At 37.6% G+C, this 60,948-nt stretch overlaps 1 protein-coding gene across 1 annotated transcript; it reads right to left on the minus strand.

The window, feature by feature from the left end:
• Positions 1-17,997: 17,997 nt before the first annotated feature.
• On the minus strand, positions 17,998-55,654 carry LOC131143784 (style cell-cycle inhibitor 1-A). The gene is made up of 4 exons (XM_058092123.1): positions 55,300-55,654; positions 55,072-55,206; positions 53,431-53,498; positions 17,998-18,490 (listed from the first exon to the last, which is right to left on the minus strand). Exons 1-4 carry the CDS (start codon positions 55,379-55,381, stop codon positions 18,260-18,262), a joined length of 516 nt encoding a protein of 171 aa, XP_057948106.1. The 5' UTR covers positions 55,382-55,654; the 3' UTR covers positions 17,998-18,259.
• Positions 55,655-60,948: the final 5,294 nt, after the last annotated feature.

Consider the following 60,948-nt stretch of genomic DNA (forward strand, 5'->3'; position numbering starts at 1 on the left):
TTATTTACAACGTGTGGCCATATGAGTTCAGTCATAACATGCTTTACTTTTCAAAACAACATTTCATATGAAAAAATACATAGATATTTACATTCTCATAATCATATAGATATACAACACAAGCTTTTATAAGCTTTTAAACCACTTCTCAAATTCAATGATTTCCAACACATAATTATCCACGAAGTTCCTAAGAATAGGAAAGATTACCCGCCCATACAGGTAGCTTTCCTCTGCCCTAACACGTTATGCAGTCAGGTATGACCACATCTGATACCTATCAGGGCACTCACCTTACTCAGTAAGCCCTCAGGCAAAGAGTTTCACTTCGCTTCAATTATTTATTTTATAAAACACACACTCTTTCATTTATCATAATAATTTCTCATTCTAACTCATTACATATTTATGTATACATAATTTCACATTTTTGTACTTTACATAATACAATAGATCACATAATTAAAATTCTCAACACATTCACGATTTCCATACTAAGCATACCTCCCCAACGGCATCAGTAGGAACCTCACAACACAATTTCCATACTGAGCATACCTCTCCAACGGCATCAGTAGGAACTCCACCACACAATTTCCATACTAAGCATACCTCCCTAATGGCATCAGTAGGAACTTCAAACACACACACAATTTTCATACCGAGCATACCTCCCCAACGTAATCAGTAGGAACTTCACACACACATAATCTCCATACTGAGCATGCCTCCCCAACGGCATCAGTAGGAAAAGAATACCACGCACTCGCAATTATTGTGCGGTATTGGCATATCATCAATCATATTTCTAGTAAATCACAATTCAGTTCAATCTAAATATTCTCATCATTTTTTGTGCGCATTTCATCATGTCATAATATTATATATATCATATTTCATGTATTTCCACATTTTCCAAAATACTCATATCAGTAATTTGTACAAGCTCATTTTTCATGCAAATAATCTCTACTCACGTATAAATATCACATTTCATTATTTTCCACTAATCACATCAATCATTCTTGTTTCAATATTTTCTTAGAAAATACACATCGTTATATTTCACATTGCAAAACATCACAATTTAATATTACTCAAATGCTACACAATTTATCTAATATTTATATCATAATAACTTTCAGGAAAAATATAATATACTCATTTTCACATATTAAGTTAAATAGTAATTCTAAAAATACTGCTATAATTTATTCCCCTTACCTGAGTTACTGAAAATCTCGTTATGACCCAAAATCCTGTGCCCTTGGCGTCCGAAATTCAAATCCTGCAATTTGCATTTTCTCCAAATTAATTAACCTATTTTCCCAAAATTATACCCACCTACCTTCCCTGGGCTTCATGTACCTCAAATTAACATTTAAACTAATATTTAAAACCCCCACTTAATTATTTGAATTATGCCTGCGGGTCCTAAAATTACACCCGCGACGCTCACCCGGGTCCTAAATTCTGAAAATCCTATTTCAACTTCAGATGCTCAAAATTTTAGCATTTCTAAATTAATCCTAATTAATTAAAAATATGCCCCTTAATAACTCCCGTACCCCAAATTTGGGGTTTTGCCCATGACGACCCCACGAGAATTCCATTGTGCTAGACTTTTAGAGAATCATCCCTAGATTCTCATGGTGGTGTTTGTTCGTCAATCGGGCTTATAATTTGCAAGAAATGAGGTAAAAAGGGAGATTTGTCTTACCCTAGGAGATACGTCTACGCCGCTCCTACCACCGATCCGCTCCGGTAGAAATGACAGTAGCGAAGAATGGAGTCCAGCGATATCTTCCGATTTCCAATCGGGTGAAAATTCGCCACATAACTGAGGGGAGAGGGAGAGAGAATGAAGAGAGAGAGAGAGAGAGAGAGAGAGAGAGAGAGAGAGAGAGAGAGAGAGCACAATTGGGGGGGGGGCTACTGGATCTGCGCCAATTTAGAAGGAGCATCCTAAAGCTTCAAGCTTTAGGATTCTTACTTTTATATATATATATTAATATAATAATAATAATATTTAATTAATATTAATAATAATAATATATTTTTATTAATAAAAGTAAAAATAAATTTTAATTATTATATTTTTTTTCTTTTCTTTTTTCTAATTCAATTCATTAATTAATTATTATTTTTATTTTTTTTTTGGGAATCACTCCACTAATCTTGTATAGCTATTTTTGGGATTATTACAACCATAGTAAACTATTAACGAGTTGTGTGTCTAGGTTGCAGGTTTGGATTTTGAGTTAGGAACAGGGGGGAATAGTTAATAGTGAATCAGAAGTTTTAGATGATTGAAATAAATTAGATCTGTACAGGAGATAGGATTCTTAAATAGTGGACTTTGCTTTTTCAGAATTGACCCAGAGAGCAGTGGTACGAATGTTGGAGGTGATAGACTAGGACTCTCTAGTATGGGTGAAGATACAAATGCAGTGTTGCGCAGTGTCACCCAATAGGTGATGGTTGAGATAACTAGGAGCTCGAGGGAGCGTGGCTGCACGATCGAACAGTTTACGCGGATGAAGCCCCCGTCTTTTGCTAGAGGAGCTAACCCAGTTGTAGCTGAAAATTAGGTTCAAGACATGGAAGAGATATTGGCGGTGCTTTCATGTTCAAATGAATAGAAGGTGTCATTTGCGACATTTAAACTAATAGGAGAGGCAAAACGCTGGTGGAGATCAACACAATTAATTGAAGAAAAGAGGCCTGATCCCATTCCAGTGACGTGGAGTCGATTCAAGGAGTTGTTCTTCAACCAATATTTCCTTGCTATCTTTCGGAGTGCAAAGGTAGCAGAATTCTTGCATTTAGCTCAGTGGCAGATGATAGTATCACAATATGCAGCACGGTTTATTGAGTTGTCTCGATTTTCCCCACACTTAGCACTAGATGAGGAGAAGAAAGCAAAGAATTTTGAGGAAGGTCTGAGATAGAATTTGTTTGAGCAAGTCATCCATTTTTGGGCTCAGACGTTTGCGGAGGTGGTGGATAGAGCTACAATTATCGAGAGTGGCATGTAGAGGGGTGTTGCAGTTCAGATTCAGAGGAAGAGGCCCACGTCTCAAGATTTTCAAGTGGGTTCTAGCCGGGGGCCATGCAAGGGAGATCGATATGGAGGTAGTCAGGGACGGATGATTGGGCGCAGTGGTCCTCAGGGTGGACAAACTATTCCTATTTGTCCTAGATGTGGCCAAAGGCATCCAGGTGAATGTAAAATGGGAGAGGATGTCTGCTATCGTTGTAAGAGACAGAGGCACTGGTCTTGGTCATGTCAAGGATTGCCAACCCACGCACCAGCTCCCAAACCATTTCATGGTGGTTATCAGGCGCCCTGTGGAGGCCAGCAAAGGAATACTGCACCGATGAGGGTCTATGCGTTGACGCTGGGTGACACCGAGGCAGCTGGAGACGTAGTTACAGGTACTTTTACCATTTTTTCCATATAAAGCTGTTGTTTTATTTGACACAGGTGCCACCCATTCTTTTATTTTGTCAGAGTATGCTAAATTGACTAGGTATAAGGCACGGTTGTTAGATGTTGAGTTGGTTGAAGCTACGCTGACTGGATCAGTGGTGAGGTGTAGGAGGGTACTTAGGGATTTTTCAGTGGCCATTTAGGGAAAAGTACTACCAGCTAATCTTGTGATATTAGATATGTAACGACCTACTACTTATAACATCATTTTTATATATATAAAATATATACATAGAACACAAATGTCAATTGTCTGAAACACTTCTGATAATACCCCAAGCTCAAGGGAGCACTGAGGAAACTATATACATCATACATATCTAGCAGCGGTATACAAAACTAAGAACTACTACATGCAATACCAAATAACTACCCTGTTTTGAAATATATTTACAATACAAAAATACCCAGTGATGTCACTATAATCTGAAAACTATCCCAAAACATTGGTATCTCAAAATACCTACCCTTTTTTGTGTGGGTAGTACAAGCTAATCTCTATCTGCGAGCCTAATCTACTCGCCTAGCTAAATCTCCTAAAAAATAGTAAATCACTGGGATGAGACAACGCTAAGTAAGAGGAAATATGCTATTACTAATGTGTGGCGGCTGAGTTACACATTTGAAATACTAAAATAATACTCATACTGTAATATGAGTAAGCTGATAAACTGTACAGAATATATGGAATATAATTTAAAACATAATTGTGTATCTATGTTTGTTATCTGAAGGTACAGCTAATATAATAGTATAAACTGCTGTTGTGTGATATATCTGTACATAGGAACTTCTACTATACCCTAGGATCTGTTTATCATGATATATCCCCTCATGATAGGGTTGTACGGCGTATAGCTGGACTTACTCTGGTTGGCCTGCTAGACAAGTCAATCTCTATCATCCGCCAATCTGTATCAATCTAGCCCACTGCAATCACTTCGGGCCATCTCTAACCTCTATCATTGTCTAACCGTCTACCTTAACCCAACATGTTGGGGAGATTGCAATCTCTCCTCACACGGTTAAATAGAATTCACATACTATCTAAGTCATGTGATTGCATGTGTCTAAAATAGCAACGGTACCGTGTTCTGCTATATTTATCTGTCTGTAATTTTCACAAGGATATGATATCATGTAATACTGTATACATATATAAATATATAAACATTTTGCGGCTTTTAACATGATTTCAAAACAACCATAACACTATAAATCTGAGCGGTAATATCTAAAATATCTATTCGAATTATCTATAAAATCTATTTAAAATATATGAAATATTTGTCTATAATAACTATGATATCTATCTGGTAATATTTGTAATATCTATCTGAAATATATGTATATCTATCTGTAATATCTATCTGAGTGTTATGGTTTAGAAATCATGTTATTCTGAGAAATACTGTAAGTCTCATTCATTGCTATAATCTGTATAACTGAATATCGATAATACTGTAAAATCTACATACTATACTATAATAAACTCATGCCACACATTTGGGTAATCAAAATCTCATGCTCAATTTCTATAATTCTGTTGTAAAAATAATATCCATGCTATTCTGGAAAAATAATCTGATCTGCATGCTTATAAATACTCATTCATATTTTTTTTTTTTATGCATATAAAAATTCTCTAGCATACCATATTTCCCTTACCTAAATTCTGGAAAACCCCTACTGTACTCTGGCCATATACCCGCATTGTTCCCTGCTCAACATCTGCCCTCCAATTCCTCTCGCACAGCCCTCCTTCTTGGCCGAACCCAGCTCCCTGCGCACAGCTTCCTCTCTTGCCAGCATTTGATTTCAGCACAACGCGCACTGGTCCGCACGTCCAGCACTGCTCGCGCCTAGCTGCTACCCCGGCCGAGAACCAGCTTCACTCTCTCGGGTATTTCAGGCACGTGCCCCTCTGATTAAATAAAGGGCACACAACACTCCTATCGGGTCCAGCTGATTTGCATGCATATTATTCCTCTTCATGGTTTTGCATTTGGGCTTCATTGTGATAATTTCTTTCCAGGCTTTGAAACATGATCAATCCTAGAACACCATAAGCAACATGAGTTCATTTGAGTTTAATTAGACGTAAAAAATATCCTCTCACATTCCAACAAATAGAGTGAATAAACTCATACAAAAGGGGAAATTTCCAACTATAATTCCAGTAAATTTGAAAAAATCACATGCCAAGAAATAAACTTGTCGAGTTTAAGAACGTTGGAGAAAGATTAATCAGAAATTTGTATCAACTAAGAGATTTATATACTATTTAGTTAATCAACCAAGGGAATTAACTGTAACAAAGTTGGCTTTTCTTCAAGTGCGTGGGAATAAGGTTAGAATTACAAGATTGACTACCAAGAGGCATTAATAGTTTCAATCACAACAACTAATATGAGATAACCACATGATCTTACTCTAATTCAAAACTATTATAGTGGCGGCTTTCATGCTATTATTCTTTAGAAGGTACTTACTTTCTTATTTAAAAAGGACCCCGACAATTGGTAGTCTTTTCCAATACATAAACGTAAACCATGTGTAAAAATTTTCTTATTTCGCTTCTTTTTATCTCTATTTTTGTTTTTGTTTTTCAAATTTGATCCCTGGCTTGCCCCTTTTCTCATTTTAATTCACTTCATATTTCTTCCTAAGCCATTAGGATATGGTCCATTAGAGTCCTAAATAACCGAAGTGTAAATCAACCATTAATGACCCAATGTAGTCTTTCTAAGCATTTTAGACATCATTGTGTGTTTTAGCAAAAAATTTAGCATCTTTGTAGAGACCCGGAGAATTATAACAATTAAATAATAAAGGAAAAAAGAGAAAAAAAGGATTTTTTTCAAGGGGGCTCTACGGGGACTCGTCGACGAGTGGCCTCTTGGGAACGTCAACGAGGACACATGTCTCGCCGACGAAGAGAAATGCTGAGGGGTTATATCAGAGCCTAAAGTTTGTTGACGAAGGTTACGAGTTCGTCGACGAGGTGACGTGTCTCGTCGATGAGGCCACCCTCTATAAATATCCTAAAATCGGAACTCAACGAGAAATTCACATGCAACCTCACTTTCTCTCTCTAAAATTCGCCCCTCTGACTTCTCTCTAGGTTTCTGGCTTCGATTCTCGCTGGTTTGATGATCGGAAGCCGCCACGTTACTCCTGGAAAGATTTTCTACAATACTGTCAGATCAGAATTTTGATTTGGAGTGTTTGGGTACCATCCCAAAATTTGTGTAAGTTGGTTATTTTAAGTTTTATAAGTTATTGGGTATTTCTGGACTAAGGGGAATGTGTTGGAAGGTGTTATACTGGTATATGTTGAATTGTTGGGAAATGTGTATTTCAGGGTGTTGAGTTGGGAACACACACAGGAGTAGGTTTATTTAGATTTGTGGGCTTCTTAGTAAGCCAGGTAAGGGGATAAATTAAGTTGGCATTTTTCGTGAAATTATTTATGAATATACTGCATTTATTTTTAGAAATTATATATGTATAGTACAGGGTTTGAAAATACTGTTGTTGAACAGGAAAATAGATTTAACACATCTTATCAGAAAATATGGTTTTAGATCACATTTCAAGTTAGAATATTACTCATATTTGTGTTTCATGGGTATAGATTTCCATGAAAATTATGTTATACCAGAATATTACGATTTTTCAGAATAAGCATGTTATAATAGTTTTCTAAAAAACCATGAAAGCAGTTCAGAAACTATGATTTAAAAATATTATGTTAAATAGTGTAGAAAATTTATGTTCAGCAAGTTATGATATGGCTGGCGTAGATGCCGTGATTTATATGCTATGACATAACCGGTGTAGATGTCGTGATTTATATGTTATGATATGACCGGCGTAGATGTCGTGATTTATGATTGGCGTAGATGTCGTAATTATGTATGATATGTTGGAATTCATGAAAATATGATCATGTTAGATGTTACTCAGAAATACGAAACAGTTATGTATCAGAAATATGATTTGTACTATATGTTATCAGAACCAGGGTGGCATAGTTTAGTATTTCAAAGCACGGTACCGTAGCTATACGTATAATTTCAAGTTTATGTTAGTGCTACCACACATCTCAGATAGAGTGTGGGAGATGGCAGTCGATGTGGCTTTAATGTATTGCAGATGTTCCCCTCGTAGTCTGGAACAAGTGGGACAAGGCCATCATACTTAGACTTATGTTGACTTAGCATGGTTAGCCAGCCATTGCTAGGTCCTGCCTTCGAGTCACACAACCCTATCATGTGGTGGGGGGTAAGACATGACACCAGCTAACTATCCATCTTAGGTATTATTCTAGTATTGTATAGTTATAGAAGATGTTTTCATGATTACAGAATTTAGTACGTCATTTATTATGACATGATTAATTATGTTTTACTCAAAATTTATACAGCCAGTTTTATCAGATATATACGTATTATGTACAGTTCATGTTTAAGCACAAGAATACTCATGTTGTCACACACTGATATTAGTTTTTCTCCCTTACTGAGAGGTGTCTCACCCCAACATTACAAACATTTCAGGAAATCCAGACAAGTAGTTACAATTTGGTATCAGAGCCTAGGTTCCTAGTTTCTGTAGACTTTAGAGTGCAGCGGAAACAATATTAGAATATAAGAAAAAGGATTCAAGGTTTTGTTCTATAGTTTGGAGGCAGGACTTTTGTGGTGGTTTCTGTGTCTTTCCTGGGGTGGCGATTTCAGGGAAAGTCATAGTAAACTATTATCGGGTTGTGTTTCTATAGTGTAAGACTGAATCTTGAATTAAGTTAAGGATGTTAAGATAGTGTTTAGATACGTAAATGTTAAGGATAGGGTCCCTAAGCTATGTTTATTGTCATTTTTATGATGGACCCTGTGGGTGGTAGTGCTCATGCAAGTGGTAGCAAGGGTGCAGGGCCCTCAGGTGCAGGCGGGGTTGATTCAAATGCAATATTATGCAATGTAGCTCAGCAAGTCATGGCTGAGTTTGCATGAATCTCCAAGGAACAGGGAGGTCCGTCTATAGGTCATGGGTGTACGATAAAGAAATTCACCAAGATGAATCCTCCATCATTTTCAAGAGGAGCTGATCCTGTAGTCACCGAAAACTAGATGCAGGAAATTGAGAAAGTATTCGCGGTGCTGCAGTGCACGAAGGAGCATAGGGTCTTATTTGCCACTTATAAGTTGACATGAGAGGCAAAGAGATGGTGGACTATTGTAAAACTATTGGAAGAACAGAGGTCAGTACCTATAGCTATGACTTGGTGTTGGTTTAGGGAATTTTTTTTTCGACAGATACTTCCCGGCCACCACCAGAGAGGCCAAACTAGAGGAATTCCTGAATTTGAAGCAGGGATAGCAAACAATCTAGCAGTATGCGGTGAGGTTCATAAAGTTGTCCCGCTTCGCCCCGTATATCATTCCTGATGAGGCAAAGAAGGTGAGATAGTTTGAAAGAGGTTTAAGGCGTGAAATATATAAACAGGTAGTGGTGCTGAAAGTGCAAGACTTTGCTGAGTTGGTAGACAGAGCAGCAGTGGTAGAGGCCAGTGAGCGTATGGGTGCAAAGGAGTATAGAGAAGAGGTAATTATGGCAGAGGACAAAGACAGGAGACAAGGGGCCGTAAGGCTTAGGGTATGCAGATCTACCCAATCTGCCAGACGTGTGGAAAGAAACATTTAGGAGAGTGTCAAGTGGGGAGAGGTTTATGCTATTGTTGTGGTGGACCAGGACGTTTAACACAAGATTGCCCTACACTACCTGGTACCGCTCCTACTCCCAGACCTTACCAGGGAGGTTAACAAGGGCCTCGTGGAGGCTAGTAGAGGAATGTACCCCCGGCAAGGGTTTACGCAATGACGCTAGGAGATGCTGAGACCGTGGGCAACGTCGTGATAGGTACCCTTACTGTTTTATCATATCAAGCTATTGTTTTATTTGATTCGGGTGCCACCCACTCTTTTGTGTCTATGGGATATGTTAAACTATCTGGTGTTGAGACACAGATGTTAGATGTTGAATTGTCAATAGCTACACTGACAATGTTAGTGGTGACATGTCGTAGGGTGCTTAAAGGCTATCCAATAGATATTCAGGGGAGAGTATTATCAGTTGATCTAATTGTGCTAGATATGCATGGATTCGATGTAATACTGGGTGTGGACTGGCTAGCAGTTAACTATGCTAGTATCGATTGTCATATGAAAGAGGTGAGATTCAAACCACTGGGAAAGCTGGAATTCAGATTTGTGGGGTCGGGGGTGCATTCCCCGCCTCAGTTAGTGTTAGCCATATAGGTGAGAAGACTACTCCTAGACGAATGTCAGGGGTTTATAGCCAATGTAAAGGAGGTAACAGAAAATGAATTGAAGCTTGTCAATACACCAGTGGTAAAGGAGTTTCCAGACGTTTTTCCAGAAGAACTACCCGGGTTGCCTCCTAACCGCGAGGTAGATTTTGTTATCGATTTACTTCCAAGGATGACACTGATCTTTAAAGATCCTTATTGAATGGCTCCAGCAGAATCAGGAGAAATAAAGGATCAATTGCAGGATTTATTGAATAAAGGGTTTATCAAACCTATTGTATCGTCATGGGGAGCTCCAGTTTTATTTGTGAAAAAGAAAGACAGGACTATGAGGATGTACATAGATTATAGGGAAATAAATAAAGTAACAGTTAAAAACTGTTATCCTCTACCCCATATAGATGATTTATTTGATCAGCTTCAGGGTACACGAGTTTATTCAAAGATTGATCTACGTTCTGGGTACCATCAGGTAAAAGTCAGGGCAGAGGAGATATTTAAGACAGCATTCCATACTCGATATGGCCATTATGAATTTTTGGTTATGCCATTCGGTCTGACGAATGATCCTGCTGTATTTATGAATTTGATGAATAGAGTCTTTCATCGGTATTTAAACTAGTTCGTTGTGGTTTTCATTAATGATATATTGGTCTACTCGAGGAGTTTTGAGGAACATGAGACACACTTAAGGCTGGTACTTCAAATGCTTAGGGAAAAGAAATTATATGCCAAGTTTAGCAAATGTGAATTTTGGTTAGAGAAAGTTACGTTTTTGGGGCATGTTATATCAAGAGATGGAATCTTAGTTGATCCTAGCAAGATAGAGGCAATAGTGAATTGGGCCAGACCGAGAAATGTTCAAGAAATCAGGAGTTTCTTGGGATTGACGGGTTATTACCATCGATATATAGAGGGATTCTTAGGATTGTCAGGGCCTTTGACGTGACTAACCAGGAAGAATGTCAGGTTTGAATAGGACGACGATTATGAGCAGAGCTTCCAAGAATTGAAGCAGAGACTCATCACTGCACCCATATTGACCATTCCATCATGAGGTGATGGATATGTGATCTACAGTGATGCGTTTTTGAAAGGGCTTGGATGTGTGTTGATGCAGCAGGGTAAAGTTGTAGCATATGCTTCCAAACAATTGAAAGAATATGAAAAGAATTATCCTACCCATGATCTAGAATTGGTTGCAGTGGTTCATGCATTGAAAATTTGGAGGCATTATCTGTACGGAGAGAGATTTGAAATATTTTCAGGCCATAAAAGTCTAAAGTACTTCTTCACGCAGAAAGAGTTGAATATGAGACAGAGAAGATGGTTAGAACGTATTAAGGATTATGACTACACCAGCAATTACCACCCAGGAAAGGCAAATATGGTGGCTGATGCTCTGAATCAGAAATCAAGGGGAGCAGCACAGTTAGCAGCAGTAATTCAGCACCTGATCTAGATAAACTTGGAGAGACTTGGTGTGGGGCTAGTAAAGAGTGATCCTCAGGCATTTATTGCCCACTTGGTGGTACAACCTACTCTATAGGAAAGGATTTAAGCTGCTCAAAGGGATGACGCAGAATTAGCAAAATTGATAGCTAAAGTGTAAGATGGACAGGGAGAGGAATTTAGTATTTCAAATGACGAAACTCTGAGGTTATGTACCAAGCTGTGCATGCCTACATATGTAGATATCAAAAGGACGATACTAGAGGAGGCTCACAAGTCCCTTTATACAATTCATCCTGACAGTACTAAAATGTATCGGGATCTTTGGGAATCATTCTGGTGAAGCGTTATGAAGAGGGAGATAGCTGAATTTGTGCAGCATTGTTTGACATGCCAGCAGGTGAAGGCTAAGCACCAGAGACCAACGGGACAGTTGCAGCCACTTCACATCCTTAAGTGGAAGTGGGAGCATATTTCTATGGATTTTGTTACAGGTTTACCACCGGCGTTGCATGGGTAGAATGCGATTTGGGTGATTGTAGATAGACTAACGAAGACTACTCATTTTATTCCTATTAAAGTCAATTACTCCATGGATAGGTTAGCAGAATTATATATTTAAGAGATAGTACGATCACATGGTGTGCCAATGTCTATAGTATTGGACCGAGACCCATGTTTGACACCACGGTTTTGGAGGAGCTTGCAAGAAGCTTTGGGGTCTCAGTTATCATTCAACATGACGTTCCGTCCTTAGACTGATGGGCAGATGGAGAGGACGATCCAGATCCTTGAGAATATACAATGAGTGTGTGTGTGTGTGCTTGATTTCGAGGGTAATTGGACGCAGTATATGTCACTGGTTGAGTTTACGTATAATAAAAGCTATCAAGCTAGCATTGGCATGGCATGTTACGAGGCGTTATATAGTAGGAGTTGCAGTTCTCCATTATAATGGGATGAGATGGGTGAGAGACGAGTTTTGGAGCCAGAGTTAGTGCAGCAGGCATACGAAAAAGTCCGACTTATGAGAGACAGAATTAGTGTAGCTCAGAGTCGATAGAAAAGTTACGCTAATACTCGCCATCGGGAATTGGAGTTTGATATAGGAGATCATGTGTTTCTAAAAATAACATTGCTGAAAGGAACTATGAGATTTAGGAGGAAGGGTAAGTTGATACCCAAGTTTATTGGTCCATTTGAAATACTTGAGATAGTGGGGTTAGTTGCCTATCGACTAGCTATACTGCCAGCTTTATCCAGAATACATGACGTATTTCATGTTTTCATATTAAGGAAATACGTCCCAGATCCCTCCCATGTATCAGTTGTGTAAGGATAGAACTCAGTGATACTTAGGCATATAAGAAAACATTAGTGCAGATTTTGGATAGGAAAGAATAGGAATTGCGTAGTAAGAAAATTCCTTTAGTAAAAGTCTTGTGTAGGAATCACACAATGGAAGAAGCTTCATGGGAGCTTGAGAAGCAAATACGACATAAATACTCGCACCTTTTCAGTAGGGACCAATAGTAATCAGAAAAGATTAAATAAGTAAGTAACGTTTCTTTTGCAGATTAATTAATACATGTATTAGTTTCTATTTTGGTTGGTTATGGAGAATTTTTGTTCAGTTCTTATAATCTCCTAGAACCATATATGTAACCACGGTGTTCTTCCACCATAAATAAGGGTAAGTAATAAAATAAGTAGCTCATTCTTCTTCAAAAGATGGTGTATAGTATGGATAGCAAATTTCAAGGTCAAAACTTTTATAAGGAGGAGAGAATGTAGAGACCTGAAGAATTATAGCAATTAAATAATAAAGAAAAAATGAGAAAAAAAATTTTCCAAGGGGGCTCAGCGGGGACTCATCGACGAGCACAGAATATTCGTCAACGAGTGGCCTCTTAGGAACGTCGACAAGGATATGTGTCTCATCGACAAAGAGAAACCAAGAGGGGTTATATCAAAGCTTGAAGTTCGTAGATAGAGGTTACAAGTTCATCAACGAACTCCCTTATTGGACTTGTCGATGAGGTGACGTGTCTTGTCGACGAGGCCGCACTTTATAAATATCCTAAAATCAGAATTCAGCGAGAAATTCACATGCAACCTCACTTTCTCTCTCTTAAATTCGCCCCTCTAACTTCTCTCTAGGTTTCTGGCTTCGGTTCTCGCCGGTTTGACAATCGGAACCTACCACATTACTCCTGGGAAGATTCTCTACAATACTGCCGAATTAGAATTTTGATTTGGAGTATTTGGGTGTCATCCCAAAATTTGGGTAAGTTGGTTATTTTAAGTTTTATAAGTTATTAGGTATTTCTAGACTAAGGGGAATGTGTTGGAAGGTGTTATACTGTATATGTTGAATTGTTGGGAAATGTGTATTTCAAGGTGTTGAGTTGAGAACACACACAAAAGTAGGTTTATTTAGATTTGTGGGCTTCTCAATAAACTAGGTAAGAAGATCAACTAAATCAGCATTTTTTGTGAAATTATTTATGAATATACAGAATTTATTTTCAAAAATTATATATGTATAGTACAGGATTTGAAAATACTGCTATTGAACAGGAAAATAGATTTAATACATTTTATCAAAAAATATAGTTTCAAATCAGATTTCATGTTAGAATATTATTCATATTTGTGTGGCATGGGTATAGATTTCCATGAAAATTATGTTATACCAGAAGATTATGATTTTCCAGAATAAGTATGTTATAATAGTTTTCAGAAAAACCATAAAAGAAGTTCAAAAACTATGATTTAAAAATATTATGTTAAACAGTGCAGAAAGTTTATGTTCAGCAAGTTATGATATGGCCGGCGTAGATGCCATGATTTATATGCTATGACATGATCGGTGTAGATGTCGTGATTTATATGTTATGATATGGCCGACATAGATGTCATGATTTATGATTAGCGTAGATGTCGTAATTATGTATGATATGTTAGAATTCATGAAAAAATGATCATGTCGGATATTACTCAGAAATACGAAACAGTTATGTATTAGAAATATGAGTTGTACTATATGCTATCAGAATTAGGATGTCTTAGTTTAGTATTTCAGAGCACAGTATCATAGTTTTACATATAAGTTCAAGTTTATGTTAGTGCTACCACACATCTCAGATAGAGTGTAGGAGATGGCGGTCGATGTGGCTTTAGTGTAGTGTAGATGTTCCCCTGGTAGTTCGGAACAGGTGGGACAAGCCCATCGTACTTACAAACTTATGTTGACTTAGCGTGGTCGGCCAGCCATTGCTAGGTCCCGCCTTCAGGCCACACAACCCTATCATGTGTGGGGTAAGACATGACACCAGCTAACTATCCCTCCTAGGTATTATTTCAGTATTGTACAATTATAGAAGATGTTTTCATGATTACAAAATTTAGTACGTTATTTATTATGATATGATGAATCATATTTTACTTAGAATTTATGTAGCTAGTTTTATCAGATATATACGTATTATGTATAGTTCATGTTTAAGCACGAGAATACTCATGTTGCCACACATTGAAATTAGTTTATCTCCCTTACTAAGAGGTGTCTCACCCTAGCATTACAAACGTTTCAGGAAATGCATATAGAAGGGCGGATAGAGCTTTGCGGTAGTAGAGGTTGACCGAACTACCTTGTCAGAAGGGTAAGTTGTTGAGTTAGGGTCAAAATGGTTTTGGGGTTATGACCCTAGGGTACTTTTTGGTTCTTTATAGATGATTGTACATATATGTCAGGTTCAGTAGAATTCTGGTATTGTGTCTGGTGTTGTATGACATGTATGTAATTATGTTTTCCACTACTTAAGTATCAAAGATGTATGACAGGTATATCCTCGATACCCATGGGTCCGATTTGATCACCAGTATATCAATTTAGCAGAATATCAGAGTTATTATGTATGTGATTATGAAAATATACATATATATATATATATATAGCAAAATAGGAAGGTCGTTACAATCTTTCCCTTGGTTTAACAACTAAATAAAATGAATAAGTTTCCTTTTTGACCTAAACTCTGATTTGCACTACATTCTACATGTTCTATGGCCTCAACAAATCATTTTCCAGCATGTAAAATTCAGTAATAAGGAATTTAGTTTGCTTTAAACTCATTACCAAAACTCCCCCAAGGTGAACCAACATATGTCTAAGGCATGAAACAAGAAATAAACTTCTTTTCCACCCCAACTAAATTGTAGCATTGTCCTCAATGATGCAAGAGAAATGAAAGAATTTACTCAAGAGAGCAGTTAAAGGGGCAAAACAGCTATAAGACGAACCAAGTAGTAAAAGAAAAAGGAAAAGAAGTACTTGAACAGCTTTGAAAAGAGTGTAGCCCAAGGAAATAAAAAGAATAAAAATTGGAGAACAAAAGAAAACAATTAGAGAAATAAAAATGAAAATGGAAAGGTCAAGAAGCCATTTTATTTGAAATTAAGCAAATGTAGAGTAGATTCCTCAGGTGCGAAGTTATAAATAAAAGCCTTAAGCCTTTGACCATTAATTTTAAAAATGTTACCATTGCGAGGTTTAGAATCTTTATAGCACCATGGTGAAAAACATTTTGTACCACAAAAGGCCCACTCCACCGAGACCTTAACTTATCAGGGAACAGTGTAATCGAAAGTTGTACAATAACACTTGTTGATCAGACTCAAAAGTCTTATGTTGGATGTGTTTATCATGGAAGTTCTTCATTCTTTCATTGGATAACTTAGAGTTTCTGTAAGCATCCATCCTCAACTCATCCAATTCAGACAACTACAATTTTCTCACAAAACCAACTTCATCAGTGTTAAAATTACATTGCTTAATGGCCCAATACGCCCTATGTTCTAGATCTTCAGGAAAATGGCAAGCCTTACCATACACTAGTCAATATGGAGACATGCTCAAAATGGTTTTAAAGGTTGTTCTATAGGCCCACAAGGCATCAGACAATCTAAAAGACCAATCATTCTTGTTTGGGCTAACAGTTTTCTTGAAGATGTTTTAAATTTCTCTATTTTCTAGTTCAGCTTGTCCATTGGTTTGAGGATGATAGTGAGTAGAGATTTTTGTGATGGATACCATACTCCTTCATTAAGGTTGAAAAATGCTTGTTACAAAAGTGGGTGCCATTATCACTGATTATAGCTTTAGGCATGCTAAACCTTGCAAAAAGATTCTTTCAAAAATTTTAAAACAACTTGATGATCATTAGTGTAGGAACCCAACCCCAAAAAAGAAAAGAAAAATATATAAAAAGACGGAAATGGGTTTGGTACAGGCCAAACTGACGACGGTTTCATAGAGCTCAAAAAAATCGCCAACGATTTTAGGCTAGAAGGTTTGGTTTGGGACCAAACCGTCGACGGTTTCAGAAATCTTAGAGAAATTGTCGATGATTTCCTTCGGGCCAGCTTGTCTATATATATATATGTGTGTGTGTGTGTGTGTGTGTAAGCTTATTTTATTTGGAAAAATAAGTCTCTCTCTCTCTCTCTCTCCCTCTCTCTCTCTCTCTCTCTCTCTCCTAGGGTTTAGATATTTCTCTCTCTAAAACTTTCCCGGGTATCCCTTGTTCTCTCCAATCCTCTCTCCTCCCTCTCAGCTAGCCAGTGTCTCTTTCCTCGACGAGTTTAAGGAAAACCTAGGATTCGTTCCAGGGAACGTGGTAGGCATATTTTCAGGAATAAGTAAGGACAATAAGTTATATCAGTTTGTTTTTTAAATTGAACTGATTGAATTGGGAATATGGATACCGAAATACTATTTATAATTTTCTAAGTTATTCAGGCATATAGAAACGATGGATTTTGGTTATTATATATATATATTTGGGGAAAACCAATCATAGAGATAGGTCTTCCATGGTTCTAGCCTTCCATTGGCTGGGGGCATCAACCTTCATATAGTATAAAAGAGTAATACTTGCCCCCAGCACAAGCTCAGGTGGTAAGGACGGAATCTTGAGGACCACTTGACGGTGGAACGAGGGTTCGAACACTGCCAGTCGAGTGCATATCCGCAATTTACCACCTGCACGTGTGGAGGGCACTGTGCATGCAAGCGTGGGATTAGCCTGAGTACCCTGTGACGCCTTCACGGTGTGCCCGATCAACAGGAGTGTCACGTGACTAGAGCCAGGGAAGCAAGACTATATCACCAAAAAATAAAATAAAAATAAAAAAGTAATGCTCTACATGAGCCCATGACCACCATAGATTAATAAAGGAAGCAAAGTGCGCCCACCTATTTTTGCTATTCCCCTCGCATTACGTGACCCATGATGTCACAAGCCCGTGCCTCCTTGGGTTCCAGATTTCAGTTTTTCAATTTCTTACACTGCTGCTTGCCTTGCAAATTTCCGCCGGCAGCAATACACTGAAAATGCCAAAAGGCAGTACCCACCATTTATTTTTTAACATGGAAAATGCCGAGATGAGGTGCTTATATGCCCCGGCTTCACATCTCACTTGCAATTTTGTTGTTTGAAGTGGTTTTTGACAAGAAATATGAAATGGTGGATTGCAGAGATTAATAGGTAGGGAGCTGAGTTTCTGCCGTTTGCATGCTAATTTTCGCATTTGGCAGATTAGCCAAATTCAAGCTGATTAATTTGTCCAAGCGGTGGGGTTTTCATCACGTTTGCTTGCCTGCGATTTGCATTTATAACAGATGCCCAAGGTCAAGGACAGTGAAACAAACAAAGCCTAAACAAAAGATACATTATCATAAATCCAATTCGAAGCACATGAACAAGTTGACGAAATCCATCATCATATTGACATTCTTTCATGCCACCCCTCCAGGAATGCTTCTGTCAAGGACAGTGAAACAAACAAAGCCTAAACAAAAGATACATTATCATAAATTCAATGAAACATAAATCCAATTCTAAGCACATGAACAAGTTGACGAAATCCATCATCATATTGACATTCTTTCATGCCACCCCTCCAGGAAAGCTTCTGTACTACTTTATTTTCCAGTTATGGCCTGTTCGTGGTGCATTTGAAATGCCCTTGTAGTACTTGGAGTTGAGCTTATGGTTATTCCAGTCCTTGACAAAGTCTGCAAACAGTTCCCGTGCAGACTCCGATGGAAGCTCATTGAAGAACATATTTTTCTCATCTTTCAGCCATGTAGCGAACTCATGATTCTTCGAGTAATAGTCAACCTCAGACAGCTCTTGAAACTCAATTTTCTGGGGAAAAAAATTAACCAAATAAATAAATAAATAAGAATCCTCAACTCAAAAAATATTGGAACCACATCTGTGCAAGACACAAATAGGACCAGTGTCTTTATTGGACAATATAAAGTAACATGTATACACATGCAATTAAAATTTGGCAATGGATCCTTTGGATCCCTCAATATGGTCAAAGTCAATCTTCTACGGTAAGCTTGAATTCATAAAAACAAAAATGTTACCAAGACTGCAATGGATATAAACAAAGACCTAGCCTGTACAAAAAATGGCAGGACTATGTTTATGAACATGAGAATGGCATTATGGTCCATACAATTTCTTTTCATTCGAACATGAGCTGCAGCATCATGCACTAGTTTATGTGGTTGCTTATTTCCTTCTCAAACACCTTGCTGCCTCTGTGCAACGCATGTGCACACCCACCTGCCCGTGCTTGTCGCAGAAGTGGCCTAGTTTATGGGGTTGCTTACTACCTTCTCAAACACCTTGCTGCCTTTGTGTAACGCATGTGCACACCCACCTGCACGTGCTTGTGGCAGAAGTGGCAATTTCACTGAGGTTTATTATCCCTCCAAGTCCTCCCGGCAACCCTATTAGCTTTCCATTACACAAGGATAGTTCTCTATCTTCCATCACATCCACAAGAAGAATAAAATAAATTTATATGCAAGAATAGTAGGCCCTCCTCATTCCCTCTGTGCCAATAGAATCTTCCGGGATTGCCTTCTTTCACTTCTATCAGCTGTCTCTTTGGCTAATATAAACTACATATTGTAGTAGAGCATTGTTTCTTGAATGCAAATCCGAACTTGATTAGAAAATGAGAGCTTTAACAGATTAGTTGTTTATCCAGTCCCTATAACGACCAAATTAAGACACAGATAGCTCTTGCATTTTTTTAAATGCAGAATGTCCAACCAGAAAGCAAGAGAAATATTAAAATGTGACCTGACAGCTGGATCGCGCAAAGCCACCTAACTGTGTCTTTTTTGGTTTGCAAAAACCACCTGTCACTTTAAATTGGGAACAGACTGTGTGCCCAATGCTAGCAATCTCCAACTTAAGTAGAGAGAGAAAATGATAAATCCTATATTTTCTGAGGCTTAGTATGTCCACAAGACAGCTCGAGATATATTAGAGAGATAGGAGTAAGCAACCAGCACCCAAGGGGCAATTGCCCCAACTGATTTACTAAATTCAAGGAATATTATACATAGAAATTTGTTAACTTTATTTGCAATGCCCTAAATAACAGATTACAGAAATTTAAGCAACTACTAAGATAGTTCTTATGGTTAATATTTTGACAAAAGAGCATGTATATAGAGCATAAAAAGTAGGGGAATACAAATAATACTGAAAATCCAAAAACCAGCCCAGAACTTTTTGGTTCAGTTTTAGGTTACATTTTCTGTTCTGAGTTTTTAAATTTTTTAAAAAAACAGTTTTTGGTTTCAGTTCTGATGCTGCATGTAAACCAAAATGAAAAGGCAATACTCCCTCAGCCCACAACACCACACTCTTACATTCACAACACACAATTAGGCCTAGCTTCCTTGCAAGCTGGGCCTCATGTTTGAGTCCATAAGATTTCAAATGCCAACTACACCTAACATTTGAGCTAGTAAGATTTTAAATGTCAATTGGGATTTCAAATTTTTCTCAACTTTTTAGACATCATTTCCTCCCTACTTGCCACATTGAAAAGAGTCAAAAAATTTATTAAGTTCAACCAGTTAAAAAAAACCAAATTAAACATTAAAATCATTTATTTTTCTAATAGTCGATAAGTTCAGTTCGGCGTTCAGCTTTGCTCAAACCCAGACCAAACTGAACCAGTTGTAGCCCTAATAAAATGTGAAAGCCAAGGTGACAATAACAAGGATGCAATGGAGGAAAAAATAAGAAAAATTGGGGAGACTTGAAATCAGCTGACGAAATACAGAAGATATTATCATTTATTTATTAAATTTATTTCACATAATCCATCTACAAAAAGTAGAACACCCTTAAAATTAAAAGGAAAGTCTATAAGATGGCTATAAGGCCAGTCATACTTTATGGATCAGAATATTAGGAGACTAAGAAACAACATGTACAAGAAGTAAAAGTTGTCGAAATACAAACATTAAGGTAGATGAGTGGAATAACATTAAAGGATAAATTAAGGAACAAACATACGTACAATAAACTAGGTATAATGCCAGTTGAAGACAAGGGAGGGGCAGCTTAGATGATTTGGGTTTTTGAAACGCAAACCTTGTAGCGCTCCCTATGAGGAGGAGTGAGTTATTTATTGTTTTGGGTATTAAAATGGGTAAGTGTAGACCTACAATAACATGAAATAAGGTAGTAAGGAAAGGTTTTAAATAGCTCTCAAGCTAGAGGAGAAAAATGCTCTCGATCAAGTGAATAGGCAAAAAAGGATTCTACCCGACCCCACCAAGTCGGACTTAAGGCTTCTTGTTGTTTATTGTAAAATCAATCTGCAGCCCAAGAAAAAAATAAGGAATAGAGATTCATAGAGAGAGGATGAGCAAAAAGTAGGAAAAACTATACATTATTTGAAAGCAGTGTTTTAAAAGGCTCGATTGAGGCTCGCCTTAAGGCTCAGCTCAAGGCACAACATGCCTAAAACACCTTGAGGCTCAATCTAAAATACCAAATTCCAAAAATGCTAAAGCATTATATGCTGAGGCTAACACATTTTTACAAAAGGCACACTTTTTGCACCTTTTTAGTTGAGGCTCACGCATTTTGGGTGTGTGATTCTCAAGTAAAAAATTGGTTAAAAAATTTTAACTACATGTTTGTATAAAAGGAATCTCTTAATATGAGTTGATTTCTAGAACTCTTGAACCTCAATCTTTCCAAAATTTTAACTACATGTTTATTTAACACTTTAAATTAGCTAACTAGGGTTGGCCTTTCTTCATCTTACACAAACCACCATCCACTCAATTTCTTGCCTCCAGATAAGACAGCCAGAATCCCATCTTATCCATCAGTTGCTGGGCTTCAATATCCTCAGTCACTTCTTCCATTGCACAAACAAGAGTAGGCGGAAGAGCAGTACTTTTAGAACTACATGTCTGAAAATCTTTATCCATCTCATCCTCCTCAAAAATAGGAATATCTACTAGACCTTCTAAAGGAGATATTGGCACATGGGAAATGTAACCCACCAAATCAGAGTCTGAATCAAAACCATATCACTCATGAAATTCTTCCAACAATAAGGATCAACCACCATCAGCCTCACTACCAAATTCACTCTTCTCATTATATTCATCATACCATTTCTTATTTGTCAATGACAAACTGCCCTAACCACCCTTCTCCCCTGATAGCTCTCATTTATAAGGAGCTCTACAAAATATTAAGACTGCCATTATCATAAGCAGACAACAAAAACCATTTCTATCATTCAATAGGATTTTAGACAAATTATATATGTATACTTGCGCCAATTAATAGAGTTTTGAACCACCTATATTCCCAACTAATGAAAAATCCTGAGTCAGCCACAAGTTAAATCATTGCATAGTGTTGGACTAAGCGAACCACCTCTCTCATCATCATAGTTTTAAATAGCAGCAGGAGTAGGAGATGTTACTTAACGGGAAGCAGGTGTAACAACCATGAATTCAAGCACACAAAACTTTATGCATACTGTCATATTTGCATGTTTTAAGCTCCAGACCCTTTTTAAAAGATTTTGTATATTTTAGATCCTTTAGTTCAATGCTTTAATGATGCTTAGTGAGGGTAGTAGATTTTTCATTGGTTCTAAACCACTATTGAAGCAAATTATATTTTTTCCACTTTTCATTTATCATGTGTGTGATGAATGAATTAATTAAAAAAAATACATTACACACATCATTAATTTATTAGGCACATAAGACATACAAATAATACAATATATTACACAATTCTATTGTTTTTTTGTTAAGAGTAATAAAAATAGAATAAATTTAGGCCAACAGACAAAAAGTTATATTGCATAGCCTAAGCTTAAAAATTAATATCTCTTTCTCCTCCTTCCTCTTCCACCTCAACCCATAAAGCCTGAGCTTGCAGGAACATGATGTTCAAGAAAATATTTTTCTCTGTGGGGAACTCCTCGATTGAACTTTCATGGTTTAGCCAAAGAGGAAATGAATTGGTTCAGATCACAGCAAGAGGAAAGAACTTCAGTTGCTCTCTCAAAGAAAAGAGAAAGCAATCTCATGGCTGTACAACACTATAGAGAAGATCAAGCTCAACAGGGACAATAGGAGAAATCTTTCAGTTGGGTAGGCTGCAACAAAAGGCATTCCTGCCAATGCATTCAACGAGAGAAGGGGCTTTTCCTACAAACAGAACAAGCACATGACACACTTCTTTCATAGCAGATGAGAACAATACAGAAGTTAGACGTCAATTTCTGAAGTCATGCTTGGTGGGCATCTATCATAGGAGACGAGAAAGTTTAAAGGATATAAAGAAGTGCAGCAAATCCGTCTGATTAAATCCAGAACATCTCACAGTACAAGACCTATCATTCGGTCACCTTCTTTTCAAATTTGAATTAGAGGAAGCAAACAGGGTTCTCTTCTCAGGGAACAGAGCATTTAGGGATCAATTCCTTTGATTAACTCGATGGAATCAGTATACAGTTCTCCATAAGTCTAGTGAATACTTCAAAGCCCAATGAATCTTAGTTAGTGATGTGCCGTGCCTCTTCATCTGAGAAGTGCTGCAGTATTTTATGCAAGTGCAAATATTTGTGGGGGGGGTACCTTTTGACCAACCAAAACAGACAGATTGGCTGGCAGACACAATTTTCTTAGAGGTGAAATCCTCAGCTAGGTATCCAGATTTCCTGTCCGGACAGGAATATTGCCTTCAAGATTTCCAACAAGAAAGAGGAAGAAGTTCTTGTCCATAAGCCCCTTCATCTGATGCTGACTCATCTGGAATAAAGGCACCATACCCATCGCAGGTCCTGTTAGAAGAGAAGAATGTCCGTAATGCCTTGCTTGCAAGGGGTAGGCCCACCTTGCCAGAGAACAAAGCTTTGGAGTTTCTGCCAGCAGCCATGGTGTCCAAAACAGCGGGCCAAGCAGGTTGAACTTACGCACCACTGAAATGTACAGACACCTGAATACATACATAAAGATGAGACAATGCACATCAGTTGAGATGGCACAAAAAGGGACAGGGAAGGCAACACATCAGTTTCAAGGGCTGTTCTTAACCCGCTAAAAACATATTTTTCTAATTCAAAAAAAATGAGCGTAAACCCCACAGAGACCTTCCCAAGGCAAGTTAAGATGGGTGTGGCAGCCCAAAGTCCAGGACTCAAATGTTTGCAAAACAGTTACCTCTCTGGTGAGTTAACATTAGTATACAAGCTGCTGGCCTTGTTTTTACAAGCCAAATGAAGACTCAATCAGTAAACTTGGGCTTCAGCCCAGAATTCTGTGTTCAATTGGTCTATACCAGAACTCAGCCCATTAACTCCTTGGACAATTCCTATAGGCTAAATACAGAGTCCTCTCCTTGATTACTTGCCTCAGATCATACTACTACCCTCCCACCTGGTGAGCCCTCAGGCAATTGTCACCCCACAGTATCTGTTGATTCCTCCACATACTCTTTGCACAATGAGGAAGAAAGAACTACTAAGTGGGTCTTAGACAGAGTAGGGGATCTGGGTAGTAAAATTAGGTCTATCCTATTCAGGCCATGAAATGGAAGTCATGAACATCTTCAGAAATATTGAGACAGAGATGTCTCAGTTCTTCAGGAAAGAGAGGCAGAACAACAAATGAATTGATGTCTACTGTCTATGATAAAAGCAATCCTTCCAAGGACAGAAGCTTGGGATCACAAAGAAGATTAAAAGCAAAATTCTCCCACGAAGCCTAGAATTTTCTCTTGGAATGTTTGAGGTCTCAACAGAATTGAGTAAAGGGTTCATCTCAAAGCAGCTATTTGCGAATGGAAGCCGAAAATTGTTTTGTCTTCAGGAAACAAAATTGGAGTTGATTGATATGTTTGTTGTGAAATTTCTTCGGAGTGAAATATCTGAATTGGGTAATCTTGGAAGCTGTGGGCACTGCAGGAGGATTCTAGTTCTTCTGAATTCCTCCCAGATTCAGCATTCGAACTTTAAAAGAGGTAATTCTTCAGTCACTATCACTCCCAAATCTCCTGCTAGCAATTGGGATTGGATGCTCGATGGTTAACAGAACTCATAATTCAGTAGAGAAGGAGGTGATGTGGTCAGAAATATGTGTGATGAGGGATCTCTCTTATATCTCCCATGGTGCATTTTCAGGTATTTTGATGAAGTGAGGTATCCATTTGAAAGAACAGGAGCAAGAAGAATTACCAATGACATGTTAAAATTTGCAGAATGTATTCATCAACGTAATCTTACTGATATCCTGAGGAATGGAGCATGTTAAACTTGGACTAATGGTCAAGATAAGTCATCTCTCTCCAAGTTGGACAGATTCTTGGATACTCCCTGATGTAGGACAAGAAGAAAGACCTCGGGAAGATCCTTGTTGGAGAACACTTAAGAAGAATTGGATCGAGAGTTGTTGGGTTTAGCTAGCAGTTTATCATGTGTTTGGTTTAATTAGTAGAGTATTCTGTGTATTTGAAGGCTTATTTATAGTATTTGTGTATTCTAGGGGTATGTTTGTAATGTAATGCAGTTTTAGGGGTTTATGTGTAATTTCATATGAGAAGCTTTCTTATAAATAGTGTGTGAAAGCCATGTTGTAGCTGTTGATGTTAAATTTGAATTGAAGTGAACATGAGCTTTCCCTTTGTATCTCCTCTCCCCTCTCTTCCCCTTCCTCTCCTCTATCTCTTCCATGGCTGCAGATCCTTGATGCTGTCCCTCCATCACTCCCACATGCAAACTTCCCTTTCCCACACTTGCACTCTGAGGCTCTACCACGTATTTTATCTGATCGTTCTCCAATTTTACCGAATTGTGATGGATTAAAGTGGGGGCAAAAGCCCCCCTTCAAGTTTGATAACAGTTTGTTGATGCTCGAGGATTTACCCTCCTCGGTGGACTGTAGATGGAAAAAAACTAAATTTTGTCAGGAATCCCTCCTTTGTTTTAGCCCAAAAATTGAAGGCTCTAATAGGACTCATTGAAGAATGGAGCTTTCATCATTGTAATACATCAGTAGACTCGAAAGACTTCACTGACGGAAAGCATCAAAGAGCTAGACAACCAGGAGGAGTGTAGATCACTTACCGAGGAAGAATGAGGTAAGCAATATGAATACAAAAGAGAGCTGAAATTTTTACTAAATATGGAGGAAGCATCATGGAGACAGAAGTCAAGGGAATTTGGTTAAATATGGTAGACAAGAACACAAGATTCTTCCACAGAATGGCTTCCCCACACAGAAAACATAACATCTCTTCTCTTCAAATTAATGAGTCTCTCCACACTGATCGGAAAAACATAAAAATGGCAGCAACTCAGTTCTACTATGATTTATACACAGAACCACTGGAGTGGAGACCCAGTTTGAATGAATCAGGCTTCAGCAAACTATCCTAATCTCAAAAGGATAATGTAGAAAAGTCTTTTGAAGAATAAAGTTTGGGCAGTAGTTAAGGAGTTAAACTGTGACAAAGCAACAGGTTCAGATGGCTTTATCCTCGCACTATTTCAGCAATACGGAAGCACTTTCAAGGATGACATTGTGGCTACTTTATGATTTTCATAAATCAGGCAGCTTTGAGAGGAGTCTTAATGCCATCTTCATCTTTCTAATCCCAAAAAGGGGGGGGGGGGTGTTGCGCTCAAAACATCTGACTTCAGACCAATTAGCTTGCTTTCTTCCATCCATAAAATTCTTGCAAAGATCCTAGCAGTCAGATTAAAAGGCGTCCTTGGCTCTATAATTTCAAATTTCCAGAACGCCTTTGCTAATGGCCTCCAAATATTAGATGTAGCACTTATAGCTAATGAATGTATTGACTCAATCCAGCAAAGAAAGGACAATGGAATACTTTGCAATCTTGATTTAGAGGAAGACTTGAATCATGTAAAGTGATTTTTTCTTTTGAGAATAATGGAAAACATGGGCTTTAGCAAGCAATGAAGGAAATGGATTATGGCCTGCATCTCTTCAGCTGCATTCTCAGTCTTGATTAACAACAAACCAGCTGGCTTCTTCCCCAATTCAAGAGGTCTTTGTCAAGGGGATCCACTCTCAACCATCCTCTTTACAGTCATCGTGGAGGCCTTCAGCTTGATGCTCTCAAAGGCAGTACAACAAAACTGTACAACATAACCTTCTACAGGGCTTTAATTTCAGTAAGGAAGGTACTCTTACAAATATTTCTCATCTGTTTTTCTACAGAGAACACACTTATTTTCTGCAGGAATTCCACTCAAGAGCTGAGTTGGTTGAGAGGGAACCCTGCTTGTTTCGAGGCATTTTCAGGTCTCCAAGTGAATCTTGCTAAAAGGAACTTTTTTCCATCTCTCACATTGATGGGTCTAATGAATTGGCTGCAATTTGGGCTGCAAAGTAGAAAATCTTCCGTAACCTATTTTGGCCTTCCTCTTGGAGCTAAGCTCACAGCCAAATCTATTTGAGACCAAATCATTGAAAACTTTGATAGAAGATTGACCTTGTGCAAGGCTGGTTATTTATCTGCTGGTAGGAGAATAACGTTGATCACTAGTACACTTGCCAAACTTCCAACCTATTATCTTTCAATCTTCCCAATATCAATCTCCATAGCCAACAAGTTAGAAGGTCTCCAAATACAATTTCTCTGGAAGGGCAGCTCTCGATCCTTTAAATATCCGTTGGCATGTTGGGATCATATTCATTTTCTGAACATAAAATAAGATCAAGGCATTAAATCCTTGGTTTTCATGAACAATGCTCTTCTTGGTAAATGGATTTGGAGGTTTGGTACGAAAAAGAATATTCTGCTTGAGCTGCTTTACTAAAGGAATTGAGTGCCAGCAGGCTAGCTCTCTATTCTCAGTAAGGTCCTTATACAGCATCATATTCAATCAGAACTTCATGTCAAATCTAGAACAGCCAAAGCTTTTTCCTCACAGAGCAATATGGGTGTTCTCTTATCCCTTCCAAGGTTCTAAAAAAAGGACTTATTGAATGAATTGATTGTAAATTATGAAATTTCGCTATTTTTTTTCCTTCTAGGGAAGATATTAATTGTAAGGAAAATAGAATTTCCAACAATTAGGCTTACAATGAAACCTATAAATCGATCACTGATCCGATTTGAGTACCTCTACAAGATAGACCTCAACAGAAAACTAAAGAGTAAAAGCAGCAAGTGATTGAGTTCAGTAGCTCCTCATACAAAAATTATTGACTCTAGAGATATAGTAATATGATGCTCTCTTATCCCTTCCAATGTTAGTTTTCTGCTGTGGTTAGGCTCATTGGGCAAAATCCTCATTATTGACAACCTTCAAAAAACAGGGTGGGTTATCCCAAATCAAAGCTACTTGTGCAAGTACAATGAGGAAGTCAAGAAACAATCAACCATATTTTTTGTTGTTGCCTTAGGCATCTCTTTATAGCTGGGGTAATTCTTGTTTGAAGGGGCCTCAAAAAACGCAGAGAAGGACAATTCCTGCGCCAATTTGCTGGGAAGTCTGGAAAGAAAGAAATAGACTTAATTTTCATGTCAAAGAAATGGGCTCAACCCAAGTTTATTCTCAGACACTTCTCAATCTTTTCAGCTGGAGTGGAGCAAGACTATTAAAGAAGTGGGGTTCAACATTTGGATTGACTTCTGCAGCTTTCTTCTTCTTTAGCTGCCTAGGGCCTTTGAGCTTCTCTTATTTCTCTTCATTTGCAGCTTGTTACTGCCCCTTAGACTTTACCTTCTTTGTTGTATTGATCATTCTTTTGTTCTTTAATAAAGCTTCATTACCTTTCAAAAGAAATTATAATATATAATCAAAAAATTATCATTGAATAAATAAAGTACTAACAACTTGAGCCTAACAAAAGCTAAAAACGAAAAGAAGGTTGAAACTGAAAAATATAGAAAATAAATATCAAATTACTAATATTTTCAAAATAAATATTTTTTTAACAAATTAGTATTCATATCAAAATGTTGATTAATGCACCTCTCATGAATATTGCAAAAAATAAATAAATTTTGTATCATTATCATCCTCGTTATAAACCCCCCCCCCCCTTTTTTTTCTAATAGCTTATCAACAATGCTCTAAAAGTAAAGTGAAAAAATGTGAAGAAAAAGTAAATAAAAAATAAAAATCATTTTTCTGTAACAGTCTTGTAGTGGCTTTGTGACAGTAGCAGTTCATAACAGCACTACAGCTGCTATTACGAAATAATCGCAACCACTATTTAGAACCATGGTCACCATCCCTTCCTCCCCTTCGATTTCATATTTGTAGAGATTAAATGAACAGAAGATACAGTTCTTGCAGTTTTTGGGTCCAGCAAAGGGCTCCATAGTCCATTCTCACTGCGAGGAATTGATAACAGTTACATCTGGATTCTCGCATGAGTGAGAAAGATTCCTTTATTTAGGTGAAGGAGACCTAATTACAGATGCATAATGGAGATTTTGAATTTAAAGGCTGGTTTTATCACATTCAGACCTACTTAAGGGATTAACTGAGATGAACTTAAGTTCCTGCAAGGGAGTAGGCCAGGCAACAAATGAATTGCTAAATATGACATAGTATTGAGTGCCAGCCCAGCATCAAAGGTTAATAAGCCTGATCGTGGGTTGCAGGCAAGGTCTTAAATTTCGATTTTGCTTCAAACTTTGAAGCTCCAGAATTATGGAAATTTCCACAGAAAATTCAATTTCGATGTCAATTTCGATTTCGATTTGAAAAAATAACAGAAATCAGTAGTAAAGTATGGAATTCTTTGTGAAACTTTAGAAATGGTTAACAGACATAATAATGTAAGTTTTAGAACTAATATATTACAAGTTAAATACATTTATGTTGTGTATGAGGTGGAAAAGTTGTAATATAATATGTGTATCAAACATATTTGTAAGATAATGTGCATTAAACATATTCAGTTAATACAAATGAAATTCATAAATCATTTAAATATTATTTATTATACAAATAATGATAATTTAGACATGAATGGTTAAATAAAATGTTGTTGTAAGTTTATTTTTTCATATAATTACTTGTAATAATCTTTTGTTTCAATAAAAATAAATAAAATAAATTCAAGAGAAATTTCACTTCACTCCTAAACCACTCATTTGACTTTTAAGGAAATTTCATTGCATAGTTAAAATTTCAACAAGTTTCGCTAATATATCAAGCTTTCGATAAATTTCAGATGATTCGATGAGATTTCGACTAAATTATGCAATACGGAAATCGATTGCCATTTTGATTTCAAGGATGACAAAAACTTGAAATTTCGACAATTTCGTAGAAATTTAAGACCATGGTTGTGTGGGGACGGGTTGGGCCATGAAAATGGGTCAGTTCCAGTCTTGGGGCTATGGAGCCAGAGTAATGCAAAGGACAGTTTGTTACAAAAGGCGGAAACAAAGGGCCTGAGGAAGATAAGAATGATGTGAAGGGCCCTTTATTGGACCAATGCTAGCAGTAAATACAGTTGAGGATGAATTTGGCTCTCTCTCATCTTCACAGTCAAACCATGATGGTGATATTAATGACAGTTATGATGCTCAAAAAATCAAGTTGACTATAAGCAAAAACATTGCAGTGATAAATTTTTGTGGGACTCGTCATTGTGATAATAATAGGCTCCCGCAAGGTTTGCTCATGGCAACCAAGCATGCCTCAATGAGGAGCATTACCATGATAGAGAGAAGAATGGCCAACTGAGACACAAAGAAGCTTCCTCCCTACTTTTGGTGGTGGTGGCAACAGCAGTTCGTGGTGGTGGTGGTGGTGTTGCTGCTGCTGCTGGTCATGACAGCAGCGGAAAGGTGGTTTTTTCAAGGATGTTTCCTTGAACAACTAGAAACAATTTTGGTTCACATTGTTTCACTATTGATCACCATAGCTACTTTGTAGATATTTTTTCCTTTTAGCCCTTTTCTTTGTAACACCCTTGAGTTGTTGGAGGATAGCCCCCTTTCTCCATGCTGTATTTCACTCCTTGCTTCTTCATAAATAGCCGCGGGTATACGGCTTTTGAGTGATAATTATAACAAAATAATTTTTTTAAAAACAATAATTATATATTTTTAAATATATATATATATATATATATATTATGTTAGGAAAGTTATGAGTGATTAGGGGTATCTTTTGGAATATACATGAGTAGTTATAGGAGCTTTTTAAAAAATTTATAGGTAGTTATAAGGACCATTTGGTAATAATAAAAACCAGACCAAGAAAGGGGAATCCCCTTTCTAATATTGTAAAAAAATTTATTTTAAAAAATTACGAGTAATTAGGGGTATTTTTTCAAATATTGATGGATAATTATGAGAATATTTTTAAAATATACATGGGTAATTATAGGGATTTTTTAAAAAAATTTTATGGGTTGTTATAGGGATAGTTTGGGGATATTAAAATATATATATGGATAGTTATAGAGACTTTCTTGAAATGTTTATGAGCAATTATAGGGACAATATGGGGATGTTAAAAACAAGACCAAGAAAAGGGAATCCCCTTTATAATAACAGAGATAGAGACAAACTTTGCTTATCAAAAAACAAATGGCAGTTTTTATATTTTTGCAGGAAATCTGAATTTTCTCTCAGCACAGATATGGACAGTTATGCTATAGTGTAATTCATCCAAGAAATTGACTCGTTCAAGCTTTCTGCTTGGATCTGATTGATCTGTTGGTGAATAACTTGAGTACTTGAACTGTATACTTCTGAAATCTTCTATGATATCTTTCATTTGTCAAGAAATTCTATTGTGTTTTTGACAATGGACCATTTATTGGATTGTTAGTTGTTAATCTGTATTTCGAAAATTAAGATCTAAGTTCTTAGCAGAGGAGCTGATAGGAAGTTCTTCGTAAAGATTCAAACAGGCAACTGGAATGAATCTTAATGAGTGCGGTGTTTTTCTGTATCAGAAGTTGGTCTGGGAAAAAAAATCAAAGGAATTAAAAAAGAAATCCCTGAAGTTTGAACCTTCTTTGTGGAAAAACTTATTCAATTCTGAAGAAACTTAGCATGGATTGAGATATTTTAAACCAATCCGCATGAACAGGAGAACTTTAATAAATCCTCCTAACAAAATTTTCCAGCTAGGTGAAGAGAAATGGAATAGGGCACTGATCAGGCATTTTCTAGGGAACCTCCACTTACATGTATGTAAAGATCATTATGTTGGCCTAACAAGGCTTAATCTCGCTTTGACATAACAAATCAAGGTTACAAAATGTGTTTTTAAGTTAAGTTTCAGGAATCAAGTGATTTATGAAATCAAGTGATTCTACTTGAAGAAATTGGTTGAAGCTTAGACTTAAAGCTACAAGTCATGAGGAACATGACGCATATTGAAGAAATAATCAAAGCTTGGACAAGTTATTGAAGCTGTGACATGAAGACTTAGGAATTCATTTATTTTATATTTTTAGAGTCTCATGTAAGTACTTCTATTTTCAATATTGCATTTAAAGCTCTTAGGTATCATTCTGGACTTAGAGACCTGATATAGAACATGGAAAATATTTTGTAAGGTCTAAAATATGTTTTCAAAGTTAACAAAAACTAGTTTTGGAATCAAAATTTGAAAAACACTAAGTGGTTTAGTGGTCAGGCAATTGATGGTTATCAATCAGACGACTGATATACTACTGCAAGTGTTAATGAGAGAATAGAATAGGATCAGGCGACTGAACCATCGGGATCAGGCGACTGACCTACTACTGACTGTTCTAATGCGCTATTTTAAATAAGTTCAGGCGACTGACCTCATGGATCAGGCAACTGAAGTCGATGTTTTAAACTTCTAACAGCGAGGATTTTATTTCCAAATTCGAACGTTTGAGTTTCCAAACTTAGGAAGATGGTAAGAAAGTTTCCTACTCTATGTAAAGCTTATTTTTTTTGCAAATTGGGGTAACTAAACTCTCACATACAATTCAAATTTGTGTTATACTCTTTTCATATTTTCTAAAAATATGCTGAGAGCCTTTCTCTGAAATCCCTAGCTTATATTCTAATTTGTTCTTATTAAATCTTCATTCAACAATCAAAATACTTTAGATTTATTGTAAGCTTCAATTTGATATTGATTATCTAAAGTATATTGTGCTTTATTTTGTACAAATTCTTCTCTAATTGAGAGTGATTATCTTGTACAAATTTTATATTGCTGTTGTGCAAACTTTGACGGTTCAGGATTGTTGAATCGTTGCCTAACGAGAGGGTGTTCTCATTAGAGAGGGATCTCCACCTTCGAACGGAGAGATGGTTGCTTCACCTATTCAACAAAGTGGTAAAGGAAATCCTCGCAGCGAGTTGCTTGAGGGAAGGATGTAGGCTGCTGGCAGACCCTTGTAAAAAACCTTGTGTTCTGCTCTTCTTCCCTATCTTTTAAATTCAGCACTCTATAAACTGTGTGTATGTTCTGATTGTGTTGGTAAAGTTGCTGGAAACACTGAGTATTGATTGTGCTCATCTCAAGTTAACAAATTGGTTTCTTTGAAGGGTTGTATGATTTATATTATTGGCTGAAAATTCAGACAAGTTCTGAAATCTAAATCTGATTGTGGTTAACTAAGGTAAAAGCTATTGTAATTGTTTATATTGTTCAAAGTAAGATCATCTCACGTATCTTATTCATATTACTAAATCTTTGAGGATATTTGGTTGTTGCTGAAATTCTGTTTCTGATATTGAACTGACTGAATACTGAATTAACTGAAGTTTAAATTTGATTTGTAATTTCAGCATTTATATATATATATATATCTAGGATTGTCGATTGGTATAGTACAGTGCTGATTAGATTATCGTGATTGATATTAGAGTGTGGTTGTGGTGGGTTAAATTAAAAGGGTTAAAATAAACTAAATTTCCGCTAAGTAATTTTTAAATACTCAATTCGCCCCCTCTTGGGATTACATCTTTAGTTTCAATTGGTATCAGAGCACTAGGTTGTAGTAAATCCTAAGAAGTAACTACACAAAGATCTTTATGACAAAGTTAGGTGTATCCCCTTTTGGTGAAGGTCAATCTTCTTCTAGACCTCCTATTTTCTGTGGTGTTAACTACACCTTCTGGAAACAACACATGAGGATATTTTTGCAAACTATGGATTAGAAAGTCTGGAAAGTAGTTACCCAAGGCGATTATGTGCCTTCCAAGACCTTAGATAACAAAGTAGTTCCCAAGGATGAAATTGAACTAAATGAAACTGACATGAAACAGCTGCAAATTAACTCCAGTGCAATGAATGCATTATATTGTGCACTAGATGCTAATGAGTTTAATGGGATGCAAATCTTCTAAAGAGATTTGGGAGAAGTTAGAAGTCACCTATGAGGGAACTGTAGATGTTAGGGATAGTAGGATTGACATGCTCACGAGCGAGTATAAGGCTTTTAGAATGAACCCTGAGGAGTTCATTACTAGTATCTATACTAGGTTCGCCCATATAATTAATTCTCTTAATGCACTAGGAAAGAACTACACTACATACGAGATGATCAGGAAAATCCTTAGAGGATTTCCTCCCATTTGGAAACCTAGGCCACTACCATAACTGAAGGCAGAAACTTGAAGAATACTTCCCTAGATGGACTCATAGGATCGTTTCTCACGTATGAAATGGCAATAAATGAAAGAACTATTGAAGGCAATAAAAAAAAAGAAATCAATAGCTCTTAAAGCTTTAAAGGATAGCCCGAGTGAGGAAGAGGATAATGAGTTGGACAATGATGATTTAGCCCTATTCACTAGACGACTAGGCAAATTCTTCAAAAAGAATAAAAGATTTGCTAGAACATTCAGGGGGACTAAAACAGACAAAGGTGAATCAAGTAAGAAAGAAACAAAGGTTGAACCCCCGACTTACTATAACTGTAAAAAGGTAGGACATATAAAGCTTGATTGTCCACAGCTTAAGAAAGATACTAAGAAGAAGAAAAAGAAAGCAATAAAAGCAACAACTTGCGATGACTCCAGCTCAAGTAACTCAAAAAGCGATTCAAGTGATCAAGAAATAGCCAATCTGTGCTTCATGGCAAGAGATGACAAGGTAAACTCATATTTAAACTCACCTGTAGAATCTAGTGATGAATCCTGTAATGAATCATGTGAAAGCATGCCTTCGTATAATGAAATTCAAGCTGAATTATTCTCACTACATAAGAGGTTCATAAAAGTTTCCAAGAGAAACATTACACTAAAAGGACAAAATGAAATGTTAATGAACCAACTAGAGTCCTCTAAGTCGGCTGAAAAAGAAAAGGACTTAGTTATTGATGAACTTGAAAATAAAATAAACCAGATGGCTAAAGAACTAGTAAAGCTACAAGCTAACTGTAATGGAATAAAAGATTTAAAAATACTTTGGGTTGAAAGTAAAATTGAGGATCAAACCAAAATTATTTACAATTTTACTGAAGGAAAGGAGAATTTTGATAAACTAGTTGGATCACAAAAAATGTCCTTGGATAAGGAAGGCATGGGATTCAATGGAGTTGAAAACACGAAGAAAAAGAACCTCTACATGGGGTACTTTGTAAAAGCTTCAAAAAATTATGCAAGCACATTTTCAACTAATCCATTCACGTGGCATTTGATGAGGCTAATCCATTTTCTTCTAAACCTACTGACATTGATGAAATAGAAATTAGAAAAAGTTTAGAAGACCTAGCAATTCAAGAAATAAAGGATGAGAGTAATGAAATCAACACACCTTCGAATGATAACTCTCTAGATCAATCTAAATTGCCTAAGGAATGGATGTTCGTAAAGAATCACCCTAAGGACCAAATTATAGGTGAACCGTCACGAGGGGTGTCCAACAGATCGTCATTGAAGAATCTATACAATCATTGTGTGTTCCTATCTCAAGAAGAACCTACAAACATAAATGAAGCAATCAATGGGTCTATAGGAATAAGAAGGATGAGAACGGCATTGTAGTTTGTAACAAGGCTAGACAGGTAGCTCAAGGTTACAATCAAGAAGAAGGTATAGATTATAATGAGACCTTTGCTCCTGTAGCTAGAATGGGAGCAATTAGAATGCTACTAGCCTATGCATCTCACAAGAACTTCAAACTCTACCAAATGAATGTGAAAAGTACATTTTTGAATGGGTACATTAATGAAGAAGTATATGTAGCACAACCCCCTAGTTTTGAGGACTTTCATTTTCCAAATCATGTCTTTAGACTAACAAAAGCACTATACGGATTAAAACAAGCTCCTAGAGCTTGGTACGAAAGATTAAGTGGCCTCTAGTTAGAAAATGACTTCACGAGAGGAAAAATGGATAGTACCTTGTTTATAAAGTCTAAGAACAATGATATGCTCATCATACAAATCTATGTTGATGACATTATCTTTGGTGCTACAAATGAGGAATTATGCAAGGAATTCGCTACATGCATGCAAGAGGAGTTTGAAATGAGCATGATGGGCGAGTTGACGAATTTCCTTGGTCTTCAAATCAAACAAGCTAAAAATGGAACATTTATCAATCAATCAAAGTACATAAAGAACTTGCACAAGAAGTTTGATATAGAAGGTGGCAAGCCATTGGGAACACCAACGAGCACCTTTATTAGTCTAAACAAAGATGAGCAAGGAAAACCGGTAGATGTTAAATACTACCAAGGCATGATAGCTAGCTTGCTTTATTTAACAGCTAGTAGACCTGACATTATGTTCAATGTCTGCATGTGTGCTAGATTTCAAGCGGCACCTAAAGAATTTCACCAAATAGCAGTCAAAAGAATCTTGAGGTATTTGATAGGTACTATAGACTTAGGTTTATGGTATCCTAAAGATACAGCTTTTGAGATGATCAGCTATTCAGATGTGGATTATGCCGGATGTAAAATAGACCAAAAAAGTACAAGTGGTACTTGCCACTTCTTAGGACGTTCTCTGATATATTGGTTTTCCAAAAAACAGAATTTCGTGGCGTTATCCACTGCTGAAGCTGAGTATGTTGCAACAGGTAGTTGTTGTGCACAAACGTTGTATATGAAACAACTTAAGGATTTTAATTTGGAATATTCAGTTGTGCCTATTAAATGTGATAATACCAGCGCCATTAATATTTCCAAAAAACCTATATCTTACTCTAGGACCAAGCACATCAATATTAGACATCATTTTCTTAGAGATCATCTGCAAAAGGATGATATTATTCTTGAATTCATAAATACAGATGAAAAATGGGCAAATATATTCACAAAACCTCTTTCAAAGAACAGGTTCATCTCAATACGACGAGAATTAGGTTTGTTATACTGTAGAGAAGTGAATTGAGAAGGAGAAACTCATTAGAATGAGTGGTTGAGTCAAATGAACAAGTCAAAATTTATGAAGGATAGGCGACTGACACTTCAAGATCAGTCAACTGACTTGCTACTAACCTGTAAGATTTTATCATACATACAGATCACGAAACTGACAGTATCAGGTCAGGCACTTGAACTACAAAGATATAAATACTTTATGTTCGTAAAAACCATAACTTTTTTAGCCCTCGGGCTACTGACCCTTGTTCTCTCCTCACCCAAATTCTCTTCTTTCACTTCCAAGTGCTCTCCCACGAAGACTTCACCGATTAATCTTCATAATACCTCCACATCTTTCTTCCTACTCTCATTTTGGCCGATTCTACCGATCATTTTCTTCAAGAACCATGCCAAAAACCAAGCAAAGGGCTAATCGAAGCTCCACTTCTAGGAAAGATGACACCGATAATATTGAAAGGTGATTGGTCACTCCCCAAGCAAGGAGAATGTACTGCGAGCACATTAGAACCACCGAACCCATACTCGGTAAGGTGTTGGATATTTCTTTTATAAGAGAAGATTTTCCCAATATCTTGCGAATGTTTACTGCTCTAGGTTGGGAAAGATTTATTACGTATCTAGCTAGGGGTGTATATCCTAACTTAGTCAAACTATTTAATGCAAATATGGTCAAGGGTGAAAATTTGTATTCAACAACGATCATGGATAAGGCTTTTGCTTTTACTCCACAAACTCTAGCAATTCGACTTAGAATCCAAGAAGGAGAGTTTGAATGTCCACCACTTGGACAATCTTGGATTATGGCTCAAGACTTTAACCCTGAAGAATTCTTACCAATGATAACGACCGAAGCACCTGTTTATTTTGGTCACCCTCCATTGTACCAGCAGCTTAACCTGAAAGCTAGAATAATACATAGCCTCATTACTTATAATATTCTTCCTAGGGTAGGGTCACGTGATCATCTATCCTATTTGGATTGTTTTGTTATGTGGTGTCTACATAAAGGAAAGCGCCTTGATCTGCCAAGTCTGATTCTGAAATGGATGATTTCTAAAGAAGAATGACGAAGGGTAATTCTTCCGTATGGAGGAATTTAACCTTAATCTTTGAACATCTAGGACTTACTACCCCATCCACATTGTTTATCAAACGCACTCACTATGACTATTTTTCATCCACCACTGTTAAACTTATGGGATATGAAAAGTATCAAGACCACGGGTAGTTTCCTAAGCATGGTAGAGCTCATAGAGAATAGGTCAAACTTCAAGAACAACAACCAGCTCAGGAACCACAGCAAGATGCACCACCAGCACCTAATGCTCCTTCATGGTTTGTAGACTATCGTCAGCATATGGACTCACAGTTGAGTGCATTTCGTGGAGAAATGAATATGAAATATGATGCACTTCAGTCCAACTTCACTTCCTTTGACCAGAGGCTTGAACATATTGAAAGCTATATGGGCGGTTCTTCTAGTTCGCAAGGGAAGGCTCCCATGGAGACGAGCTCAGGAGGTGATGATGATGATGATGACAACGATGATCATGAGAAGGATGGTACTGACACTGATGGTGGTGATGAAGCTTAGTTTTTTTTTTTTTTTTTTTTTTTCACTGAACACAATTGGATTGTAATATTTTTGTTAAAGCTCTTGACATTTCTCTTATCTCTTGCTACTTCTTCTTATTGTTTTATTTTGGATATGCAGTAATACATGCTGACTATGGTTTTTATTGAATACTCTTTGCATGTTGATCGTTGGATATCCTGCTGGACATCTTGTTGGATCTTTCTTGAGAATTGCATGCTGAATTTTGGATCGTGTATCTGTGAATTGAATGCTGATTTTTGGTCCTATGATGATTTGCATATTACTTTTCTAAGTCAATCCTTTTTTGTTGATGTCAAAAGAGGGAGAAGTGTGGCAAAATGATAAAGGGTCATGTTAGAGAAGTGATAAGTGATAGCAAAGCAGTAAAATAGTGCATGAGTGTTGATATGAGTTTTTCATGTTATATTCATGTTATGTTGAATGCATATTTATGGTAAATGCTATACATGTTGATGAGTAGGTTATACTGAATGTGTTATGCATGCTGAATGTATTTATCTTATGAATGTATTGAATATTGCATATTGTCTAAGGAGATATTACATTCAGGGGGAGTCATGTATGTTAGTTTGTTATATGGCTTTGAAATTGTTATTATTCATGAAATGACTTGTTAAGGGCGGGGGAGCCTTATTAAGGTTTTCTCATTCTGCTCCCTATTTGTCATCATCAAAAAATGGGAGATTGTTGGCCTAACAAAGCTTAATCTCGTTTTGATGATAACAAATCAAGGTTACTAAATGTGTTTTTAAGTTAAGTTTCAGGACTCAAGTGATTTATGAAGTCAAGTGATTCTACTTGAAGAAATTGGTTGAAGCTTAGACTTGAAGCTAGAAGTCATGAGAAACGTGAAGCATATTGAAAAAATAATCAAAGCTTGGGCAAGTTATTGAAGCTGTGACATGAAGACTTAGGAATTCATTTATTTTATATTTTTAGAGTCTCATGTAAGTACTTATATTTTCAATATTGCATTTGAAGCTCTTAGGATTCATTATGGGCTTAGAGACCTGATATAGAACATGGAAAATATTTTGTAAGGTCTAAAATACGTTTTCAAAGTTAACAAAAATTAGTTTTGGAATCAAAATTTGAAAAACACTAAGTGGTTTAGTGAGAGAACGGATATGCTACTGCCAGTGTTAATGAGAGAACGGAATAGGATCAGGTGACTGAACCATCGGGATCAAGCGACTGACCTGCTACTGACTGTTTTGATGCACTATTTTGAATAAGTTCAGGCGACTGACCTCATGGATCAGGTGACTGAAGTCGATGTTTTAAAATTCTAACAGCGCGGATTTTATTTCCAAATTCGAACGTTTGAGTTTCCAAACTTGGGAAAACGGTAAGAAAGTTTCCTACTCTATATAAAGCTTATTTTTTTTCAAATTAGGGCAACTAAACTCTCACATACAATTCAAATTTGTGTTATACTCTTTTCATATTTTCTGAAAATCTGCTGAGAGCCTTTCTCTGAAATACCTAGCTTACATTCTAATTTGTTCTTATTAAATCTTCATTCAACAATCAAAATACTTAAGATTTATTGTGAGCTTCAATTTGATATTGATTATCTGAAGTATATTGTGCTTTATTTTGTACAAATTCTCATCTAACTGAGAGTGATTATCTTGTACGAATTTTATATTGCTGTTGTGCAAACTTTGACAGTTCAGGATTGTTAAATCGTTGCCTAACGAGAAGGTGTTCTCATTAGAGAGGGGTCTCCACCTTCGAACGGAGAGATGGTTGCTTCACCTGTTCAATGAAGTGGTAAAGGAAATCCTCACAGCGAGTTGCTTGAGGGAAGGAGGTAGGCTGCTGGCCGAACCTTGTAAAAAACCTTGTGTTTTGCTCTTCTTCCCTATTTTTAAATTCAGCACTCTATAAACTGCGTGTATGTTCTGATTGTGTTGGTAAATTTGCTGAAACACTGAGTATTGATTGTGCTTATCTCAAGTTAACAAATTGGTTTCTTTGAAGGGTTGTATGATTTATATTATTGGCTGAAAATTCAGACAAATTCTGAAATCTAAATCTGATTGTGGTTAACTAAGATAAAAGCTATTGTAATTGTTTATATTGTTCAAAGTGAGATCATCTCACGTATCTTATTCATATTACTGAATCTTTGAGGATATTTGGTTGTTGCTGAAATTCTGTTTCTGATATTGAACTGACTGAACACTGAATTAACTACAGTTTAAATTTGATTTGTAATTTCAGCATTCATATATATATATCTAGGATTGTCAACTGGTATAGTACAGTCGCTGATTAGATTATCGTGATTGATATTAGATTGTGGTTGTGGTGGTTTAAATTAAAAGGGTTAAAATAAACTGAATTTCTGCTAAGTAATTTTTTAAATACCCAATTCACCCCACTCTTGGGATTACATCTTTAGTTTCACATTATTGAGAAATATGGAGCAAAGCAGGTTTGAAGGAAAGAAACAGCAGCTCCAAAGGATACCAGTCTGGGTCAAATTCTTTGGTATTCTGTCTGTTTACTGGATGATGCTGGGACAGAGTCGCAATGCTAGCTTAACAGGAAGGCCCTCATATCTTGATTCTTTTACAAAGAAAATGAAAAATACATCTTGTGCATATATCTGTGCAGAGATGGATGTCAATTCTGATCTTCCTGAGCAGACCGAAGTGCTGTCACCAGAGGGATAGTATACTAATATTGATTTAGAATTTGCCTGGAAACCCTTAAAATAAACCAAATGTTCTAATTTTGGACAAAATGAGAGCACTTGTAACCATAGTAGTCAAATCAAGATTCAAACCATGAATCAAAATTCCAATTTTGGGAATTGAGAATCGAATCAAATCGTAAGATTCGGTTCAAATTTCCAAATCAATTCTAAGTGACATGCATATATGGATATACAAACAACAACCAAATAATAAAAAACATTTAAATTTTGAAAAAAAAAATTCATATTCCACGTGTATGTTATCCCAAAACAAATGAGAAGTAAAATAATTGAGTTAGGAAATATTAATCAAATAATTAACTTTATGCTGTTTAAGGGTAGGAATCAAGAAGATTCTACAGAAATGGTTGAATGTGCAATGATAAATACTGGACTAAGTTGCGGTATCGATAAACATGAACTCTCGCATGGTCTTAAAAGTGGGCTTCTGTTTTGCTTGTGGATAATGGTTCAACAGAAGATAATGGAAGATATGATGAAGTTTAGCCCTCAATGGAAAAATGACTGCAATAATGTAAATATTATCCAAAAGCAAAAGGGTTAAAGGAGGTTGTGGCTCCACCTATTGTAAATTATATGTTCCTTTGGGGAGGGAAAGGTGAAAAGCAAAGTATGCAACCAGATTAGCAACAAAAGCTGAGATGAAAAGGCAGAATACAATTCCTCCCATTTATGAAAAGAAGGAGCATTCCTCAGTAAATAGTAAAAACAGAAAAGAAAACCAGCAAAGTCCCTTTATTTCTTTATGGCAAAAAATGATCTATTAATGAAAAGAATAATTACAGAGAATGAAGATAAGAAATCATCTAGGTAAAACAGAGAACCAGCAAGCCACCTTCCAATCTCTTTGGACATCAGACAGCGATAAACCCTCGAAAATCCCATTAGAATGTGCCCAAAAAGAGGCGTTAAAAATGACTTTCCATCAAAATAAAGGAGGGATCATCTTATCTCTGAAACTTCTGGCATTCCTTTCAATCCACATAACCCACAGCTCTGAAAAAACTGTGCAGACCCAAAAATTCCTCCCTGTTTTATTCTTCCCAAAGCCCCAAAATTCTACCTTTAAAAAACCAAAGATAAATTCTAGAGCCACTCACTCTTCTCCAAAAAAATGAAAATTGATTGTTCCAAGTGTCTCACCGCCTTACAATGAAGAAATGGATGACTAGAACTCTCACTTGAAACACTGCACGCCACACAAATATCTGAACTAAGAGCTTTGTGGGGTCTTCTGATCTGTAACACATCATTCATGTCCCCAATCCAAAGCCTCAGCAAATTTGGCAAGAAAGAATCCAACACACTCAGCAAACAAGTTAAACTCATCAATCTCTCTCTCATTGAGACTCCTAAAAGAATGGAAATCCCCAAGGAAAAGAGAAACACCCCCCCCCCCCAAAAAAAATAAATAAATAAATAGCTGAAATTGGTGCCTCATGGACAGATGAAAAGCAAAGTCCCTTCATTATATCAGTGAAAGCAGATAATTGTAATATAAGGGGGCTGATGAAACCCTAAAATAGAAGGAAGTTGTGAGGCTAATCAAGTAAAAAGTTTTAAATATGCTTGGTCCTTGTGAAACAATCTTGCAAGGGTCACATATGCTTTCAATAAACTGAGGATTTTCCTCAGTCCCATGGCAAAAAATTTGGATTGAATATGATTGCAAACTGATTAATATTTTGGCTACACATCATGATTCTCAGTATATCAGTATTATTCAGGGTTGTCCTTGTAAGTGGATGACCTTTGTTTATGCTTCCAATTCTACTAAGGAAAGAGGCCTTCTCCGGAATTACCTTGTAAATTTCTCAGAGGAAAGAAATGATTGCTCCTTGATAGTTCTAGGTGACTTTAATACAATTGGTTGTCCTTCACAAAGTTCAGATCCTTCCTCTACTACTTGCATCAATGCCATTGAGGATTTCAGAGAGTGCATTTATGCTACTGGCTTGCAAGGGGCTCCATATTCTGGCTCCCTTTTCAGTTGGTCTATAACAAGAAAAGTTGGGTTCCTGGCAAGAAAACTTGATAGGATTATGGCTTCCGCTGCATGCTCAAAAATTTTCCCTGATCTTCTAGCTGATTTTCCCCCTCCAAGAGTCTCCTATCATTGTCCTGTTATTTTGCAGTTTTGTAAAGATAATGACGAGAGAGATCGTAGTTCCCCTTTATGTTCTTGAATAGCTGGATTAATCATCCTGAGTGGATGGAGACTGTTAGAAAGGCCCGGTCTTCCTGAACCCTGCTGCAGTTCCTATGTTCAGAATCTCAGATTATGCCAGAAGTTTTAAATTTTCTGAATGAAACCATTTCAAGGACTTTCACAAGCAGCATTATGTTAACCTGAGATCTAACATTCATCAAGCAAACGAGGAATTAGATGCCTCACAGTCTCTAGTTCTGGAAAATCCTAACATATTTGTTCTGAAGGAGGCAAAATTAAAACAAGATAGATACAACAACTTATCCAAGACGATGAAAGTATTTTAAAACAGCACTAAACTCAGCTGGCTCAAATCCAGGGAGAGGAATAACCAGTTCTTTGTTGATTCTGCTAAGGCTAGAAGATCCAGAATTCAAATTAAATTCTTGATTAAGTCTAATGGCAATACAATTTTAATGGTCAGGAGAGCATAATGCTATCCTTCCTAATCCCATAAGAAAGAGGAGATTAGAAGGGTTAGTTTTTCATTTTCTGATGATAAAACTACTGGGTCAGATGGCTAAAATGCAGGTTCTTTAAGAATCGCTGGAGCATAATTGAGAAAGGCTTTGTGGAGACCATCACTTCATTCTTTACGAATGTTCAGCTTCTTAAAGAAGTAAATGCTACAGTCATGGTTTTAAATAGTGGCAATGACCATTACGAAACACCGTTACATAACGGTTTTTTGGGTCCCTAATATTGTTACACCCAACTAAATCGGAGGAATTTATAGGTTAAAAATATATGCATATGGGCTATCAAACCCCCTCCAAGCAGCACTTGCTCATGGAAGAGGATACTTGGAGTAAGAAATAAAGCTAGGTGTTAGGGTCTTAAGAGTGCTGCGACCCTAACACATGGTTTTGGTGAATGACTATGGACTCGGAGATATGGTTCATGGTTGGTTAACCTGGATGCGACTAGGCAGTTGTCATGGGGATGGTTTCAATATGTCTTCATGACGTTGTGGTTGGTCCCAATAGTTCTAATTGTGGTGTTCTCAAATCTAAGATATGTGATCATTAGATCCCTGGTGGTTACTCGTACGTGACCAAGAATACTTCAGATAATGATTCTTGGGGGTACACCAAGTGTGCGTCCTACCTCCTCCACTATCCCAATGGGTACTAAGTGAGCAACCATGAGCAATGCTCAGGTGCGGGCTCTTGATATCCTTGAGGGCTTTCTTGGGTTTTCATGTGGGATTAGGAGCTCCATGGACGATCCCTTTGGGAATGGGGTTGCACGGGTCTCGCTGGTCTAAGGTCTGTGTGTACGTCCTTCTTAGCCATTGGCGATTGGGTGATATCACCTAAGACCCCGATTGTACTGAGGGGATGAGAGTTACCCTCAGTACTAGCGGAATGTGAGTTATTTTCGTTATTGTTCGAGTCCGGGTTCCTTAATGATGACCTTATCAAGTGCAGTAGTGGCGTGAGACTTGACCACAGGGTTAAATACTTGCGTGTTTCCTTGGACAAGGATGAGTACGGGTATGGCTAGGACTTGGTGTAGTCTTGCTGCTGCACAAGCACGACTCCCCGACACCATAGGAGGAGTTTGGCAAGGGTGATTCCTGTTGGGCCATTGTGAAGTCCACGTCCATGACACCAAGCATCATTAAGTATGAGATTGGGAATGGATATAACACTTGTTCTTTGATAGTTGGCATCCCTTTTGGGCCCTTAATTAGCAAACTTGGACATCATACTCATCAAGATTTCTTCCTTCCACTGGATGCCAAGGTGAGCAGAATCATCAAGGAAGAAAGCTGGTTTTGGGGTAGAAGAACATCAAACTCTGTTTTGGCCATAAAGGAAGCCTTGGTTGCTAAGTGTCACGATCTGACTATTTTCACACCGTTGTGAAAGGGTCGTGCGGCGCTAGCTAAAGCACTCTTGTTTAACTAGTCAGTCTATCATTTACCAAAATTCATCCACAAAACACTTTCATTAGCATTCAATCAAATGGCAGTGGAAACAGTAAGCAATCATGAAAGCAGTAGCACGTATGCAGTAAATATTGAAACTACGTAATTCATTAACAACACCTCCGTTGACAATGTGTGTTTAGTGAGGGAAGCAAGTAGGCTAAACACGTTGACAAAAGCTAGTGAGTTTTACAATGACTGATGAACAGTCACCCTCCCCTAAAGAGCTTTCTAAGTCATTCTCACTCTAGCACTAGGAAACATCAAAGTGACCAAGGAGTCATACTGCCTTATTAGGCATACAAAGACACTACTAGCAGAAAATAACCCTACACTAGTACTTACATGATGGAAACCCATCCCAAGCACACGAGACAAGCGGTCACAGGCAAGCATTATGCCCTGAACAAGCCTAGCTCACAACATTCTCCCCCACTTATGCAGTCAACGTCCTCGTAGACTTTGGCGCTAGGCAAGCTCAACTTTGTCCATGAATGGTTTCATATCTTCCGCAAAAATCCAGCTGATTTCTTTGTCATCAAGGCATTTCCACTTCACCAGGAACTTCTGCCGCTTCTTCCTTAAGGATATGAACTTTCTGTCTGCAAGGATCTCTTCAACTTCACGTTTGTCAGGTTGCACTATCTTCAACTCTGGTCTATTGGACTAACTTCTGCTCAGGTCATTGGTGTCGGCGTTGAACTGTTTGAGGCAGCTGACATGAAACTGCGGTCTTCTCCCCTGATCTGCCCACTTCTTCATCTGCTTAGAAGCTTTTTGCAGATAGGCTTGGGCAAACTTTGTATTCTGTCTCCATTCTCTGGTGAAGATGTACACCCTGGGACTCTTTCATCTGTACGACTCACCCACTATGTGGGGTAACAGCAGCTGCTAGCCTATAACAAGCTCAAAAGGGCTCTTGTTGGTTGTTGAGCTCCTTTGGGCATTGCCACAGAACAGAGCCACATCAAGTAGTTGCACGCCATTCTCCTGGTTGTCGTTGACAAAATGGCGCAAGTACTCTTCTAGTAGCTCTCTGAATCTCTTCATTTGTCCGTCTATCTGTCGATGATAACTCCAAGAGATGTCAAGATGAGACCTGAATATCCTGAAAAATTCTTTCAAGAAGTTGTCAGTGAACATTAAGTCTCGGTCACATACAATAACTTGGGGAACACCCCAATGTTTCACAATAGTCACAAAAAACAATTGTGTCATCTCCTTTGCCACATAGTACTTTGGTGCAGCCATGAAAGTACCATACTTCTTCCGCTCCCCCTTGTCTTATTGGCAAGTGAGACAAGTTCTGGTATAATCAATCACATCATCCCGCGGGTGCGGCCAACAATACCTCCCCAGTAGTCCTGTCATTGGAGTCATTCTCCACGAATACCCCTCAACGAACTTCCTGCAATATCTAGTAAGGCCAAGAAAGGAATGCAACTCCTTCACTGTCGTGGGATCTTCCATTCTTAAATCATCCTTACCTTCTCCATACCCCTCCGGATACGACCTTGTTCAACCACATGAACAAGGAATTTGTTGCTCCACTGAGCGAAAGAGCACTTCTCTTTCTTCACATCCCAGAATGTTTCCCCACAGCCTGTCTAACACCTTCCGTAGATGCTCTTCATGTTTCCTCTGAAACAACACCGATGCTCCCAACGGTGCTTTGGAAGGGCGAACACATCCCGCTTCCAATTCATCAAGATGTTTCCCCAACTCTACTATCTCTGGAAGTGCCATCCGACGTGGCCCTTTAGCAAGTGGTTCCACTCCTAGCAACAACTCGATCTCATGCTCCACAGTCCGTTGTGAAAGCAAATTGTGAGGCAGCTTATCCGGCAACACCTCCTTGTACCCATCCAACACCGCTTGGATGGTTGTAGGCTCCAACTCTTGGCCTACTTCTTTGTCTACCACCACCGTGGCTAGACATGTCTGCTCACCCTGACCCAATCCCTCATTGATTTGTGTGGCAAAAAAGGACTTCCAGTCGTCTTCTTTCGTTGCAACAACTTGCACCATGCACGAGTGATCCCGCCGAAGGCATCAACACTGCCCTCGTCCCCCTTAGGAACTCCATTCCTAGAATGACTGGAAAGTCATCCAATGGCACCGCTGTGAAGTTCGCATGACCTTCCCACTGTCCAAGCTTCACAGTCACTTACTTGGCTACTCCCAGAGTAGGCTGGGCTACAGAATTAAAACTGCTTTCATGCGTTCTGTATCCTTCTCTAAGATAAGTTGAGTCTCCATGCTTCCAATTATGAAACAAAATTATGAGACGCTCCCGTATCCACCATAGCGCGGGTACTCTTCCCAATTTATCCTCAAGTCCAAAAATATTAACCCTTTTGCTCGTGTAACTTTCGGTACTTTTGCCTACTTTTCCAATGCGCTCACCAGCCACACTGAACCTACCCTCGAAGCATCATCCTGTTCCTCCTCGCTTTCCACAATTTGTCCCGAAGTGGAAGCTTGTAAGGCATTGAGTAATCTCTTGTGTTGACACTCACTCACTCTGTGAGGTCCTCCACACAAGTAGCACGAAATTTTACTCTTCCCCTTTCCACTGAGTGTGTTGAACCCTTGAAACGACGAAACTTCCTTTGAGGTTGATGATTTCGAGTTGGCTCCCCCACTCTTGCGTTTGCCTTTCTTGAAAGACTTTCTACTGTTTCCCTCTCCGCCAAACCGTTTGGATAAAGCGGTATCATCAAGAACGTAGTCAATCAAGCATTCTACAGCAACTTGTGCAATATACAAGTCTTGAACTCTTTGCCTATGAAGTTCTGTCCTTGCCCACGGTTTCATCCCCTCAAGAAAATAGAACAACTTGTCCTTCTCTGACATATCCCAAATATCCAACATTAAAGCAGAAAATTGTTTCACATATTCCCTGATTGACCCCATATGCTTGAGATCTCTCAGCTTTCTCCTTGCATTATACTCAACATTCTCAAGAAAGAATTGAGCCTTGAGCTCAAGTCTGCCCAACTATCGATTTCACAGCTTCCATTTTCAATTCCTTTGTACTTAGTACGCCACCACAATTTGGCGTCACCAATCAAGTACATGGTCGCAGTATCCACCTTTGCCTGTTCTGAGGCCATCCTCACAGCGCAAAAGTACTGCTCCACATCAAACAAGAAGTTCTCTAACTCCTTGGCATCTCGGGCACCCCCATATGTCATGGGTTCTGGTACCTTAATCTTGCTAACTCCCGGTGTTGAAGTTCCCCATAGCAAGAACCATCAAATTCAGCTTTACATCTAGATCCACCATCCGAGATTGCAAAGTTTCCACTGTATGGCGAAAGTCCTCTGACATCTCACTTAGCAAACTTGCTTGACGCTTTTGTGATCCCATCACTTCATCAACAAGTTCTCTCATCTGGGCCACTTCCGCAGCCATAGTGTTGGTTGTTGCCTCAACCTATGCTTCCAGCACACTGATCCTCTCAGCATTGTTTGGTGCCATGGTCACTTACCAAAGCTTTCCAAATCCCACGACAAAGGTAACTGAATTCTCATAGCAACTGAGCCTTGGCTCTGATACCAAGCGTCACGGTCCGACTATTTTCACGTCGTTGTGAAAGGGCCATACAATGTTAACTAAAGCACTCTTGTTTAACTAGCCAACCTATCGTTTACCAACATTCATCCATGAAACACTTTCATTAGCATTCAATCAAATGGCAGCAAAAACAGTAAGCAATCATGATAGCAATAGCACATAAGCAGTAAACATTGAAACTACGTAATTCATTAACAACACCTCCGTTGACAATGTGTGTTTAGCGAGGGAGGCAAGTAGGCTAACACGTTGACAAAAGCTAGTAAGTTTTACAATGACTGATGAACACTCACCCTCCCCTAAAGAGCTTTCTAGATCATTCCCACTCTAGCACTAGGAAACATCAAAGTGACCGAGGAGTCATACTGTCTTATTTGGCATACAAAGACACTACTAGCATAAAATAACCCTACACTAGTATTTACATGATGGAAACTCATCCCAAGCACACAAGACAAGCAGTCACAGGCAAGCATAATGCCTTGAACAAGCTTAGCTCGTGACACTAAGCCTAACTCAACAATGCATGATCAAGTTATTGTAGAGGACTCATTGGGTTCTTTAATATTGCTGCTGCGTGGGAAACTATAAGGGAAAGGAGACTGGTTGTACCTTGGTCCACGATTATCTGGTATGTCCCAACACATGGTTTTGTACCATGGCTGGTGGCCTGGAATAGGCTAAAAACTCTAGACCAGATTGCAAAGTGAAAGAAAAATATTTCTAAATTTGTTTTTATTGTCAGACAGAGGAAGAAACAAGGGATCAACTGTTTTGCACACAGGTTTGCAAGACTGATCTACAAGGAAGCTGCTGCAGTTCTGAAAGTTCCCAATCCAAAAATGAAATCAGATGAGGAAATTGAAAGACTGTAACCTGAATTATGATCCTCTTGATGAGGTACTACATCGCTCTTGCTGCCAGTGTATCACATATTATTCTTATTCAGAAACAGAATAGTTTTCGAGAACCTCATTGTTAGAAGAGAAGAAGTTGTTTTCATGATTGTAGGAGGTATAAAATGATGTATTTCTGGTGTTCGGAGATTCTGCTATTTTTTTTATTTTTTATTTTTTTGCTGGTGTACTTTCTAATTGTATTTGTGACCCTTAGTTAATAAATTCTCTTATCTTCCTCTTATCAAAAAATTTAAAAAAAAAAAAGAGGAATGGCATATGATTTTTTTTTACGAAGCAATTAAAAGAAAAACATATGAAGGATACAAGTGATTAACACCAAATTGATGCAGAACCAGATTGGAGGAGAGGTAAGAGTACCACAACCTTGACAGACAGCATATTGCCACCATAAACACAAGCGATTCCTCAGATAACCAATTGCGATTGAAACCACAGCAAAGGCTATTATACGCACACCTAAACCACCAAAATAAGAAGCTAGTTTGAGCAAAACAAGAAATCCAATCAACCTAAATTAAACCCCTAAAATAAACTCTTATCCTACCTAATCCCCATGCAAATTAAAAATAAAATTACAATAATTCCTCCAATAAAATATTAAAATCAAATATTCCTAGTTGCCAATTGTAGTCCCCTCTTAGAGCTAATATATTTCTCTTACCTTCCAAAAAAAAAATCGAATATTCCTCTCAATTCCTAAACTGAGTTTATTAATCAGAACTGTCATCTCCATCACTCCATGTTTTGAACAGGAAAGCTAAACCCTGGTTTAGAGCCTCTAGGGGTCTAATATGGGGAGATCCTCAAACACCCTTCCCTTTTCACTATTGTGGCAGATGCTCTGAGTAGAATGATGGAAGAGGTCATAGGGTTTGGTGGAAGAAATTGAGGTGGGTCACCAAAACTTACCCATGTGGCATTTGCAATTTGCAGATGACATCATTCTCTTTCTTTCAGGATATGGGTAGCTTCTCCAATATGTTAGCCATTTTGCAGGTGCTTGAAAAAGCATCAGGTTTTAAGATTAATTTCTTTAAGAGTGGCATTGTGGGTATTGGACAAGTCCTTTTGCTAGGTTAGCTGATTGTGGCGTTTTGAGTTGGCCCATCGCTGGAGTGGGTAAATGTGATAGATATCAAATTGTTAGCTGGCGACTCTAAGTAGGTTCAAAGGGAGGGAGGTACAAGTCTAGGTAATTTGGCGCCCAAAAACATTTCCTTGGTGGGGAAGCTCTTGGGATGCTTCCTTTTAGAACCTTTCACTTTGACCCAGGTTAATGTGCAGTAACTTTGGACTTCTTCAGAATTGATGGAACGCTACAGTTGGTTACTTTACCTATTTGAGTCCTTTGAAATTTCTCTCTCAAATTTATCACTCCTTTTACCCTCAAGTCCAATACAGTGTTGCTAAAAGAGAGAGGAGGATCATTGGATTGGGGAGGCACCTTCGACTACTACGTATACTCGTCTCTAACGATTATCTTCCTCTCACGATTCCCTTATATCCAATTTCTTCCTCTCAGAAGAGAGTGCACATTTCAGGGATTTTCATTTAGTGAAGAACCTTGGTGAGATAGAGAGAGACAAACAAGCTAGCCCATTTGCTCATGAGGAGAGTGACAAACTGATCTAGGGTTTAGATTCTTCTAGAGATTTTTCTTCTAAACCTTTCTTTTCTCATATGATTTATGTTCCTAATGCTACCCCTTACCTTTCATTTGGAAAGCCAAAGTCCTTCTAAGGTTAAGTTCGCCTTTCGGTTAATAGTGATCGTGGGAGATAATAATACCAACGACTTGCTTCAGAAACACCAATGTAACAAGTTTTTATCGCTCGATGTGTTTGTACTTTGTTTTAAAAGATGAGAGACACATTCGCACTTTTCTTGCGTTGTCATTTCTCTTGGACTCTTTGGAGTAAATTGTTTAATATTTTTGGAAAGAATTTGGTGTGCCATCCCTCCTTGGAGATGTTTTGTGCTTTGATGTTCAAAGGGTTTGAAAAGGGGAAGAAAGAAAAGCCTTGTGGCAGTGTTCAATTTTGGCTATCTTTTGGTGTATTTGGATGGAGAGAAATGCCTGAATATTTAAGACCTTGGATACTCCTTTTAACTCGCTTTGGAATAGAGTGGTGTTTCTTGCATCACTGTGGGTTTCAAAGAAAAGTTTCTTTCAGAATCTACCTCTGGCAGACTAACAGCAAGACTGGGTCACATTGCTCAAGTAGAGCTGATTTGTGACCTTTGTTCTGGTTTTTAAGTTTGTTCTTTCTTATTTTTTGGAAGGATATTGTATTCTCCTTGTTTTCCTTCTTTTTCTTGTCATACTCTTTTCTTTTCTCTCACTGTAATACGCTTAATTGTTTACCAAAAAAATGATTAAAATACACATTCTCTTATTATTCAATTCATCTACTTCAGAGATTTGGAGCTTCTAGTATGATTATGGGATTCATACAAGTCTTGCTCGGCTTCTACATTCACAGCCTCCAACATTTAATGATTTTGGAAAACAGAAGCAAACCAACTTTTGGCACTATAAATATCCTTTCCTCCTTTCCTCCCTCCTTCAACCTTGGAATTCTCCTAGCTCTAGGATTCCCTCCAGCAAACAAAACTCCCTGACCTGCCACCATCTGCATTTGAGCCTCCTAAGAATTGTACAGTTCTACTACAATATCAAGTTCCACATGCACATCTTTCTATATTCAAATGAATTTTAACTTTCAAATTTCTGATGAAAGCTTACATCTCTGTCCAACAAGCCATAAAAAACATTATGAAGTCATGTAAGAGCAGTTAATTAAAAATATTTGATACCTATAATTTAATAACTCATTAAAGGACATAATCAACAGAAATCCTATAGAAAAATTAATTGCATTATAAACCTTCTTATGAAGAATTTAAGATACATACACCACACAAACAATTTAAGGGCTCCTTACGTAATCTCCAATATTATCAAAACACATATTAGTAATTATTTAGTTAAAAGGCATTTTTCATTGTTGCCCCTGCACTAATTTGGTTCTGATAATTCGTGCTCAGAATTTATTTTACTTGCTTTAGAGATAGTACATGGTACTTTTTATTTTTTGATAAACAACTAGAACTTGTCTTTTGTTTATTTCAGTAGTAAAATACCTTACAACTTTGATCAACACACACACAACATTGTATCACCCATGTGGCCCTTTCAGATTCTAAATGATTAAAATATTATTAAGGCAGGAAGTAATTTTTGGTCATTTAGTCAGCAAAACGGCTGCAGATTAGTGCTTCCATCGAAATTAGAAAAGCCAGAGATGAAGACAGAAAAATTATAAAGCACACAAGCAACAATTGTTGCCAAAACATCAGAACTTAGGTACTCAGACGAAGAATATAACAAAAATTCAGAACAATAGAAATATCAAAGCTATAAATGTTCCCTAATTCAATGATGCTAAATAAGAAGACTCACTGAACTATGATCATGTTTGTGGCGGTTCCGTTTGTGCTTCTTATCTGACTTCTTTTCTGAGGCAATTTCTGCAGGTCAGCATGATCATATTTTATTAGGTAGAACCTCATTCCCAATAAAACAAGACCAAAAGGCCAAAACAATCAAAACAACAATGCACAATGTGAACAACAAAAACGGACCACAAACAAGTCATGAACAAACTAGCATAATACTGTCACAGCCCCAAAAAACTCCCCCAAGAAACTAACACACAACCCTAATGGTACCAAACAACCATAAACAAAGTGCCATGAGTGGATGATCAGAAAAAAGATTAGATCTTTGAACAAAAGGCATGGCCAACAACCTGAAATTATGGAGCATGGAAGCATTTTTAAGGCATTCAGGAAGAAATTGGGGCAAAAACAGTGCTCAAAAACTTCTCACACGCCTTCTTTTTGGCCTCTGCTTGGGGTTGGGGGGGGTGGGGGGGAGGGAACTCCTCTAGCAATGAAATTTCACAAAATCATGTTTTGTGGCTAAATATGGCGTTGGTTTTAAAAAATCTAAAGAGGTTTTTGAGATTCTAAGGGGCCATTTGGTATCATTATCAAAAATTACAAAAAATAAAATTAGAAACAAAAAATTAAAACCAAAAATAGAAAGTAAAAACCAAAATCTAGCAACATATTTGGTTAATATTTATAAAATTAAAACAAATTAAAAAATTCTATTTTTCATTTTTAAATCAAATAGTATTATGAAATTTTAATTAAAATAATAAAATTGCAAAATAATACACATTAAAAGTTACTAAAACAAAAATAAAAATTATTAAGATTTTTTTTTGCTTTATTGTTATACTTTCAAATTTTACTTTACTACAAAAAATTTATTGGACATGAAAATTGAAAATTAGTAAAATTATTTTATAATTGGCTTTATTATTATTATGTTTTAAATTTATGTATTTTTTATTTTAATCATTTTGAAATTCAGATTATCATTTTATTTTTATTTTTATTTAAGTGTATAAAAAGAAGGATTTAACGCAGAAGAACTATTTCTACGTATTAAAATTTCTAGCAATAGGTTACCAAAACAACTGAAAATCATAAAATCTAGTTTTCAGTTTTTTCTCAAACAGCTCAAAACTGACCCAAAAAAAAATAGAAAACTGGCAACATTATTTTTATTCACATTCCAAACTATGTCTCTCAAATCTCACATCAACTAATCAGAATGTGGAGGTAACTCCAATATCAAGAAATACAACCAATGGAGTATGGCATATACCTGCGAACTGATGCACAAATCAAATTAAAAGGTATGTTATACAACTATTCTGCACATAATCACATATATGAGAAGTTGCATAGGTGAGGGCAACATTTTACTTTCACCGTAACACCATTCTTGGATCAGATCTTTGCAAGACTAACAATGAATCAAAACTTCTTTCCTCTCATTTCATTCTTCATTCAACAACTCAATCAAGCGATATTATAAAACGGTTCACTTGATTCTTAGAATAGAACAATACCAACTTCAGATTAGATAATAAGGAAATAGCTGAAAATCTTGGAATAATGAAAACAAGTACGAAACTTGAAATGGAAAGACCAAAATAAAATCAAAGCCGCAGACGCAAACGCATACCTTTATCAGAGTGGAGTTTGGAGCGCCTGTGAGATTTCTTATCCTTTCGCTTCTCTTTCCTATCGCTGTTTCTGCTCTTTGACAGCTTTGTCCCTTCATTATCGTCAGTTCTATGCCTTTTGCTGTGCCTCCCATCTATGGAATGGAATTACATGAAACGAGAGCTCGCTTAACAATAAAATCACAACAAAATACTGTAAACAAAAGAAGCGAATTGTTCGCTAATACCTTTGGAATCAGAAGGAGAACTTCTATTCCTCTTCTGGCTCTTCTTCTCATCCCTTTCCCTTGACCTTCTCTCGCTCCCCATGATTTTCTACTCCGAAGCTTGCTTCTTTAAGATTCGATTCGGCAGACACTGTCTGAGAACGGGGAGGCGAGGCTACACCATGGATTGTCGATTCTGGACTCTCGACTCTCAACTTTCTCATGAACGATAAAACCTCTTGAGAAATTGTACAGTTGTCCTCGTTCCGAACCACCTTCAAGCAAACCAGAGGCGTTTTGTGAAAAGTAGCAACATGTTAATGGGCATTGTTGTCTTAAAATTAAATCAATTAATTGATTCGTAAAATTCAGCAATATTAAATTTTTCAAAAATAACACTCCACTTCTCTTATATTTTCAAAACCAACTAATTTAAGATTTTTATAAATATGTGGGAAAATAAATAGGAAAATAAATAAATAAAAACAAGACAGAAATTTACGTGATTAGACTATACCTACTCCACGAGTGGATAGGATCAAAATTTCACAATCACAAGAAGAATTATAATATGATATGGAACCAGTTTTGTATAATATTTCTCTATCTTCTCTTTATCTCTCCTCTTCTTTCTATATATCCAACTTACTTCAAGCATGCAAGTGAGTATTTAAGCATGCAATGTTTATACAAACATAAAAATATATATGTTACAAACATGAGGGGTAGGGTGCCATTTTATAGGCCAATATGGATACCAATGCATTTATTGGGGTGGAAACCAAAGTAGTGGAAGATGGGTTGGTGGAAGATGGGGTGACATCCACATTTTTCATAACCTATTTTTCATAACACTCCCTCTAAAAAGTTACTTATATATTAACTATTTCTGCTAAGATCTTTAAGGTGTCTCATTCCAATGAGATAAATCAATTTCTTAAATGTTGTAGAAGACAAAACTTTTGTGAACAAATTTATAAGACTATCACTTGATTGGATTTGCTGAAAAAAAAAAAAAAAGTAAAAGAGAGAGAACTTTACAAGAGGAAATGCATTTCACTTGGTGTATTTTGCTTCTAACTTGGAGATGTATATATATAACTATACAAGAGAGTGAGGTTATCCTAACATTCCGATTTGGGACTAAAATTATACACTATGTTCAATACTCCCCCCGCCCCCCAAGCTAGAACGAAGATGTTGACAAGTCGAAGCTTGGAGATAGCAGTCTATAATAAACCTATGCCAACAGACTTGGTGAAGACATCAGCAACCTGCCCTTTGGAGGAGATAAAGTGGGGAGAGATAATCCCAGAACGAACTTTTTCCCTAATGAAGTGAATGTCCACCTCAATATGCTTGGTCCTCTCATGTAGAACTGAATCAGAAGAGAGAGATATAGCAGATTTGTTGTCACAAAACAACAAAGAAGAGTCTGTCGTAAGAAAGCCAATCTCAGATAGGAGAGAGTGTAACCATAGGATCTCACAAGTACCTTATGCCATAGTGTAATGCCCCGAACCCAAAAACCCAGTCTAGTGCATTATACCTGATTAACCGCGCCTTGTGGGGCCCGGGTGCCACGTCATTCATTTTCCTATACCTATTATTCCATTAATATTTACGTAGCCGAAAACATAACTACAGTCTTTAATCAATATAATACCAAAGTTTTCTACATCTATCTACATTCCAATCATAATTCATACATCCACCTGTATCCACATATAAACATAACTCCAAAACATAAATTACAACTTCCAATATTCACAACCATTCATTTCTCAGAAGACTTAAAAAATAAACCATAAAACATAAATTTATACATCCTAAAATATCATCAAGTTTATACCCTTTCTTCCTTTCTCTAACCCAAAAAATGCTATAATAAACTCGAGCTCTCTAAGCTCGATCCCGTGGAGGTCTTGTCACACCCCGAACCCTCAGATGGGTCCCTGGTGTGAATATAGTAGCCTTACCTGTCTCTGTATCAATTAAAACATACATGATACAATACAATAAGAGGGTTCGACCCTATAGGGTACACAGATGCCCTATACACATACATATTTACATCTATACTCATTAGTTACGCAGCGAAAAATGCTTCATCTATCTATATAACACACCATACTAGAGTATGTACAAAGTTAGGATACACATACCCATACAATACTAAGGTTTACATTCCCATGAATATCGTACATACTCCGGGTGTCTATAAAAACCATCACGACAACCCGGTTACAAAAACTCGTACCTAATCAGGCACTAACAGTTGCTACGACACCCCCGCTTCTGATTGCTAGGATGCTAAATACAGCACCCTGATGGACCTGAAAACATTGTACGTACATTCGGGGTGAGACACCTCTCAGTAAGGAAGAAAGTAGGTTATATCAGTGTGTGGCATACCAATGTTATTTTATGCAAAACATAACATTATACAATACGATACAGTCCGAAAACATTTTCATACATTTCCATACAGTTCAAGTATTTTCACAAGTTCATTCTAGTACATATGATACCCAAAACATACGGTCAGTGTCGTCACACTAATACACAACTACGCTATGAAACTCAAAGTTTCACAGCAATTACATTGCCAATACGATGTAGCTCACACAAGTACGCAACTACTCCATGAATCCAAAGTTTCACAGTGATTACATTGCCAACGCGCAACTACTCCATGAAACCCAAAACTTCACAGTGATTACATTGCCAATACAATATAGCTTACACCCCTCGGTGACTAGTCGGGATACATAATGATATTTCGCACCCTCGGATATAGAGCCGGACAGTCTCACTCACAATTTTCACACCGGTACATGGCGCAGCGTACAGTAATTAGCTGCCACATAGTTGTTTTGGCGTACGGTAATTAGCCGCCCCTAGCCGATTTCACAAAACCTGGAATCATTTTGGAGCTCACACTCCTATACATATCAGCGTACGGTTATTAGTCGCCATATAGCTATTTTACAAAATACCTGGAACAATTACATACAACCATACATACCACACTTATTTGGATTACGGCAAATCATATCATTTTCCAATTCAAGTATACAGTTTATACAAATATGGATAACAGTCATCTCAATAATACTGTTTAAACAAAACAAACGGTTTTTCCAAACAAAGCAAAGATGATACCCGAAATCCCCAAATTTTCTCGAAAACTGTAACCCAAAAATCCCATATTTTTACCCGATAAATTTTCCCAAATAAGTTACCAAAACATACATACGATCGTAACCTACAAGCTTACTGATCCTGATATCGAAAATAAACTGATATAAACTGAATCCCCTTACCTCAACCCGAATTCCAACTACAAACTCTACGGTCCCCAAAACTACGAATCGAGACCTCAAAACCTACAAACCACAATACAATACATGCTTACAATTCGTACTACTACCCATATTCTGAATCAAAAACGAAAACCGAGCCTTACCTCGATTTTAGCCTGAAACTCAAAATCGCTCAAAACAAAATTTCGATCCATTAGAAACGTAGAGAATCCATCCCTGATTCTCGCAGTAACGTCCGATTTACGAATGAGGCGACGAACGACGAAGAAATCAAAAGAGAGAGAGAGAGAGAGAGAGAGAGAGAGTTATAGAGAGAGAGAGAGAGAGGAAAAATCAAGCAAACTTAGCTTGGAAGCAACCCTTTTGGATATTGATAGCCCTTTGACTCAGGTGAATTCGTTGACGTGTTGACATCCTCGTCGACGAGTCCGTCATTGCCCTCGTCGACGAGTCCGCCATTGCCCTCGTCGACGAGACAGTGGCCTCGTCGATGAGCCGAGGTTCCAGATTTTTCCCAAAATCCCTCAGGATCGCCTCGTCGACGTGACACTGAATTTCGTCGCCGAGAACAGAAGGGACTTCATCGACGAACTCTAGCTTCATAGACGAAGCTTGCCCAAATTTCCACTTTACCCTTCTTTCAAATATTAAATCCGCATACCACGGTTCGGGTTCTTACAACCTCCCCTCCTTACAAAAATTTTGTCCTCGAAATTTGTACTCTCTCATTACAAACACATTCATCCTACTACATACATACACACTCTGAGGTGAACTAGCGGCCATTTATACACAGCCCCTCTACGATACATACATACTCTAAAGAAAATAATGGCCATTTATACGCAACCCCATTACGATACATACATACTCTAAAGAAAACGGCAGCCATTTATGCGCAGCCTCAATACAATACATACATACATACATTCCCTCACTTATGGTGGAGGAATACCGTGATTACATACACACGTGATCTCGGGAGTTTACAATACAACAAGACTCTCCCAGAGACGAACCACCAAATACTAATACGATAGCAGAGTATTACATACATACATACATACTTATATCACCCTGCTACTCAGAACAACTACAGATACTTCCGATGTATTTCTGTTTCCAGTTCCCAAGAAGCTTCCTTAACCTCGTGGTTTCGCCACAACACCTTCACTAACGATATATCTTTGGTACGAAACTTCTGAACTTTACGGTCTAGAACCTGAACAGGTATTTCCTCATACGCTAAAGTATCCTCAATTTCCAACTCATTATAATTAATAACATGTTATGGATCCAACACATACCTTCTCAACATGGATACGTGAAATACATCGTGGACACTTCGAGAGTGTTGGGGGTAGTGTAATTCTGTAGGCTACCGGACCCACTCACTCAATAACCTCGAATGGTCCGATGTACCTCGGGCTCAACTTGCCCTTCCTACCAAATCTCATCACCCCTTTCATCGGAGCGATATGCAGAAATACCTTACCCCCACCTCAAACTCTAACTCACGGCGGCGAACATCTAAGTAACTCTTCCGCCGACTCTGAGCCAATCTTATCCTCTCCTAGATCAAACTCACATTCTCAGACGCTTGCTGTACGAGTTCAGGTCCTAAAACTTGACATTCACCGACCTCATCCCAATACAAAGGAGATCGACACATCCGTCCATACAAAGCCTCAAACGGTGCCATCCCGATACTAGCCTGGAAACTGTTGTTATAGGCAAACTCCACTAGTGGCAGAAACTGAATCCAACTACCACCGAAGTTCAATACACAAGCCCATAACATATCCTCCAAGATCTGTATCATCCTCTCTAACTGTCCATCGATCTGAGGGTGGAACGTTGTACTAAAAGTAAGCTTCGTCCCCAGTGCCTCCTGTAAGCTCTTCTAGAATCAGGAAGTAAACCTCGGATCTCGATCTGAAACAATGGACACCGGTACTCCGTGCATTCTCATTATCTCATGCACATACAGGTCTTCTAGCCTACTCAAAGGGTAGCTAACCTTCATCGATACAAAGTGAGCATATTTCATCAACCTGTCCACGAGTACCCAAATAGCATTCTGCCCATGAAGCGCTGGCGATAATCCAGTAACAAAGTCCATGGAACTGTGCTCCCATTTCCACATTGGAATAGGCAAAGGCTGCTATGGCCATGCCGGCCTCTGATGTTCAACTTTCACCTACTGACATGTCAGACACTGCTCCACGAACCGAGCAATATCCCTCTTCATACCACTCCACCAGAAGGACTTGCGCAAATCTTGATACATCTTTATACTACCCGGATGTACCGTATACAAAGAATGATGCGCTTCCTCCTAAAT

This window comes from Malania oleifera, chromosome 12 (assembly GCF_029873635.1).
Source record: "Malania oleifera isolate guangnan ecotype guangnan chromosome 12, ASM2987363v1, whole genome shotgun sequence".
NCBI classification, from domain to species: Eukaryota; Viridiplantae; Streptophyta; class Magnoliopsida; order Santalales; family Ximeniaceae; genus Malania; species Malania oleifera.

Bases quoted from the DNA above. Each gene is read 5' to 3' on its own strand.
- LOC131143784 (XM_058092123.1), bottom strand. From the start codon at position 55,381: ATGGGGAGCGAGAGAAGGTCAAGGGAAAGGGATGAGAAGAAGAGCCAG. The intron at 53,499-55,071 runs GTATGCGTTTGC...GCTGACCTGCAG, and splicing joins CAAACTCCACTCTGATAAAG to AAATTGCCTCAGAAAAGAAG. The intron at 18,491-53,430 runs GTGAGTCTTCTT...TTTTTTCCCCAG, and splicing joins ACAAACATGATCATAGTTCA to AAAATTGAGTTTCAAGAGCT.